The 72,089-nt window shown below is 32.0% G+C and overlaps 2 protein-coding genes and 1 long non-coding RNA gene across 6 annotated transcripts; 2 read left to right on the top strand and 1 right to left on the bottom strand.

Moving 5' to 3' along the window:
• Positions 1-3,386: 3,386 nt before the first annotated feature.
• LOC132745356 (SCO-spondin-like) lies at positions 3,387-16,344 on the top strand. 3 transcript variants are annotated; one of them, XM_060734262.1, is made up of 6 exons: positions 3,387-3,507; positions 4,288-4,335; positions 4,702-4,761; positions 5,272-5,461; positions 5,856-5,962; positions 6,388-7,293. In XM_060734262.1, the coding sequence occupies exons 1-6, from the start codon at positions 3,474-3,476 to the stop codon at positions 6,498-6,500; spliced, it is 552 nt and encodes a 183-aa protein (XP_060590245.1). In that variant the 5' UTR covers positions 3,387-3,473; the 3' UTR covers positions 6,501-7,293. The 3 variants fall into 3 exon arrangements, with proteins under 3 accessions (XP_060590245.1, XP_060590244.1, XP_060590243.1); XM_060734261.1 differs by lacking the exons at positions 4,288-4,335; positions 4,702-4,761; positions 5,272-5,461; positions 5,856-5,962; positions 6,388-7,293 and adding exons at positions 13,019-13,066; positions 13,424-13,483; positions 14,605-14,794; positions 15,179-15,285; positions 15,727-16,344 and having other exon boundaries at positions 3,459-3,507; XM_060734260.1 differs by lacking the exons at positions 3,387-3,507; positions 4,288-4,335; positions 4,702-4,761; ... (1 more) ...; positions 5,856-5,962; positions 6,388-7,293 and adding exons at positions 12,090-12,225; positions 13,019-13,066; positions 13,424-13,483; ... (1 more) ...; positions 15,179-15,285; positions 15,727-16,344.
• A 16,704-nt stretch (positions 16,345-33,048) lies between these two features.
• Positions 33,049-36,028, top strand: LOC132745355 (uncharacterized). Its single transcript, XR_009627829.1, has 4 exons — positions 33,049-33,203; positions 33,589-33,711; positions 34,454-34,593; positions 35,044-36,028. It is a non-coding gene; the product is annotated as an uncharacterized LOC132745355 (long non-coding RNA).
• Positions 36,029-41,792: 5,764 nt separating this feature from the next.
• On the bottom strand, positions 41,793-70,215 carry LOC132745342 (NPC intracellular cholesterol transporter 2-like). 2 transcript variants are annotated; one of them, XM_060734237.1, is made up of 4 exons: positions 69,996-70,215; positions 46,734-46,841; positions 46,224-46,396; positions 41,793-42,010 (listed from the first exon to the last, which is right to left on the bottom strand). In XM_060734237.1, exons 1-4 carry the CDS (start codon positions 70,078-70,080, stop codon positions 41,924-41,926), a joined length of 453 nt encoding a protein of 150 aa, XP_060590220.1. In that variant the 5' UTR covers positions 70,081-70,215; the 3' UTR covers positions 41,793-41,923. The 2 variants fall into 2 exon arrangements, with proteins under 2 accessions (XP_060590220.1, XP_060590221.1); XM_060734238.1 differs by lacking the exon at positions 69,996-70,215 and adding an exon at positions 47,496-47,636.
• Between the last annotated feature and the right edge of the window lie 1,874 nt (positions 70,216-72,089).

The following is a 72,089-nucleotide window of genomic DNA, read 5'->3' as shown; positions in this document are numbered from 1 at the left end:
TTTTAAAACATTTACGGAGAAAGTCAAACAAAGGAGTGAGAACTTTTATCAAAGACTCTTTAAATATGGTGAAAAATACATATTTAATAATTAAACTTACATACATTGTAAATGTAAATAAAGTCCCATGACATAAGTGTGTGATATATTCTATCCCAACGGAATAGTTTTAACTTTTTAACAGAGACACAGTTCCTCTGTTTAGAAATGACAAATAAACAAGAAAGTCGGGATGGGTTATAAATGTCGTATTGAACAAGGTGCACGCACCGTGTTTGTTTTGATGAAAACCAAGCTGATTATTATTCCAGTGTATTTACTGTGTCAAGTTACGTCAATGTTAAAAGTATAAATGTATATAACACTGCATTACATGACTACAATGTGTTTAGTCGAATAACATATCACTGTAGATTATTTTTGTAAAAAATATGATTTCCTGCAATAAAAAAAAAGAATTTGTTGGTTTTTTTTACCACGAGGATTTGACAGATTAGATAAAGTAAAAAAACAGAACCACAAACAACTTGTGTTTCAAATGTAGCCAATATATTAAAATGCTCATGAAGCACAAACAATTATATCAAATGGTAAAATGATTTAAAACTATTCACTTTAAATGCCCTACTAACCACAGCTTTAATGAACTTGTAGCAAACTCATACTTCACAAGACGATTTTTAAATGATTTTATGGTTATCATATTTATTCTATACATAATTCTCATACCTATAAGGCTCCAACCTCTTGTCATTTGATCTTCTGTCTTGATTGTTTTCATATTCTTTACTTGCTTTTCGCGACTCTCGTCGTCTGTTTAATTGATCGTCGATCCACACAATTATCTATAGTCTGTGAAACTTTTATTTCTGCTTAATCTTATAGTTTAATATGTTCTGATAATTTTATACATGTTTATATCAGTTACATAACCAAAATGAACAATTCTTTTCCGATTTATCTTCATCCATCCTTCATGACGTCACGTTTGACCCTTTCAACAACTTATGCTTACTTTGTGTTGTTTTTAGGATACTTATTAACACTGCCGTCATTTTGGCCAATCGGAACACCTAAATAATCATTATAATCTCTGGTGCTGAATGTGAAATCATTTGTCACAAATGTAGCAAAATGTAAGCAAAGTATGATTTTGACTTCTATACATAATATTTAAGGACACCAAGAATAAAAATAAAAACTTTTGAGAAATTTAAATAAAAACATTTGGGATACATAATGTATTGCATCTTTCATTGCTGATCACTGCTTTCATATTTTTGCTCCTCGTACTTGCAGTCAATGATGTTATATTTTTATCCTCAATGGATTGTTTGGCATTCACTATTTGTATTACTGTGTCCTGTTTCTTGCAAATACTATTTTTTGAATTATTTATGATATCGTCCCGACCGTGCTCTACCCTTGTGTTACCTCATGTTTTTGTTTGTTGACCTGCCTGGCTCCTTGCCGGTGCTCTTGTGTTGCTAGGTTGTAGTGGGTGATGCGTTAACTGAAAGCCATCCTTCCTTGTTTATCTCTGTTTGCATGTTTTTATAAAAAAACTCATAAAGTTACAGTGTTCTTTTATGAATTCACTTTGCAAAGTAGCCCCCTAATCTGAATATAACCTTACGGGAATGCCAAGACAAAGTAAAAAGGAAATTATTGTACAAAGGCTGTTCTTTTGGTTGTTAGATTACTTACTTTGTCAGCAATTGTATATTCTGTATAATTATCGGTTATGATAAGACTGCTTCCATAATTTACAGACAAGCAACACAAACAAGCTATTATGGATAGGTTGTGTTGACATTAGTCGAGTTCGCTTTTGTTTTAATGCAATCTACGTTTAATGTATTTGTCGTATTTCCACTGATCGCATTCAGAATATATGCCAAAATAAGGTTTATCGTTATCTTAACTTGCCAATAGTTTTTTTCTTCTTCTTAACTATGTGAATTATGCATTATGCAATCCTTTAAGCATATTTTTGTACCAGTTTGGTATCAAGCTGTTCTTCTTTATCCTTTATAATAAGTTTCTACTTTAATTGCAAAAATGTTTAAATTGCCTACTTATAGTTGTATTTCCTTATTAAATAATAGAAATACTACATCTTTAGAGCGCTTTATTAAAAAAATCAATTGAAGGATGCTGGCTTTGCATCATTTTAGGTAGACCCTCAACATCTTCTATAATTTCTGCATCATGATATCACAGGACGGACAGTGGTTCTTGTAATGACAACACAGAAAGCTGGTGCAATGACCTTGAATGATCGAAATTAAATCATAAATGTACTTTGGTGAGTTGTACCTATCACACACATTTTGTCAGGTCGACATATTTTTAACGTCTATCACCTGATCAATCCTAACCTCATAAGTTTGAAGTTATTTTGAATTAATTATCGGCCACCGGACTTAAACACTTGTATTTAAATGTACGTATCACGTATAATAAACTGACAATATCTTTACTTCTGCCAGGAAGTCTCACTTGACAGATTGTATTTAATCGTGCATTTTAAAAGGATGTTGTCCTTTTTGTATGATTTTTTTTTCAAATTGACAATACTTAAATTGAAGCTGTACAAACAAAGGGACAATTTATGATAATAAAAGTAATAATAATAATAATAATAATAATAATAATAATAATAATAATAAATAATAATAATTATAATAATAATAAATAATAATAATAATAATAGTAATAATAATAATAATAATAACAATAATAGTAATAATGATAATGATAATCGTTATCAAACAAACGTGTGTAACATTTATAAAAAAAAATTCATACATCAATTCACCTTGGCTGAATATGCTTTTGTAAAACCTAATCTAAATTCATACCTTTTAAATGATAATAATTTGAAGAAGTTTTGTCATTTACGGCGACAGGCTAGCATATAACCGCTTCAGTTGATACAAAAGAAATGCACTTCGTTTTAAGATAAAACACGTCGGTAATTTTCGTTGTTTTTCATATTTTATATATTTTTATATTCTAATATACAACTGGAACTAGAAGCATTAATTTCTTTCCAAATGATTATGCACTGTCTTTTTTAAGTTATAAGGAGGACAATATATTATCATGACCACAACGATATTTATTTTTCATTACAAAGTATTAATATTATTTCAGGATCCATAATTCTAAATGGATATTTGTTGTTAAATATATTTTATCAGCTGTCATAGACTATCTAGCTTCGGATAAATTCGTATATTTGTTATTACAATATATGTGACATTGGCGACAAGGTTACGTGCTGAAACACAGCAAATGAGTAAATTATCACCATCATCATCATTAATCTTATTATTATAATAATTATAAGTGTTATTTATTTGAAGTTTTAAAAACATCCTGTCAATAACTGACGTCACAAATATGGTTTTATATTCTATAACTTGAACTCTTGATCATTATAACATTTTGTTTTATGAATCCAAGTTATGAAGTTATTGGTTATTCCATTCGTTTGTGCAGGTAAAAACTAAATTAACTGCTTATAATTAATTAAACAAAGACAGTATTTAAGAGTTATTTCAGAAATATTTTTGATTTATTCAATTATCTTTATATTCTCGTGATAGCTTTCAACAATGACTAAATACAAAATATTTTAAAGTTTTTACTTGTGCAATATATTCAACTTATCATTTAAATGTTTCATTCTTTAAAAAAACTCACTATCACTTAAGTCATTGAAGTTGTTGTTCGATCAATAGTCACCGACAATGTACAGGTAGTTTATCGTAACAAAGAAACGTTTTTAATTGCTAAACATTTTTTATATTTATCTATATTTTATTTGTTTTTGTTTGTTTGATTGAGCTTTACGTCACACCGACACAGTATAGGTCATATGGCGACGTTCAAGCTTTACTGGTGGAGGAAGACCTCATGTGACCTTTCGTCACGAACTGGCGCCTGAGTAGAACCAACGAAGTTCCGTAAGCTAGCTGGATACCTTCCTCACATGAGAGAATAACATAACATAAGTTTATAAATGAATCACATGTGAACAGCACATTGATTAACATATATGACTACATTTAACATGCATAAAATATATAATTGAAGCATATTGAACATAATACATGTATTATGTAAATAACATCTTAAAATATTTCAGTTAGATACGGCGCCTGTCATGTACAGATATTCATTATGAAAGTAGTACATGTATATAAATTGAATATTTGATAACATACTATTTGTAAAAGCTTAATTTTAATATTATATTTATCTCGCCATGTTTTATAGCGTTGTTGTCTGAAGCAGAAGCTGATGTCTGTAATGATAGATGTACATGTATGTATTCTTGTTCGTTTTTTTTCCTGTTTAATTATACCAAAATTATTACGAGGACGAGACAAACAGAATCATTACGATAATTAAAAATTTTCTACCCAAAAGAGATGTTTCTATTAAGCTTTATCTAAATTTATTAAACATTCTTCATGATATACTCCTCTGTAGGAAATCAAAAGAACAAAAAACCCTTTCCATGATTTTTTAAAATATTGATTGCATCAAACACATTAATCAAAACATGAGTTTCTTTATGTGTTATTGAATTAACAATACTCTGGGTGTTTTAGTTTCTTAATTTTGTATAATGATAAATGTGCAAGTAATAGTTAACAAGATACTAAAATATATGTTATATTGTTGCAGTGACTCAGGTGTGCGGGAGTGATGGGAAATGCTTTGAACGCTCGCACTATGTAAAATGCCGTAAGTATAATTATTTGTTAACATTTATTCAGTGGACACAAAATCAAATGCTAAATAAAAAAAAATAAGATTTTCTCGTTTTTAATCATCTACCAGCAATGTACGATATGAAATTAAAAACAATATAAACGGTACAAAAGGATGTGTTATATAGGCACTGAAAGGTCAATGTCATATAATGCATTTTAATCTTATATAGTAATTTTAACAGTACTAAGCGTGCAATTCACCGAAACGTGATACACTTTATTGTTTTATTTAAAGGATAACTTAGTGGTGTATCAAGGTGCTAATACATAGGTACTGTCATGTTAATTATTTTAAGTCATTTGTGTCACTTTTAATGTCTTTGATGATGGATGCAGGATATCGGTACACATCTTCTTGTTGTAAAATTATTAAAGATGAAATAAAAAGTATAAAACTATTAAAAAATCAAATAAATGATGTTTGCTAACATATCTAAATAAATATTTTTTAATTAGCTATCATTTCATTCAAATTTAATAGCCTCGTGGGGAAAAGCACAGGAATATTACTGTAAAATAGGCCTTGCTGAGTGTTGCGATAGTAAATGTATGCCATTTGGGTCAGTGTGTTGTGGTAATGACGAATATTGTCAGAAGGGATATACATGTTGTAAAGGAGATCATTGTTGCCCACCTGGATCATACTGCAATAATGTTAATTCGTGCAGCAAGTAAGAATAGTTTTATATGGTTATATACTTGAGCGTCATCAAAACTTTTAATTTCAATTTTCAAGTGAGTTGACAAAGTTTCATTACAATAGTTATCATGCAAATAACATCGATCTGTTGATCTGTTGAAATTTTAGCAATTATGACAGAGGTCCTAGAGTTAATGTCTTAGATCTTACATTTTAAAAGTTGTATCATTGAAGACAGTAAATATATTTGCTCCTTTTCTCATAGTCTGTTTATGGAAGGTGGTAAATAAAGAAAGAGATTCAAAATGATTGATTTAGCAAATTGTTTTACATAATTGAATAAGAATTTCAAACCATACAATGCATGTATATTTGAATATCTCTTAAAAGTACATATATCTATGTCTTTTATATTAAACTAATAGAAAATCGAGCTTTTTTTGGTGGCATGGTGTCATAATCATAGTGGCAGTTGCAGTATTTGTCGTCGTTTTTGCTGTCATATGGAGACAAAGACGTTCAAGGTTCATAGGTCAGTTTAACTTTTACTTGACATCCGCATCTTTACGTAGAATTTTAAATTGCCGATGCGTTTATTGAATACCACCCTTCCTTGTTGTTGTTTTTGTCATAGTTGAGATTGTTAGATATATCGAAGGTCGATTTTAAGGAAAACGTATTTGAACCACTCGAATCCGCTTTCTGAACCAAGTACTGATATCATGTGATAAAACAAAGCGGTCTCCCCTGTAGGGCTCGAACCTATGGTATCTTGTCGAGAGTGTGACTAATTACTGGCCACCGCTCTCTGGGTATTTCGATACGTGAAGTATCAATATATTTACCAAGTAACTACTGTACTGGTGATAAGTTACCCCTGCAGAGTTATCAATGAGCAAATGTTTATATATATATTGACACCAACTTTCCTGTACCATAACACGTTTTCTCTTTCAGCGAATAATCAGCCTAGTGGAGTTGTTATGGTAAATAACCCAGGACATACCATGATGCAATCTACAAATGTTGTCGGACAACCACAAAACGTTGCTTTTGTTCTAGCAAAGTGAATAGACAAGTTATATTAACACGCTAGTGGCAACGCTTATCACAACATCTATGTTTTAAACATCTTGACAATGCTAGTCGGAGTCCTGTTATAATTGTCTGATCAGAAAACTTGCTATACATTCACTATTACATTGTTTCAAGGACGACATCATTATACGTCAACATTTATTATGCGTGATATACGTTTCGTTGCTGAGTATTCATACAGAATTGTATTTCATTTCACTCATTCTGAAAGGGATTGGCCTACATTTGACACATTTTCCATAAGAATTTCAAACATTGATAGAAATAAAAGAAATGTACTATGTATATGTTAGTGTTCATCCGTGCTGTTCTACAGAAAAAGAAACTTCGCCGGGAGCGATAGCGACAGGAGAATGTTTCTAATTTCTGTAGAACATCTAAGGATGAACACTAACATATTTAGTGTCAAGCTTTATTTGGCCCGTGATTACGACACTACCACTATGAAAAATAGAAAGCGACTATGAACGGATTTCAATATAGTATCGGCTTTTTTTCTTCTATGAAAGTTAACACACATAATTTTTAAGAAATACAGCGTTTTCATTGGATGACAAATAAAGCTGGACACTAAACAGTATATTTAGATATTCTTATAAAACATTCTTGGAAAATAAATTTGATAGAGTTAAAAGCGATTAAGTATGAATAATTATAAATGTAATGATACTATTTTATTCTGTAACAATTTATTATTTGCTATATACATGTTTAAATATGTAATGTCATGTAGCTAACACTTATAAACAATATTCTTATAAATTATTTTTGTTGTTTGTTTTCAAGTATTATACTATATAATATTGTATTTTATTATATAATCTATAAATAGCTTTGAAATGCCTTTCCCTGATTGGCTAACAAGCATTTTTTTGTAAAAAATAACAGGTCAATATCAGAGTATATTCACTGTTTTTTTCCTAAAAATAGATTTTCAGAGTATATTCACCGGTTTTTCTTCTAAAAATGATTTTCTGAAAATTCCCCGAAAGACGCCAGACTATGACGTGACGTCACGCCAAGTTTGTTGTTATATATTATTCTGAAAAAAATGTTGGATGACTCTTAAATAAGAGTCAAATTAGTCTATTTAAGTTACAGTCTTTACATTTTAAAGAACACTAACAATATCCTTGCTAATGCGCTCATTTAAAAGATAGGGCCAATTTATGGAAAAATTAGACAAGCTGAAAAATGTCGATTTCCGTCGTATGTAGGCAATGGCAGATTTAATAAGCCATATAAAAGCTATTTATAAATTATATAATAAAACAGTTATGTACTTTTTAGCTGGTGAATATGATGTGATATGTACTGAAAAATTAATATTGACCTCGGCTATCGCCTCGGTCAATATTAATTTTTTCAGTACATATCACATCATATTCACCAGCTAAAAAGTCCATAATTGTATAATATACCTGCAATTATAGACAAATTCACTAGAACTTATTCAAAGACTATGTCAACATGCAATTTTTATATATTTCACATCGTCATATTTTCTATAATAAAAATAATAATAATAATAATAATAATAATAATAATTCAATACATAAATTAATACTCGCCTAACAAAGAGGCCTAGAAGATAATCATCAAACTATTTTAGGTTGAGTCACCACACTTACAATGTGTAGGTCATATGGCGAATGCCTTGTCTAGTTGAGGATGGATGGCTTTTAACTAACATAAAATACTCAATAATTTCATTTCATTCGCGTATTAATCCGATATAAGTAATCTTGAAAAAAAAACTAAATTGCCTTCTAACAGTTCTTTAAGTACTTTTCAATATAAACAAAGCCCATAATACTAATTTTCTAATTAGATGTGTGTGGGAGGGGGTGCGATTGGAGTTGAGTATTATTCAACACTCAATCTTTAGTCTTTGGTCAAATATTCTATGGATCATTTCACTGGAACCATGTTGATTAGAGATAATAAAGATGTATTAAAACAAAAAAAGGAGCAAAAAGCTACTAAATATCGTTCCAACTTTTTAAGTGTACATAGCAGAATGAAACGCCAGGAATTGTGCAAAAAGTAACGCCAAATCTTTAAAAGAAAAAACAATTAATGCGTATTTTAACATTCCTATGTACCCGATATAGACATGAAGATAAAGTAGTCATACTAGTATAGCGTTTGTCACTCTTCGACGGTCTGTCCCTGATACTAGTTTTAAGAAGGAACAAAATCCACAACTCCTAGTTAAAGAGGCATTAAACATAAAGATCACGTTCTAGTAATTCAACATGACAGCAAATGGATTTTTAGCTCGACTATTCGATAAGAATAAGTAGAGCTATTGTAGTCACCCGAGCGTCGGCGTCCGCGTCGGCGTCGGCGTAACCACTTATGTTAAAGTTTTTGTAATAGTTTAAATATTTCAAATTTCATTGAAATATGGCTTTGAAACTTTGCACACTTGTTCACCATCATTACGCCAACCTGTAAACAGGAGGAGGTAACTGTATCAAGCATTTTGACAGAAGTATGCCCCTTTTTCGACTTAGAATTTACGTTAAAGTTTTTGTAATAGTTCAAATATTTTCAAAGTCCATTGACCTATGGCTTTTAAACTTTGCACACTTGTTCACCATCATTACCCCAACCCCAACCAGTTAGATGACCACTGTGTCATCGACTTTCTCTGCCAGCCAGTCTGAGGGGGAGAGAAGATTTAAACTTTTACATGCCCGTGCTCCTGAACCTGCGTACGTACGTTTGTCCGTCTCGAAATCTTTAATTTTACTCCATAAATAATTTAGTCAGGGTCATGAAATTTACATGAACGTTTTGGTACGCATTATGTTATTGCGCACCTGGGGTTTCGCTTGTCGATTCGGGCAGTCATGACAGAGTATAGCCCTTGACTTAGTCAATTCGGAAATTGTTAACTTGTGTTGCGTGTAGCTTCGACAGTATTTGAACTAGGGGCATGGTTATGAAACTTGAATGAAGTTCTTCACCTGAGATTTAGCTTGTCGATTCCCGTAGTAATGCAGGAGTAATTGTCCTTTGCAATTTTTACTAGTGTCGGCAGTATTTTCAGTGACGTTGCCGTCTGCATTATAAGACGTGCAAGAATCAGAGGTTAGTTTAACTTGTACATGATAAGCATGAAATAGAGACAAACAAAATTATGTATACCTAGTATATAGAACTAGAAAAAAGAAAACATAATTTATAAAGATCGCTAAAACATACGAAATTGAAAATGTTGTACTGAGCTTCTTTATGGACATTAGTAGTGGTAGTAGTAATTGCAAGCTGGTGGTTTTATAATATTCATTAAAGTGTATAAAGCAATATACACGTATTTGCTGCAAAAATAATTGTTTAAATTTTAAAAGAAACCTTCCATATATGTTACCTATACCGACTTTTGTTATTTTCACCATAACACGTTTTCTGTTTCAGCTAATATTCAGCCTAGCAGAATTGTTATGGTACATAGTAATCCAGTCCATACACCGGTGCAATCCACAACTGTTTTCGGACGTACAAACGGACAACCACAAAACATTGCTTTTATTGTAACAAAGTGAATATAACAAGAGAGTGGCAATGCTTTTCTCATGTTTAACACTACGGCTAAAGTCAATGTCCTTCCTACTAAAACTGTCGTATTAGACGTAGGATACACATAATTGTAACTTATTCTGTACATTGGATGATAAAAGACACTGCGATGATAAAATCAATTGTAAAAAAGTAGATAAAACTAAAATAGTATCACAGCCACTTATGTTAAAAGCTCAGTTTTTTTTTTTTAATAAATTATAAATAGGTCAGGATTTTTACTCAGATGTTTAGGTCATAACCACTAAGTCTTAACATCCCTATATTTTGTTGTTGTTTTTTTATATAAAATATGTGGTATTGATATGGATTAAGAATATTGAATCATTAATGAATGCCTAAAAGTGAAAACGGTAAATCAAAGAGTGTTACAGACTGGAACCTCCGTATTTTCTCTGTATTGATGTGCTTTTCTGTTCCTTCGGTAAACCACGTAAGAAGGTGCTAAAGGTGTAATATGTTGCATTGTTCATTCTTTCAAATAAATATACACAATAAACCTAGTTTGCGATTTGTTTTAATTTCGACAGAGTAATTTCCCCTATCTAGAATTTTACTCAGTACTTACCATTCATGAACGGCAGTGGTAAATGCAATTCCAGCGAAAAGCAGAACAGAGTTCTTAAACATGATTTTCCACTTTATATGTAAAAATGTTTAAATTGCCTGTGCATAGTTGTATTTTCCTTATTAAAAATAGAAATACTATATGGCATTTTACTATCCATGACCGCTTTCATCCATTTTTTTTTTCAATTGAAGGATGCTGACTTTGCTTTATTTTTAGTAATATCCTCAACATCTTCTATAATTTCTGCATCATGATATCATAGGACGGACACTGGTACTTGTAATGACAACAAATAAAGTTGGTGCAATGGCCTTGAAAGATCAAAATAAACTCGTAGATGTACTTTGATGAGTTGTACCTAACACACATCGACAGAGTTTTAACGTTTATCACCTGATCAATCCTAACCTCATGAATCATGCACATGAGACCAGTATGATCTTATTTGAATTAATTATCGGCCACCGGACTGAAACACTTGGGTTTAATTGTAAGTATCACGTATAATAAACTGATAATATCTATACCTCTTATTTTATAATACTTTCAGGAAGTCTCTCTTTACAGATTGTATTTAATCGTGCATTATAAAAGGATGTTGTCCTTTTTGTATGATTTTTTTTTTCAAATTGACAATACTTAAATTGAAGCTGTACATTAGGGACAATTTATGATAATAATAATAATAATAATAATAATAATAATAATAATAATAATAATAATAATATAATAATAATAATAGTAATAATAATAACAATAATAGTAATAATGATAATGATAATCGTTATCAAACAAACGTGTGTAACAATTATAAAAAAATTCATACATCAATTCACCTTGGCTGAAAATGCTTTTGTAAAACCTAATCTAAATTCATACCTTTTAAATGATAATAATTTGAAGAAGTTTTGTCATTTACGGCGACAGGCTAGCATATAACCGCTTCAATTGATACAAAAGAAATGCACTTCGTTTTAAGATAAAACACGTCGGTAATTTTCGTTGTTTTTCATATTTTATATATTTTTATATTCTAATATACAACTGGAACTAGAAGCATTAATTTCTTTCCAAATGATTACGCATAGTCATTCTTAAGTTAAAAGGAGGACAATATATTATCATGACCAAAGCGATATTTATTTTTCATAACACAATATTAATATTATTTCAGGATCCATAATTCTAAATGGATATTTGTTGTTAAATATATTTTATCAGCTGTCATAGACTATCTAGCTGCGGATAAATTCGTATATTTGTTATTTACATATTTTACAACAATAAAAGTTACCTTGGCGACAAGGTTACGTGCTGAAACACAGCAAATGAGTAAATTATCACCATCATCATCATCATTAATCTTATTATTATAATAATTATAAGTGTTATTTATATGAAGTTTTAAAAACATCCTGTCAATAACTGACGTCACAAATATGGTTTTATATTCTATAACTTGAACTCTTGATCATTATAACATTTTGTTTTATGAATCCAAGTTATGAAGTTATTGGTTATTTCATTCGTTTGTGCAGGTAAAAACTAAATTAACTGCTTATAATTAATTAAACAAAGACAGTATTTAAGAGTTATTTCAGAAATATTTTTGATTTATTCAATTATCTTTATATTCTCGTGATAGCTTTCAACAATGACTAAATACAAAATATTTTAAAATTTTCACTTGTGCGCTATATTCAACTTATCATTTAAATGCTTCTTTCTAAAAACAACTCACTATCAATTAAGTCATTGAAGTTGTTGTACCACCAAACAGAACAATACCAGTCCGATCAATAGTCACCGGAAATGTACAGGTAGTTTATTGTAACAAAGAAACGTTTTAATTGTTAAACATTATATTTTGTTTGTTTTTGTTTGTTTGATTGAGCTTTACGTCACACCGACACAGTATAGGTCATATGGCGACGTTCAAGCTTTACTGGTGGAGGAAGACCTCAGGTGCCATTTGGTCACGAACTGGGCCCTGAGTAGAACCACCGACGTTCCGTAAGCTAGCTGGATAGCTTCCTCACATGAGAGAATAACATAACATAAGTTTATAATTGAATCACATGTGAACAGCACATTGATTAACATATATGACTATATTTAACATGCATGAAATATATAATTGAAGCATATTGAACATAATACATGTATTATGTTAAAACATCTTAAAATCTTTCAGTTAGATACGGCGTCTGTCATGTACAGATATTCATTATGAAAGAAGTACGAGTACATGTATATAAATTGAATATATGATAACATACTATTTGTAAAAGCTTAATTTTAATATTATATTTATCTCGCCATGTTTTATAGCGTTGTTGTCTGAAGCAGAAGCTGATGACTGTAATGATAGATGTACATGTATGTATTCTTGTTCGTTTTTTTCCTGTTTAATTATACCAAAACTATTACGAGGACGAGACAAACAGAATCATTACGATAATTAAAAGTTTTCTATGACTATATTGATCTTTAGCCAAAAGAGATGTTTCTATTAAGCTTTATCTAAATTTATTAAACATTCTTCATAACAAAAAACCCTTTCCATGATTTTTTAAAATATTGATTGCATCAAACACATATTAATCAAAACATGAGTTTCTTTATGTGTTATTGAATTAACAATACTATGGGTGTTTTAGTTTGATAATTTTGTATAATGATAGATGTGCAAGTAATAGTTAACAAGATACTAAAATATATGTTATATTGTTGCAGTGACTCAGGTGTGCGGGAGTGACGGGAAATGCTTTGAACGTTCGCAATATGTAAAATGCCGTAAGTATAATTATTTGTTACCATTTATTCAGTGGACACAAAATCAAATGCTAAATAAAAAAAATTGAGATTTTCTCGTTTTTAATCATCTACCAGCAATGTACGATATGAAATTAAAAACAATATAAACGGGACAAAAGGATGTGTTATAAAGGCACTGAAAGATCAATGTCATATATAATGCATTTTAATCTTATATAGTAATTTTAACAGTATTAGAACATTTAACTACTTCATTATACAATGGCTGTATTGCGAGACTCTTGGAATCAGTACGTTCTATAAATCTCTCTATGTATGTCAGTTACACAACTGTGCCAAATAAGCAAAACAGAAGCGAGTTTGCCATCGATCACGGTCAAATACCATGGTTCCATCTGATAAATTAATTAAAAGGCATTTACATAGCAATACATGGTTCATGTTACCATTTATCTTCCTATGTGCGGATGGAATCGAGCATATAATTTCACTACCATTCAACAAAAATAACTCATCTAAGCATCCGCTTCTCTGTATAATCTTTGATATAATCATTTGCTGACGTTTAATGCGACTCCTTTATAAGACGCCTGATTTCCGCCGTAAAAAGCACCCAATATGAAGCGTGCAATTCACCGAAAAGTGATACACTTTATTGCTTTATTTAAAGGATACCTTAAGGATGTATCAAGGTGCTAATACATAGGTACTGTCATGTTAATTATTTTAAGTCATTTGTGTCACTTTTAATGTCTTTGATGATGGATGCATGATATCGGTACACATACTCTTGTTGTAAAATTATTACAGATGAAATAAAAGTTATACAACTATTAAAAAATCAAATTAATGAGCCGCGTCACGACAAAACCAACATAATGGGTTTGCGACCAGCATGGATCCAGACCAGCCTGCGCAACCGCGAAGTCTGATCAGGATCCATGCTGTTCGCTTACAAACCTTATAAACAAGTAAAGAAACTGACAGCGAACAGCATGGATCCTGATCAGATTGCGCGGATGCGCAGGCTGGTCTGGATCCATGCTGGTCGCAAACCCATTATGTTAGTTTTGTCATGGCGCGGCTCATATCTAAATAATTATGTTTTAATTAGCTATCATTTCATTCAAATTTAATAGCCTCGTGGGGAAAAACACACGAATATTACTGTAAAAAAGGACATTCTGAGTGTTGCGATAGTATATGTATGCCATTAGGGTCAGTGTGTTGTGGTAATCACGAATATTGTCCGAACGGATATACATGTTGTACAGGAGATCATTGTTGCCCACCTGGATCATACTGCAATAATGTTAATTCGTGCAGCAAGTAAGAATAGTTTTATATGGTTATATACTTGAGCGTCATCAAAACTTTTAATTTCAATTTTCAAGTGAGTTGACAAAGTTTCATTACAATAGTTATTATGCAAATAACATCGATCTGTTGAAATTTTAGCAATTACGACTTAGGTCCTAGAGTTAATGTCTTAGATCTTACATTTTAAAAGTTGTATCATTGAAGGCAGTTAATAAGCTTGCTCCTTTTCTCATAGTCTGTTTATGGAAGGTAATAAAAGAGAGAGATTCAAAAATGATTGATTTAGCAAATTGTTTTACATAATTGAATACGAATATCAAACCATACAATGCATGTATATTTAAATATCTCTTAATAGTACATATATCTCTGTCTGTTATATTTAACCAATAGAAAATCGAGCCTCTTATGGTGGCATGGTGTCATAATCATAGTGGCAGTTGCAGTATTTGTCGTCGTATTTGTTGTCATATGGAGACGAAGACGTTCAATGATCATAGGTCAGTTTAACTTTTACTTGACATCCGCATCTTTACGTAGAATTTTAAATTGCCGATGCGGTCATTGAATGCCACCTTTCCTTGTAGACGTTGTTTTTATCATAGTTGAGATTGTTAGATATATCGAAGGTCGATTTTAAGGAAAACGTATTTGAACCACTCGAATCCGCTTTCTGAACCAAGTACTGATATCATGTGATAAAACAAAGCGGTCTCCCCTGTAGGGCTGGAACCTATGGTATCTTGTCGAGAGTGTGACTAATTACTGGCCACCGCTCTTTGGGTATTTAGATACGTGAAGTATCAATATATTTACCAAGTAACTACTGTACTGGTGATAAGTTACCCCTGCAGAGTTATCAATGAGCAAATGTTTATATATATATATACATTGTATATTGACACCAACTTTCCTGTACCATGACACGTTTTCTCTTTCAGCCAATAATCAGCCTAGTGGAGTTGTTATGGTAAATAACCCAGGACATACCATGATGCAATCTACAAATGTTGTCGGACATACAAACGGACAACCACAAAACGTTGCTTTTGTTCTAGCAAAGTGAATAGACAAGTTATATTAACACGCTAGTGGCAACGCTTATCACAACATTTATGTTTTGAACATCTTGACAATGCTAGTCGGTGTCCTGTTATAATTGTCTGATCAGAAAACTTGCTCTACAGTCACTATAACCTTATATCAAGGACAACATCATCAAAGTTGAACATTTGATATGCGTGATATACTTTTCGTTGCTGAGTACTCATTCAGAATTGTATTTCATTTCACTCATTCTGAAAGGGATTGGCCTACATTTGACACATTTTCCAAAAGAATTTCAAACACTGATAAAAATAAAAAAGTACTATATATTTAGATATTCTTATAAAACATTCTTGGAAAATAAATTTGATAGAGTTATAAGCGATTAAGTATGAATATTTATGAATTTAATGATAATATTTTATTCTATAATAATTCATTATTCGCTATATACATGTATAAATATGTAATGTCATGCAGCTTACACTTACCAACAATATTCTTATAAATTATTTTTGTCGTTGGTTTTTTAAGTATAATAATATATACTATTGTATAACATAACTGCAATTATAGACCAAATAGAGAAAGCAAGAATCCCTAAAGAAAGTCCAACTCAACATAATTGAAAATGTTTCAGGCTCGGTTTGATTGAGCCCGTTCATGGACGGTACTGTAAAGTGCAAACCACCGTCCACGCCCCCTAGCACCGGCTAAAGCAGAACCCAACATTTAAAATGAATTGGTACAATTTTGAATTTTGAAACATCCGCAGATGTGTTCACTTCAATTAACTTGAACTTATTGAAAGAGTACGTGAAAATGCAATTTTATATATTTCACATTGTCACATTGTCTATAATAATAATTCAATACAAAATTATTACTCGCCTAACAAAGAGTACTAGGAAATAATCATCAAACTATTTTAGGTTTAGGAATACCTTGTCTACTTGTGGATGAATGGCTTTTAACATAAAATATTTTAAAATTTCATTTCATTCGCGCATTAATCTGTTATAAATAATCTTGAAAAATACTAAATTGCCTTCTCACAGTTCTGTTGTACTTTGCATTATAAACAAATCCCATATTAGTTATTTTCTAATTAGATGTGTGTGGGAGGGGGTGCAATTTGAGTTGAGTACTATTCAACACTCAATATTTCGTCAAATATTCTATGGATCACTTCCTAAAACTATATTGATTAAAGATAATAAACATGTATTAAAACAAAATAAGGAGCAAAAAAGCTACCAAATCTCGTTCCAAATTTTCAACCGTGCATTGTCCGTATTAGGATCGCAGAATAAAACGCAAGAAATTGTACAAAAAGTAACGCCAAATCTGAAAGAAACAAAAACATTTTTTTTTTAAAAAAAAAGAAGAAGAATGCTATCCAACGATTAACATATTTTCTGATCATTTTGCAATGCGAAAGCGCCCTCCTTAATTTGACGGCGCAAATACAATCATTCAGCAAGTGTTGATATTGTGGAATTTATATTCATGGACAGACTAAAAGAGAATTAAATTAGGTAGGTTCTTCAGTATCTACAACGCCGCTATATATCTGTAAAAGTATAAAAGATGCCATTTTCAATAACTTCTTCATCACTGATTGCATAAATTTCAATGTTAAATTCGCAAAATCAGTGTCTTTGATCAAGATTATTTGATTTGCTTTTTGAAACTTGCTTCTTGTATGCGCATTTTTATTAAGTTTCGCCGTTGTGGTGCGTCGAAAATTCGATCTTTGATTCAATGTTTATTGTTATTTCACGGCGTCTCAACGCCGTGATATTGTGGTGGGTAGTTTTCGGTAGCATGGGCATAAGTCACGTGACAAAATGCCTTTCGATTTCTTCAGCCGACATTTTATTGATTTTTTACGCTATCATAGTACAGCCCATTTACGTGAAAAGTTACATGGAAATTTTTTTTTTCAAAACCGTATAGAATCTAAACAGTATTTGATCAACACACGAATTATCAGTGTTTTATATTAACACATTTCCGCACATCCTTTCGACACATTTGAGAAATTCGCCAGTTAACATCGTATACGCACCGGTCTCTCAAATATCGACAGGCCAGTTAAAGGATAATGTATGGTGGCTGATTTACGCCATGTCGTATTTTCGCTTCTTCGCCTCAGGAAAGGACGACAAAGTTGGACTTATGTGTTCTCATGTCGGAGTAAATCTTTTCACGTGTAAAATGTCTTTTGAACATTACATTTCTAAGTTTTTTATATTTGCAATTTAAAGCTTTAATTGTCTTTTTTGAGTAATTTCATTTTTCTTGCGCAATAACACATTTTTTTCTCTAAACTGAGACTTGGTTTTCCATATGCGTTTCACAATAAACATTCACCCTACCAGGTTGTACAATAACTTAATTTGGTCCGTAAGTCAGTCTTTACCACAACATCAAACTTCATTCAGAATTCATGTCTCGTTATTGTGAGCAAAATTCTGAGTTTCCTTTATTATCCCCCGCCGAAAATGCGAGGGGGATATAGAATTATTCTCCGTCCGTCCATCTGTCCTTCTTGCCGTCAGTCACATTTTTGTCCGGAACATATCTCAAAAAGTATCAACTTGAAACTTCATAGGTGGAGATATCAACTTGAAACTTCATAGATGGATAAATCAAATTGAGGAGAAATGCAGCGCACAAGAATGATAACTCTACCCTGCATTATTTTTCAGCTATTTCCCTTTGTGATTTTTCAAACTTAATTTTTGTCCAGAGCATAACTAAAACAAGAGGGCCATGATTGTTCTGAATCGCTCACCAGAAACAACTGTTTTTCAGTGATTATAGAAATTTGTTTTTTTTTTCAAATAAACTTGTAAAAAGACAAGTCCAGGTCATTTTCAACTTGCCTCTCTAGTTATAAGGTTTCCCGACACTGATTGTTTTTTTTCTTTATAGTAAAAATGATAGGAACCAAGTTTGGTGATCATCCATCCATTAATTTGTGATAAAATTTGCATATGACTGTTTTTTTAAAATTGCGATCTTTCTTCTTTTTTTGAATTATCTAAAAAATAAGATAATTATATAATCTCATTATTTAGATATACATGTATACTGTTTGTCAGGATGACACCATCGGTCAATATTTATTTAAGATAACATAGGAATACTAGTCAACTTGACCAGAAAGTTAACATTTCAGGTTAATTATCTTACACTCTAATAGAGATGGGAAAAAATTGTATCTTTAACTACATAGAGGAAAAGGGCAAAAGGTTGTTTTGATGAAATGTATTCAGTGAACATCAAAACAACTTTACATACATTGTATGAAACAGTGCAAAATAACTTTCAGCAAGTGATAACCAAGTTTGCAAAATGTGATTCTGAATAGAAATAATTGAAACTGATACTAAAATAGCACAAAGAATAAACAAGAGCCAACGCCAGGTGGGGGGAACGCTCGACTTTTTACTTTTTCTTAAAGCAAACAATGAAATTTTTGGACAAATCTTAACTTTTCCTTTTTATAAATTTAATCGGTCTGTCTTGTCACATCAGTTTTGTCTGTATATCTTGAATATCTAAATATATATAAATGCTTATGGTGGTGGTGGTCCGCATGGTAGCGGTGGTGATCCGCATGGTAGTGGTGGTCGGCATGTTGGCAAAGGTCCGCATGTTGGCGGTGGTCTACATGGTAGCGATGGTGATCTACATGGTGGTGGTGGTCCACATGGTGTTGGTGGTCTGCATGGTGATGGCAGTCCGCATGTTGACGTGGTCTGCATGGTGGTGGCTGTCCGCATAGTGTGGTGGTGGTTCGCATGGTGGTGGTGGTCCGCATGATGGCGTTTGTCCAGCACGTTGGTGGCAGTCCGCATGTTGGTGGCGGTCTGCATATTGGTGATGGTCCCCATGGTGGTGATGGTCCACATGACGGTGGTTGTCTGCATGTTGGTGGGGGTCCTCATGGTGGTGGCGGTCCGCATGTTTGCGGTGGTCCACATGTTGGTGGCAATCCGCATGTTGGTGGCAGTCCGCATGTTGATGATAGCCCGCATGTTGGCGGTGATCCAGCATGTTGGTGGCAGTCCGCATGTTGGTGGCGGTCCGCATGTTTGTGATGGTTCTCATGGTGGTGGTAGTCCGCATGTCGGTGGTCCGCATGGTGGTGGGTGTCCACATGGTGTTGGCGATCTGTATGGGGTGTTGGTCCGCATGGTGGTGGCGGTCCACATGGTGGTGGTGGTCTGCATGGTGGTGACGGTCAGCACAGTGGTGGCAGTCCGCATGGTGGTGGTGGTGGTCTGCATGTTGGTGGCGGTCCGCATGGTGGTGGTGATCCGCATGTTGATGGTGGTCGGCACGATGGTGGTGGACAACATGTTAGTGGTCCGCATGGTGATGGTGGTCCGCATGGTGGATATGATCCTCATGGTGATGGTGGTCCGCAAAGTGGTGGTGGTCCGCACAGTGGTGGTCCACTTAGTAGTGGTGGTCCACTTAGTGGTGGTGGCCCGCATGGTGGTGGTGGTCCACATAGTGGTGGTGGTCCAAAAATTTTGAATTTTGACCTTGACGGTCAAGGTCATTTATGGATGAAGGTCAAGGTAAGTGTGTGGTCTACTGAAAGGTGTTGTCCCAAGGGTTGTTGTGGCCAAGTATGAAGACAATACACCAAGAACTTAAAAAGTTATGATCCAGGTACAAGTTTGCGGACGACAACAGCTATGGTAACGGCAACGCCGCCACAACCATAACAATACCTCTCCTTTTTTTCAAAAAAAAAACGAGCTAAAAATGACAAAATAACATAAAGACAAGCAAGTTATTCTCTTAAGTTTTGTTCCTTCGTGTAAATGCTAAGTTATAAAAGATTATAAAGTAAAATAAGATGAAAAATAATTTCAGCCATATCTACATTTATGAAATATTTTCAATTTATTAACATTTAGCTTATTATTTTCTTAGTGTTTCTCTATTGAGAAATTATTTTAGTATTACCTTATGAAAGAAAACAAAAGAAGAAAAAACTGAGATCAGAGAAAGTGGTTATGCAGCTTAAGACAATTACAGGTCAATCGATTAGGCTATTCTATATATATCTATTATATTCTCATATAAATATAATACAACAGATACTTAAATGAGTCTCAGTGAAAAACAATCACCTATCTTTTAGACAGTGACAATATCCCATGCACATATGAAACATCAGGTTCAACAGTGTGTCCCAATATTTATTGAAATGTGCTTTCTCCAAGTTAGTAAGCTACCAGAAACAAATAAAACATTTTTAAGGCATTGAGGAAAATTCTCTAGATTGACCTACAAATGAACCTTAGAATTATGCATTTGCTATCTGAATTCTAGGGCACAAACAGATACAAAGCACATTGACCTCAGATCTCTGCAAAGACATTAAGACATTCAATCTTTATGCATAACATGTAATTACATGTGAACTTTTTTCAAGAGGGAGAAATTACTTCAAAAAGAGGAAGATTTTTTTTTAATTGACAGGAAACCAAATAAAGCTTGATACTAAGTACTTATATATCTTGTATAATGTACTTAAGTTATTTCATAAGAGGTCATGACCTCAAATAATTTCATCAGCAAACAGCAGGTCATTCACATGTAATGAAAAAAATTCCAACAGGAGTTGTTTCCCTTTCATTAAATTATAATTTAAAAAAGTGCCATGGTCTGGGGTATCTTACCTTAGCAATCCCTAAAAGGGGCCAATCAAATAAATATGAGCAATTTTTATAAAAGATTACTATAAGAATGCTAATAACAAAGTTTGGTGATCATCCATCCATAAGTTCTGTAGAAAAAGCTGTCTAAAGGATTATATTATTTTTAGCTCACTTGACCCCTAAAAGGGGGCTATCAAATTAATATGAGCAAATTTGATAAAAGACTACCTAAGAATGCTACAGACACAGTTTGGTGATCATCCATCAATTAGTTCTCTAGATATAGATGTTTAAAGTAATTTCTATTTTTAGCTTAAGCAGCCCCTAAAAGGGGCCAATCAAATTAATATGAGCAAACTTGATAAAAGACTACCCAAGAATGATAGAGACAAAGTTTGGTGATCATCCATCTATTAGTTCTGTAGAAGAAGATGTCTAAAGGTTTTTACTATTTTTAGCACTAGACACCCCTAAAAGGGGCCAATCAAATTAATATGAGCAAACTTGATAAACTACTACCCAAGAATGCTACAGACAAAGTTTGGTGATCATCCATCAATTAGTGTTGTAGAAGAAGATGTTTAAAGGTTTTTCTATTTTTAGCTCTATTGACCCCTAAAAGGGGCCAATTGAAATGACATGAGCAAATTCAAGTGTAACTGTCACAAGGATGCTACAGACCAAATTTGAAGTAAATCTGTGCTGTGGTTTCAGAGAAGAAGACGATTGTTGACGCATGACGGCGGACGCCGGAGTATCCCCCTTTGATACTAATAGCTCACCCTCATACTTTTTGTCCGGAGCATATCTCAAAAAGTGTTAGACGTAACAACTTGAAACTTCATAGGCGGATAGATCTCATTGAGGAGGAGTGCAGCACATTAGAATAATAATAAACCGTGCATTATTGTTCAGTAATTGCCTTTTGTTATTTTTCATACTTAATTTTTGTCCAGAGTATAACTACAAAAGTCTTTGAGATATCAACATGAACCTTCATAGGTAGATAGATCTTACCCAGGACGTTGCAGTGCGCAAGAGTGATAACTCCACACTTAATAGTTTTTTAGTTATTGCACTTTGTTATTTTTCATTCTTATTTTTTCACCTGAGTGGAGCATAACTCAAAAAGTCTTTGAGATGTCAACATGAAACTTTATAGACCTTTTTACAATACGATTTTCCATAGCAACGAATGTTGCATTTCGCGCATGCGCATTCTGCGTAGGGCAGAAAGCAATAACGATGTCTACAGTTTATCATACTTTAAGGCTTTAATAGATGCTGTTTCATGTTATGTCACCCCAAAAAATATTAATTTTGGGATGACTTAAGGCGGTAAGTACAGAAAACGTGAATTTATTTTAAGAGATATGTGAAAATGTGCGGGAGTAAAAATTCAATGGTCAAAACGGGCACACACATATCTTTGTTTAAGGTATCATTAGACGACTTTTCCATCAGTAATTTAAATTGAAACAGCAGGGTGTTAAAGATTAAATTTTATCACCCCTGTATTTGTATTGTACACTTCCTTTAAATAACTGGATTGGTCAGGTGGCAAGTGTCAAACAGATTGGCACCCTAACGTTTGTTCATTGAACCGGGACGTTTAAATATCATGATATAGTTAATCAGTTACGCTTATTAAAATGGTAATTTATGTAACTTTAAATTTACCGATCAATGTTTATGGATTTTGAGAAGAGAAAACTTGTGTCACATGCATTATTAAAAATAACATGTATTACGAAGAAGCGGATAAATTGTGTGTGATATCTTTTCCAAACAACCCATCTTAACATCTAAAGATTTTGAAAAAAATCAATTATTTAAAATCTATTTATGTGACTTAAATTTTTCTGTTTGCATCACAGGCAAATCGGATAAAGCATAAAATCAGGTATATTGAACACTAAAAATGCATTATCACCTGTTTTGATATTTTCCTGAATGATAATTTATCTCCATTTCATGTTATATAATTTCTTTTGTTTTTAATTGAACTATTTCAACAGCAAATAAGTTGACGTTTCATTTGCTAATAGATATATTTCAACATCTTCTTTAAAAAAAAATGATCTCAGTGTCAGTTCCGTGATCGTAAATTCTTAAACATGTATCTTTTTCATGCCTTTTTATGGCATTCTTCGCCACAAAGCTATAAAGTCATCTTTTCTATAACTGTTGAAAGCTATTTTATATAATTTTCTACCGTTTACTTTGAACTAACTCGGAATTGTCTATAAACTTTTACTATAGTTCTATGTAGGACGAAGGATTTCTTGCTCTACGCAGATTGCGCATGCGCGAGAAAATTCTAATTCCGGTCAATTTTTCATAGCAACGGACCGCGTCGTAAAAAGGTCTATAGGTGAATAGATATTATTAAGAAAGAATGATGTGCACAAGAATGATAACTCTATCCGTTATAATTTTTGAGTTATTGCCTTTTGTTATGTTTTATACGTTTTGTCCGGAGTTTATCTCAAAAAGTGTTCGAGGTTACAACTTGAAACTTCAGATTGAGGAAAGCAGCATATAAGAATGATAACCAATCGTGCCTTATTTTTCAGTTATGGCCCTGTGTTATTTTTCATACTTACTTTTTGTCCAGGTCATAACTAATAAAGCCTTTGAGATATCAACATTAAACTTCTTGGATAGATCTCACTTAAGAGGTGTGCAGTACACAAGAATGATAAACAACTGCGTTACTACATATACATGGCTCTTGTAACAAGTTACATTATAATACTTAAAAACTTTCTCAACAAGTTAACATGTCAATTCAGCGCAATGCTATTTGGAGATACCTTATCATTATACTTAATTGTTGTGTTTTTTGTTTTTGTTCGGGGTGATTTTTCTCTTTCTTTTTTTGTTTTTCGCCGTGACAATCACATTGCTGCATTTGCCAGCAATTTTTTACTTGTTACTCAAGTCATTGAGCTATTTTTGTCTTGTTTCAAAGGTGATGTAGACCCAAGATTATGTAGGCCAACATTAACTTTATGGTTTAGAAATCACTGAAGATGTGTCTCCTCGTGAAAGAAAACACACGAGTTTGATATGCGGTAAAAGTTCTAGACAAATTGTTTTTACCAGTTAGATGACTACAGTGTCAAAACACAAAACATCGACGTTCTATGCCCGCCAGTCCGAGGGGGAGGGGAGATTTAAATTTTTACTTGCCCGTGCGCCTGTACCTGCGTACGTTCGTTTGTCCGTCCTGAAATCTTAAATTTTACTCCATAAATAATTTAGTCAGGGTCTTGAAATTACATGAACGTTTTGGTAGGCATTATGTTATTGCGCACCTGTTTTTTCGCTTGTCGATTCGGGGAGTCATGACAGAGTATTGCCCTTGACTTAGTCAAATCGGAAAATGTCAACTTGTGTTGCGTGTAGTTTCAACAGTATTTGAACTAGCGGCATGGTTATGAAACTTGAATGAAGTTGTTAACCTTAGATTTAGCTGGTCGATTCCCGCAGTAATTCAGTATTAAGTGTCCTATTCAATTTATACTTGTGTCGGGTAGTATTTTCAGTGACGTTGCCGTCTGAATCATTAGAGTCGCGAGCATTGTGGTCATCTCCGAGTTTGTTTTACCATTTCCTGTTTGCAACGTCATCGTCCTTCACGCAAGGCACATCGTATAAATTTGTTACTGAAATCATCAGAGTTACGTAAATGATTTATGCTCAATATCACAAGAGAGGAACTGTTACACGAAGGATGTTGTTCTTATCGTTCTACATTTCATAATGATTTACAACCTTATTGAATAATAAAACTGCTTAAACGTGCCGTGATTTAGTGCAGGGAACACACTGACAGTAATTAAAGTTATCATAAAAACCCTAGGACATCTTCAGAGTTATCACAAGAACTCCAGGACATTTTAAATATCAGGTATTAATTTTTTAGCCGGGGCTTAATGTTTGTAATTTTGCATTATAACTATGTATTATGTAAGGCAAGGATGAAGACGGTCAATATACGTGCGAATTGGCAAATAATTTGGAAATTTTACTCAAAACTACCAGATTTTAAGAAAGAGGCGATGCAAAAATGGCCTAAGATTTATTTTTTGAAACATTTTACAAGATTTAAGGCAAGTATAATCATACACCTTTAACCCACTTTTTAAAGATGAAAATTACCATTTTTGACGAGTGTGTTTATAGTATATACCAAAGTTTTAGTTCCTTCCCCTTAAATATTAGATTGTTGTACTCCCGTTGATTCATATCAATACTAACGTTAATGCATACCAAACCCTTATGGAAAATATCCCAGTGATATTGTACCAACAGTACTATCGAACCACCCATCTGCTGACATAATTGAAGATTGGTCTAGTCCTCGGCTCGAAACATCAAGTCATTGCAAATTATACTCTCTCTTTAGTGCAATGGGCGTCAGGTGTCGCCGTATGTCCCATCCTTAGACATATTATCAATGTATCCATCAACTGTTTCATCATACACATAAGACTCTTAAAAATATCTGTTTTCAATGATATGATGGACTGCTTATATGTGTATATATGTCTCTGTTATATTCCCATGTTACTTAATTGATGTGATGCAGTGGCAAATTGGCAACTAACATCCGGGATCGAATCAAACGCAATATTTACACTTTCAAACAACTCCAGGTTTTCGCCGTAGGTTAAAATCTGATAATACGTTTTACTATGGCTTTGCTTGTTTTAGCAGGAATGATTCAATTACTCATTCGATGCATTACCCACGTTGATTTTTCGTTGCTTTTCTAACGTAACGGTTAGGCTAGTTTTATTTTCGACTCCAACTTTTCTAACGACACCAAGCTCCTGTTTTTTTTTCTTTTTTGGTACCCTGAATTACACAAGGTAATGTCCACATTTTGTTACTTCTTCGGCTTTTCCCTTGACAATATATCTTTAAATTGGCACCCTTTCTTTTCGAAAAGGATAGCGAATTAGTACTTTCTCTCCTTCTTTGTATTAGCTTGGCGGAATCCCATTTTTATCTTTTATTTGTTCGATGTATTGCTTTCTTTATTTCACGACTACTACGCCTTTCCTTGGTGAACATGAGACTCTTTCCATAGTATGCTTTACTATGCCATTATGGCACGGTATAAGAACACTTTTAACCTTTAACTTCTAATATGCCTACTCCTACTACTTATAGAAGTAAGGTCTTATTTAAGTAATAAAAGCATACATGTGACGTAGAAAAAAACTAAATCCAACCAAACGTATCACGATAATTAGTAGCCAATAAGATACGGAGCACATACTCGGTGTGACATCAGCACATAAGGAGAACACTTAAAATAGCGTTCATAGTGTTTATTATATTTATAGCTGTTTCCTTAGAATCCTTATATTAATGTACACGTGTGTCCAACGTGAATTATATTTCGTATTAACAAAGAAATTACGGGGCCAACGTATACATTTCAAATTTTACTTAGCATCGAGTGCCCATGTTCCGGTGATATAAGAAAAGGATTGAGAATAAATCCAATTTAAAGAATAAAAAAAACAGTTTTAGCATTTTCCGAATAAAAACAAATAACTTACCTTCAAAATGCCTTGGTTTTTATTAAAATAGCATAAGTAGTTCATGATTTTTTTTTGAAAACTTTGACCACCTTTAAAAAAACTTCTTCTGTTGAAACATGGTGCCCTGATTCCGTTTACGTCATACACATGCTAATCAAGAGGGCTAACTTCGAATAAAACAACAATAAGGCCACTTAGATTTTTATGTTGGGTTCTACAGGTACATATGTTTTATACATAGTAATTCTAATTCAAAACATAATTTTTTCACAATTTTAATCAGTTATCATTTTATGGCACATATTCGCAAGGAAGTTAATTGCCAATTTAGTTTATTTACATCTTGTAATCAAGTCACAAATATGCAAGGATGCAAATTCACTCGTCCTCTTTGCAACATGGGCAAACAAAATGATCTCCACGCCTTAAAACTCTTTCAGAAGTACAATAAATCAAATGCACCCATTGGCCACAAGAATCACACTGCCCCCATGTTGTAAACTTTACAAAATTGCAATTCAACAGTTCAACTGGGGTATGTTTTTTTTTGCATTTACAACAAAGTTCAGACTCATTAATTTCAATTTCACTGTCAACATCTGACACATTTTCAACAAGATTTATACATGAAGGCCCAGGTTGTGGTGATGGTGGGGTCTTCTTTTGCGGTTTACTCGGCTTAACCTTAGATTTTGACTGGTTAGATTTTTCTTTTTTTTGAACATGCTCAATCATTTGTTTTAGTACAGACTCATTGCTTTCCTTACCTACAACAATTTAACTCATTATATTTCTTGGTTTTGTTTTGTTTTCATTTTTTTAACTCTTTTAAGACTAGCCTCTTTCTGGTGCAAGAAATTTACGATGTCCCGAGATATTTCATTTAATTCTGACTGGACCCCACCTATCACTGTTGCCTAGCTATCATCACTGACATCAGTGTCGGAAGAACATGGTCTGAACACCTCTGCAGGTAGAAGTTTCTCCTGTGCGATGGCCAAGGGATCAAACGGATAAATGCCTGCACGGCGGAATGCAGCCTGGACATTATTTAGAGTAAGGGCAGCTAGATAGGATGACAAGATACTTAGCAAATATTGTATCTGGTAATTACTGATGAAACTTTCCTAATGAGCTTGTGACATTTTACATCATATATTTTCTGAAAAGGGCCAAAACATCCTATATCCATGGCTACAATGGGGTGGCAATATGAAGATAACAATTCCTAATTTATGTGCCCATTCAGAGAGACCTATAGACACATGAGACTTATGCCCATCTAGGATCACAAGAATTTTCTTATCATTGCGTCCAGGAACAAATTTAAGAAAGTGATGTTCTAAATAATATCTAAAAATGCTGCCATTAGACCAGCCGGATTCACTAACTGTTCCATCAGCACCTGAAAATGTAAAAATAGTTTGATTTAACTATGCCAATCTAATATTTTTACTGTGAAAAAAGTCTACCAAATATGCTAAAAAATATCAGTATTAAGATATTTGTTAAATAATTAACTTTTTTTTAAATTAAATAATTAACCTGGCGATGCTCCAATCATAAGCTCAGACCTCATGCGCTGACATGGAAAAACAAGATAAGGAGGGATAGCTTGTCCAGCTGCACTTCCAGCACCAATCAAAGTTACAATCTGTCCCTTGCCAGAGGTTATTATGAAATAATACATTAAAAAGCATATTATGATATAGGTCTACTGGAATATATTTAATTATAAGATGTGAATTATTTCAATATAAAACAAAAAATACCTACTTTTGGTTTAACAACCTTTAACTCTGGCCACCTCTTTAAAAATCCTCTCATCCATTTCATCGTGTGTGGTCTATCCTGAGTTCGTCGACCTAACTGGACAGCATAATCAGTGGCAATGTCAACACACTCTTGTCTTGTGTACCCATGGCCATATCCTGCCATAGTTTTGAAATGGCTGACAAGATTAGCCTCTTCATACTCGTCAAACAAGGGTTGTCCACCAGCAGACAGAGTATCAATATGAACTAACCCTAAAGTTCTGTCCCTAAGGGTACTCTCTGGGACACCATAGAGTTTTGAAGCTTTTCTAACTGATGTGCCATGCTCCTTTATATGCATATAGGCATTTGTCAATGATGTAGGGGAGTAAAGTCTGTTTTAACGCCGAATTTCTTTGGATTTTTCTGATTCAAAGCAATTTTGAGATAAAAAATCACATAAGAAATAGGTCTGAAAACCACTCATGAAAAATGTGCTTAGCCCTAACTTACCGAAAATTGCACGATGGGAAAATGTCAATGGAGGTTTGTTTACAAACATAAATCAGATGTTTTTGCAGCAAAAATAGACAGTTTTTGAAGGCACTGAATTGGAAATAGTAAAAAATACAAATTTACATCAGGATGAAATGTTATGACCTTTCTTTACCTGCTTTGACCGCATTTTGAGCTGATTTTCTATTTGCTGTTTGTGTTCTGCAATACACAACATTTTATCGAGCATTTGACGTATGACGTCATCGATTTCGCGCGAGACAGGAAGTAAACAAACATCACCGGAACCAGGACTCCCACGGAACAAGGGCACTCGAGGCTATATAGTTTTCTTACAATATGTTTCTTTTTAATCAACTTTTATCTTCCTGATTTCTTTGTTTGATTGCATTGCAAAAGAATGAAGAAAAAAAAACAGCACGATTGTCTTTCTAAACAATGGTGAAAGTCCGTCAATTACCAATAGTTTAAAGTGGTGTTCCGAGTCATAATAACGCTGCGTTCGTTCTTCAGAATCAAAGAAATAATTATTAAAGCGGAAAATAAATTGATTAATAAATGAACAGAGTACAATTGTTCACTTTCGTTGTGATATTTTAAGACAGATTATTCAATTAGTGATTATAAATGTATTTCAACGCGTACTTGAAAGGACCATTAAACTATCTAGCGTAGAAATGTGGTTAAGGATTTTACTCGCCACTGGTAGGATTTTAGATTATAATACTATAGACATAAGAATAAAACATTCAATTTGGTCTTCTTTCTAAACTTGAGTACAGGTCTTTCCACTAAAAAAAGAATCACAAGTTGGATGGGTTTGGCTTAACTTCGTTAAATGAATAAGTCTATTAAAGCAAGGGCATAAGAATGGCTCTTAGAACTTGTATTTGAATACCGGAAGCTATAAATTGTTTGACATCAACGCAAACTAGAAGTGTTATAAATTAACATAAATGAATATTTTCGGAACAATTATTATTGCTTTAAATAAAACTTTTGTGAGAGAACCAGATATGTTTTATTTACCATTTCCACATTTATATATATAACAAACATTGAATATACTTGTAACAGTCCTTTTAATTTTTCTGTGTTATAGCCTTGCTGTGCACAGTGGAAGCAGCAGACTGTTTTAACAAGTGTACATGTTAGTAAAATGTTTGCCTTTATTCTACGTTGTTTCTAAACAAGCTACATGTTAATGCGACAAACAAAGAGTTCCACCAATAACAGATATATGTAGCGCGTATTCTTCTTGCAAATAATGTCAAAACCAAAGAGAAACGTAATAATTTCTGACCCTTAAGTGTCATTGATTCACAATTGATAAGTTTTTAAGATAAAAAGATAAAAATTGAAAATACAATATCTATCATTGAAATTGACTGCTTTGGAATGTAAAGCTAAATACTAGACAAATACGTATTTTGGGTGCGTTTATCATTTTCATAGATGTACGTTGTGCTAAATACAATGATTTACAAGCGCCATCTTTCACGTTGAGGGGAACTTAATAATACTTTATTTATAATTAACGTACCTTATATAGTCTCCCTGCTATGTAACTTAGACGTTTGACAGTTGTCTGTGATACGCGGGCTTCACAACATAACATCTGATTCCTTTCCCAAATTCCATTAATGTGGTTCCGAGGAGGGGTGGGGTAGAAACCCGAACAATTTTAGAATTTCAGGTCAGATCATGAATTTTCAATTTCTTTTTTAGCATCACAAATATGCGGATTCAATGGTTCATGCTACGAACGGTCGGAACTAACCTCATGTGGTATGCTAACTTAAAAATCCTGTAACTCATTTTTTATGGTTTCATATCATAAATATGATGCGCAATTAAAGATTTATCAATATTGTAAGTTCCAAAAAGCATTATTTGTAAAGATATGTTAACTTAAACGGTGTAGTTAATGTTGTATGCTTATTTAATAGTGTAGTTAATGTGATATGCTAACTTAAACGGTGTAGTTAATGTGATATGCTAACTTTAACAGTGTAGTTGATGTGGTATGCTAACTTTAACAGTATATTCAAAGTGGTATGCTAACTTTTACATTGTAATTAATGTAGTATGCTAACTTAAACAGTGTAGTCTGTGTGTTATGCTAACTTGAACAGAGTGGGGCGTCCGTGGACCAAGTGGTTAAGGTCGTTGACTTCAAACCACTTGCCCCTCACCGCTGTGGGTTCGAATCCCGTCAGGGACTTTGGATTCTTTCATGTTAGGAAGCTATCCAGCTAGGTTACGGAACGTAGGTGGTTCTACTCAGGTGCTCGCTCGTGCCTATAATAAAGAACGGAAGGGCACCTGAGGTCTTTCTCCGCCAGTAAATCTGGAACGTCACCATATGACCTATACTGTGTCGGTGTGACGTAAAACCCAAACAAACAAACAAACTTTAACAGTGTAGTTAATGTTGTATGCTAACTTAAACAGTATAGTAAATGTGGTATGCTAACTTAAACGGGGGTAGTTAATGTGGTATCTGGTATGCCAACTTAAACAGTATAGTTAATGTGGTGTGCTAACTTTAACAGTGTAGTCAATGTGGTATGCTAACTTAAACAGTGCAGTCATGTGGTATATCAACTTAAACAGTGAAGTTTATGTGGTTGCAGTCAATCACAATAACATTTCGTGAGAAATTAACCGAAGAACATCCAAAGTCAACAATGTCTTTTTATTGCCACATTAACAAAATTATCTCTTTCTCTCCAAGACTCGATTACATTCCACTATGTCACAAGTTCAGGCATATAATTCAGATTATCTTAAATAACCCGAAATGTACTGCATGTACGTATATAGCTTGTTTTTTGTGTGTATTTCCTACATCAGTTTATATACTATCCAGGCTTCACACATTTGTTTTCAGTCAATTAGAAATTCACAGTTCCGCATTATTTTATAAGAAGCTGGGTTCACATGCTTTTTGTGAAGCTTGCAAACGTCACAAGTAGTGACATGTGAACTTCCACACTTTTTTGTGTTTTGTTTGTTTGTTTAATTTTACGCCTTTTCCCAACAGTATTTAAGTCATATAGGCGGGTAGTTTCCGAACGATGGTTAGGCGGGTAGTTTTCGAACGATGGAAACTTGTGACGTTTGCAAGCTTCACAAAAAAGCATGTGAACCCAGTTTCTTATAAAATAATGCGGAACTGTGAAGTTCTAATTGACTGAAAACAAATGGGAATTCTTATATCAATATCAAAAAAATATCAATAATTATTACTTATTTAAATAAAAACAATTAATACAAACTATTATAACCTCAAATTTCCTTATCAGAGGGTTACTTGCTTTTAATTACTGTCTGAAAGTGTCTGACATTTATCCTTTGTCACATAAACAAAAAAATGAAGCCGCAGTTGTTAAGCAACCAACCACAATGCAAGATGCAGGATGTAGATTATGGTATCCAGCATTTACAAGTATAACATTCCCACAATAAACGGATTTTAGTTAAATCCTCAGCAGTTACAAAACCTTGATTATAACTTGTCATCCACCATGTTATAAACAGATTAAACTTTAAATGAAAATAAAGTCAAGCTTTAAAGTAAGGTTAGATCTGTTTCTATAAGAGTTACTAAGGACTAGGGGGGGGGGGGTATTAAATAATGTTTAAGGTATCATTTACTGCCATTATACCTTGCTTTTACGAGTCTCGTATAAATGAGTTTCGTTGTCGTTGTTGTTATAACTCTTATTCATAGTGTTCAGATGGCCAGATAGCTTTTTTACTGTGAAAAAGGACAGACTTGCTGTGGTGAGTTGATTTGTTGTCGTGCCGGGTACATCTGTAGAAAAGGGGACTGCGTCGTCGATGAGTAAGAACTTTGAGTCTTTGTGTAGATCTAATGTATCAATAATAATTTGTTCGGAAAATAATTATCGTTCACTTTTTATATGTTTATTTCTGATAGCACATTATCTTCTGATAGTAATGCAATGTAATATTACAATCATAATAAGTATAACATTGACGTAACGTTATAAAAGTGCCGAAAACATCAAAAATACAAAGTAGCACGGCAAATGAAATATTCTTATACTATAATTACAAGTATTGAATTGTAAGAAATATGCTTATAATAAAATTTCTATTTCAGGATGGTATTTTTTTAATTTATATTGACAAATTATAGAAGTAAATTAAATGTTTGCATTACTAATGAGTATTTTTAGAATACTTAAACAATACTCATTTTCTAGTTCGACGACAAGAACAACGCAGCCAGCAAGAAGAAGGTGGTCACATAGAATATCTACTGTCAAACCTAAAACATATTCAACACGAAGACCAATAACATTTTTCCCAAGACTCGCAACAAACAGGTAAATAAAAAAAGTTAAATGTTCGAAATATTTATGTTTAATTTAATTAAATCTCTAAGCAGCTTTGCGGGCAGCAGATAGCCCGTGCCATCCGTGGCATTTCAAGAATGAAAGATAAACGGGTCCATTTTAGGATATTTTGCGGGATAAAAATCAATCTTTTAGAAACAAATTGTTAACGATTGTATTTTGTTTGTTAAACGTCTCAGCAAAATAACGCCTGCCTTTTGACATACATTCATTATAGAGACATCACGGCAGACATGTGTATATATGTTCTTATTTGTCGAATATGGTTATTTTAATTGCAGAAAAGAAACATTCACCTGGTCACGTAAATCAATATATTTTAAATGGTGTTAAATTTTTTCTGCATGTCACTGTTTTATGTCCTTTATAAAAACGAATCGTAACAAAATTAGCATGGCCGTGAAAAAATTGAAAGAATAACGAAAATCATTAGAAATATTCATGAGTCAGAAATATTCAAAGCATTAGCTAAATAAGTGGTGCAATAATCGCTTCATTTTAAAATATGTCTCAGGGATTAAATAATTTCAGATAAAATATAATGATAAATGTATATTTGTTTTTAACCATTTTTCTCGAGGGATGTCTCTTTTCCAGATTTCACATGACCATGCCAAACTTGATGTGACAAAAATAAACAAAATATACATGAAACACAATAGATATATTAACTACATACGACGTAATTCAAACATATGTTATGATATTTCAGCTACACGTTTACTGTACCTAAATACAGCTACAGTTCCTCTACTAGTAGGTACAGATACCGCTTTCCAATCATCGGAGGTACTATAGTAATTGTAAGCCTCATAAGTGTTCTTATGCGTGTTTGCTGCAAAAAATTTAAAGGTGTGTTTAGAAATTTTATATTCCACGTGTAGTAAATTGTGTTTGATTATCGTGACAATTTGACAAATAGGTGTTCATTCTAAACGAAAATCATTGAAAAATGCAATAATATCTCATTAAAAATGTTATATTCTTACTTTATCAGATACTTAAGCTTAGAAGCAAATTAGTTTTCCAATTTAAATCTGGAGTGTAATCATGGAAAGTATATTTTAATTTAACAAATATTTATTCCATTACACCTATATAAATGTAACATTTTTTCTCGAAGACTTCCAAATCATCATAATACCACTTCATTTGTTAAAAATGTGGTCCGTCCAAAATTATATTTGCATTTTATTACAATATGCATTCTTTTATCAATGTAAGCAAAAAATTATTTTCAAGATTAAGTTGTTTGTTTGTTATGTTTTTTGTTTGTATGTTTTTTAGTCTTTTTATTTGCAGATCAAATAAGAAATGGGCGTATAATTACAACCCCGACCAATACATACTTATATGCACCAACTCATGGAAACCCTGCTACAAATGCGGCATCCAGTATTTAAACATCAGAATATTTCGGTTTCTATCAACGAGTTATGTTCTTCAAGCTACAGAGAATTTTTTAACATCATCATTTTATATACTCGTAGATAATATATTACATATATGAGCCGCGTCACGACAAAACCAACATACTGCGTTTGCGACCAGCATGGATCCAGACCAGCCTGCGCATCCGCGCAGTCTGATCAGGATCAATGCTGTTCGCTTACAAACTCTATTACAAGTAGAGAAACTGATAGCGAACAGCATGGATCCTGATCAGACTGCGCGGATGCGCAGGCTGGTCTGGATTCATGCTGGTCGCAAACGCATTACGTTGGTTTTGTTATGGCGCGGCTCATATAATTTATATACATTTGTTTGAAGATAAGTTTTCGTTATTGATATACTAGTAATTGTGGACAAGATTACGGCTTTGATTTGATACAAGAATGTAAACCTGTGTTTACTTGATAAAAAGATGGACTTTGCTTTTTTTTGTAAAATACCTGAAATATTTTTCTAGTTCTTGTCATTTTAAGTGTATTTAACATTTAACGTGTGTATGGAAATATGTCGTCAAAACATACAGAATTTTCTTACTCACTTAGAACGTTGGTAGATCGTGGACGATAAAATAGTAAATTCTGTAATTTTTCTTCATAATACATCTCCTGGATTGTCAGACTATATATATGTTTCTGATTTTTGAATATTTTTTTTTACTCTTACCTTTCACTCATCTACGGGCACGTTACTTTGAAGTTGTATGCTACAATCCAATACACAGGGAAAATCAATGATAGAATTTATTTCAACTTTGCATGATGACATACACATTTTAAGCGAATCATAAAGGGACGTCGAACTCGTTCTTGAGTTATCTGACCTTGAATTTGAAAAACTGCTTATTTCAACTGACAAATGAATGACAGATATGTTTAGCAGGGACTTATTGTTACTGCTTCGTTCAGAGCAGAACTCCAAAACCATACAAATTAATAACTTGAAACTTAAGATAATATCTAGGAAAGAATGCAGTAACCAAGAACAAGAACTCTGTTTGGCTCCGTTCCATATTGTAATCATCTCCCTTTATTTATATTTTTTCTTCTTTTATGTCCATAGTTTACATGGGCTTGACTTATAAACTATAGATTACAACCAGGAGTTATGCAAAGATCAAGAACCGTAATAAGATCAAGTACTTTTTTTATAATTATCTCCCTTTGTTAAGTTTTAAATTATGTTCCACTACTTAAAATCTCTTAAACTACTTAAAACTTTAAAGATAAAAAAACAAGATAAGGAGACATGCAGAAGCAGAATTTCACACTCTCAGAAGAAGAAATTCTTTTTGGGATAGCTGATCCTAAGAAAACGAATGAAACATTAAATTTAATTTTTTCTTATTGCAAAAACATATATTTACACGTGTAGGTATATTAACCAAAATTTTAACATACGCACTTTTCATAAAACGTTAGTTTTCCATTATAATGTAGAAAAGTATATCCAATATTCTTCTTGTGACTGGGATAAATTCAATAGTAGGTGGTCTCCCTTTCAAACTCTTGTCGACATTACAGTTCCTAATTGATAAGTATCTGAACATACTTTCACCTCACATTAAAACACAAGGAAATTAACTGTTAAAAGATCAATCTTAACAAAAATGATAATAAACTATATTACCATCCAAAGTCGGAGAAGTGCCATATACATATAGAGTGTTTTCTTGGCCCTATTTTAAAAATAATGTAATAAATATATGTTACCTTTGTTAAAATTATGCCCTTAAAGATGTAAAGGTATAAACAAACCAATATAAAACTTCACCAACCTCAATCCAAAATCCACAATCCTTTTTAAGAATTAATACTTTTCAACTTATTATCATAAACAACTGAAAAACATGTCTGCCTTCTACCAAAAAATGATGACAACTCAGAAAGGGCGGAAACAATTACACGCATGATTAACTAATAAAACAGCCAAGGGAAATCACTCCTACAGATTTCAATCAATAAACTACAACTGATTTTTTCCCTTTGGTTACATATATTTTTGGTGACACATCATAAAAAAGCTTCAGGCAACTAGTATATTATGCATACATATTTTACACTTCTAATGCGGATAAAATATGATATAATGTTGATATGATACAGAATTATATAGATATTAAGATTGCTGGAACTATGGGCTGTGCCACCTGTATGTTAGCTCATCGTGAAGTCTGGGGTACTCCTGACTCCCGACAACCTTTGGAGGTCGAGGGTCGGGAGTGCAACTGGCACGGCCTGGGGCGCGCGTTGTCGCAGGAAGACCGCTTCTAGGTACCAGGTCGTGCTCTGGTTGAGTTCAGGTCCACGATAGAGTGGGCAGAGACTATCAGTTCCGGCTGATTTTAATATTATTTGAATCTTCTTATGTTTTATGTAATTGGGAGCTCTGAAAAACTACCTTTTTTCGAAGATTATAATAAAGGGAAATAAATAAGTTAACGTATGTTAGGAAATTTATGGTAGTTATCCTTCTTTATGAGACATGACTTTTTAGAAGCATAGCAATGCTAATGTATGTGGAATATTGTCATTTTCTTTCTTTTACAAGATTTTCTTTTTTTTACATTTATACACAAATTTAAGCTAATATAAAGATCCTGTGATGAGAGTAGTGTTTTGATCAACTATCTCGTTAGGAGACATGAAATGTGGTTTATTTTAATTGAGATAATCCTTGTCCACGGTGTTTATAAGTATACCTACCATACATGTGAACTACACATAATATAATACTTTTATATAATACTTTTTTACTCTTTCTTCAATATCTATCCACGAGAAGACCTAATTTGTTTTTCGTATACACTTTTCGTTTAGGTTATCTTGCTGGGACAATTTGGAGGACAGGATGAAAAAATATATAAATAAACTGTATATAAATGAAAGTAAAACTATCTCAAAAAACCATCTGTTCATAATTATTATATAATGCAATTATACGTAAACCATTGTTTTCTTCTAGATTACGTTCTTTTTATATTATCTCATCAATTAAAAAAATTATACTATAAATATAATGTGAAAATCTTATGTCTCCTTTTTTAATGTTTAATGATTTACTGTATGATGTGTATTTGCATGGTTATGCATAAGTGTACGATTGTATGATTTCGATTTATTAATAAATGGGGTTCCACATTTGTGGACCTGAAGCTGAAAAAAAAAAAGAATTTCACAATATCTGCTCCTGTTTTTGAATTATGTCCAGTTATTTTACTTCGAAATTATTTGCTCAAAGCATTACTCTAAAACTATCGAAAAGATAAACTTGAAAAAAAAATGATGAAAAGATAACTCGAAGAAGTGCAATGACCAGGTTTCGGTATTGTACATCTATAATTACTTCAAGCATAAGTATTTTCATTAGCTTGAGGTTAACCAGACTTTTTACCGTATACCAGCATTACATGTAGTATATACGGAATGTGTACGGTGGTGTTGAGTTTGCTGACTTAGATTTTACTGAACACGATTAATAATGAGGATAAAAATAATATGTATGAAATTAAAATATGTTAGACGTCTGATATTTCTTATATTCACTGCATATACACTTTTAATCCTTTAGAAAGGTCTAACGTGTGTTTAATTATGTTTGAATGATACATTTAGAGAATGTTAGATATGTTTGTTTGTTTGTTTCATTTTACGCCTTTACCCAACAGTATTTCAGTCATATAGGCGGGTAGTTCCCTGAGAGTTACACCAGTACTAGACTACCTTCCCCCGCGCTAAACTGCCAAAGCATCTCCCGGGGATCGAACCCACGCCAGAGAGGTAACTGGATTAGAAGTCATCGACTCTAACCCCTCGACCACGGAAATGTTAGATGTAAACAAGTGGAGAAAAAACGCTGAATCGTAAAGGTAGCAAAATGTAAACAAAGAAGTAACAAAGTCACTAATTAAACCAATTGCAAAAGAGTAAAATAAGCAAAAGATATGTTCATAAACATGGTGAAAGTTATCAAAAATAAAAAAAAATTGACAAATAAATATTTTAAAGCATTTCCATTTGGAGACTTTATTGGGTCTTTAAGCAGTGTACGGAGAGCGGATGTTTACGCCACTCAAGATATGGGCAAACCTAACTTGGACTGGGATTTGTGGATTTTTCCACATTTGACTATTTTACATATACAGTACGCTCAGCGCGGCTTTTTCAAAACCCGCGTGACCCCGCGGATGAGGTTTACCGCGGACGAAAATTTGCTCAGATATTGTCCGCGTGACCCCGCGGACAGAAAATTTTCACCACCGCGGACATAAATCGGCGGCTGAAACCGTTTCCCCCGCGGAACGCAGTGGTAAATTGCGGAGGAACGCGGCGGTCAAACACCGGTCAACGCGGTGGAAACCTTAAATTTTAAAAATTAATTACTGTATTTAAACATCAGTATACGTACGTACTGTAACATGTACTGTACATGTAACTATATGTAAAATTTGTTTGTTTGTTTTCTTTTTTGTTGTAATAAAAGTACATGTACAAATGCAGTGTATTTCTTGTTCTTCTTCTTCTTTATAGGCCAGCTTTTGTTTCTTATTTAAAAACTTTGAAAACGTAACCCTCAACAATTTATTCAGGCAATATTCCAGGACGTCTCTTTCAATTGTCAGATGCGTTTTACTGTTTCTGTTTATTTGCATGTTGATCATAAAGTCTTATATTTTATTTGGAACATTAAAAGAAAGCGTTTATTTCACCAAAATATACATTAAATGATATTCTTGATTTATCTAATTACAGGTGTGAGCGTAATGTATATGTTTTGAAGTTTGTATCAACTGTTGAAGTTTATTTTCATTTTTGTTTTAGTAGTTTGTTTGTTTGTTCTTTTTTTATAGATTTTTTTTGCAGAATTGTGTTAAACTTGACGTTATACTTTTTGTTATTTTATTATGAACATGTACATACATGTATATAAGGCAAACAAGCACATGACAGTTATTTTCTAAGAACTTCCATCGACCGATTTTCAAGTTAAAAATATTTCATTTTATTTTTATCTTAAGATATTATTGTTCATGGGAATAATAGTATTTGTAGACAACATGTAGTTTTAAGTACATACATTTGAACGTAATTGTCTTTGCTTTCTTGTATTTATTATATTAAGTTTTCATTGAAATTAATTCCGAGGATAATAATGTAATTTTATAATTTGTAAAAGGCAGCCTAATTATTATTTTTAATGGGTGAATTGTGTCAAACAAATATACGGTATGTACAGTATACAAAAACTTTTTGGCAAGTGTCATGCATATTTCTCATGTCCATTTTTGACGGGGGTTTTACTGTAAAAAAACACAAACAAACAAGTCTACCCGTTTTTAAAGAATATAATTGCATACAAATAAAATCTTATAGATGGTTTAAATATCTTTTTCTTTTATTTCTAAGATATGTACATGTATTTTATTTATGTCTTGTCTTGTATTCACACTCATCGACCTCTTACAGGACATGTACTGTAGCGTCAGTCATCATTGAGAAATCAGCACAAATGTCCTTTTTTTTTACTAAGTATCATATTTATGGCTCCCATATAGTTTAACAGCAATAATACTTTGAGAACCACAAGGAATGAAAAAGTAAAGATGACAGTGATAAATGACGATTTCAGTTGTAAAAATATTGATATGTGGAAGAATAGTTTTGTGGACGTTTATAACAAAAATATTAAAAACAACAACAAAAACAGGTACAGATGTAATTATTTTTATTTCAAATTCCGTTCAAAAAATTTAACGTATAATAACATTTAAGGAGACGATTGTGGTCAATTTTCAAGTCATTGTGTAAAAAAGATGACGTTAAAAAATAATAAAACGTCTATTATTTTTGGAGGTTAATTTATACTGACCAACTGACCTTGGCGTTCCCCCGCGGGAAACGGGTGACTGATTTTATCGACGAATGAAGAACGGTCGTCAGAATTTTGTCCGCGGTGGAAACAACTGAACACCGGGGATCGCGGGGGAAATTAGGCTTTCATCGCGGACGAACCCCCGCGTTTGTCCGCGATAAAAAAATATCGTCCGCGGTGGTATCGCGGAAAAAGCAAAACCCGCGGTGAGCGTACTGTATAGACTACATATCATAGACAGATGTATACTGCAAACAGCATATGAGAAGAACTATCAATACATGGGAACCTGCTAAAACATACATACATATTTTATAAAGATAATATGGAAACAATATAGTATAATAGCAATCAATATAGTTATGTACTTATTAAATTTATCTGAAATGAACCAGTTTCCTTTAACTAGCTGGTTAACTTTCGTCATTATGAATATATTGAACCATTCCAACAACTTTACTTCAAAAGTGATTACACTGAAATTTGCCTTAGCGTTGCTGATACACACAAATGTATATTTTACAACTTGACTAATTTAACCGGTATTAACTTCTGATGTTGTTTAGTCATTAGATGTTAGCAGATATGGAGATTCTATTACATATAACATAAATTATTCTGGTATAGGAAATGGCGAAAAATAGCGAAAAATAGCGTCCTGAAGCAAAACCTTTATCAAAGATAAATATATGTCTTTTATAAAAGATATTTCAGGAAAAACAACAACAGCGAAAACATAATATTTTATTGTATATAACTACATGTATAACGAAACAATCACAACCTTAAAAAACCTATATAGACTTAACAATACAGTGACTGATACATACATGTATATTGGATGATTAAACAATTGTTATGGTCAATTCTGTATGGATAAAGGAACAATAAAGCAGAAAATATCTTTGCCGTTATCATCTTGGACTTCCCACTTCACAGCCAGTCGTAACTGAAATAAAACAAACATTTTATGTCAATAACTGTAATTGAGATAATTTTGAGATATCATCTAAATATAAGTAAATATTTGAAATATATAAAGCAAAATATGATAAATAATAATAAGCTTATTCTGATGGTCAAGATATTTTTTTGTGTTTTGAGTTATAATTGCGAAGAAATGCTTTCTTCTTGTAAATAGGGCGGACGCACCAGAGGTTCGGCAACAGGACTAGGTCTCACACTTGATATAATTAACTTTATGGATAGCTCGTATAATTCCGCAAGCTTTCCATTGATAGAATTCTTGTTTGCAACACGTCTTAATTAATTATCTTATTTAATTAATTTTATAAGGCAAGGAAGGTATTACAATAATATGGACTTTATTAGTGTAAGTCCAAGAGAGAAACTAAAATTACATCGACGATAGTACTCCTATGACGAATAAATCCCCGATAAAACCGAAAGTTGATATTATATCATTTTTTATGCATCGTGCTTATTTTTAAGTATACTTTACAAAAATGAAATGAAATACTCAGTATGTTAATTAACTATAGTAACCAAGCTAATAAAGAACACACAACACCGTATTAAAGGCGCTAGTGATGACAGATTGCTGCCGCGATGTCAGCAATCTAAAATTACCTAGGGACAATTTCATTGCTAAAGATTTGCTTCCTACTGTCTGTGGATACTATCAGGTAATTTTGGACTCGTTTCCCTATTTCATAATAGAATGTCTTGAGCGGGTTAAAAATGGCAGCTTTGTCCGTGGAAATGGTTGATTTTGTTCTTAATATCTCAAGTGTGTATGCAGAAATGTATTTAAGGCAGCCAGTGATGACAGAAACGCTCTGAAAGTGGCTACTTTTCTGACAGGAAATCTAGATCACTCTCAGGTAACAGGTAATAGTGACATCAATCAAAGATTATTATAAAATGGTCACACTTTGTTATCAATAGCATTGAAAAATAATATAACTATATAATATAGCTGAGTTTGTGTGTATGCCAGGAAATGTGACATTTCTTGGTAAAGATAACTAAAGAACAGATCGAATGGATGCCGAACTTTATTCTGATTGCTTATATTCTGAAATTCATGTAGTTTTAATTTTACATTTGGGGCGAAATGATACTACACCAAAACTTTACCAGGAGATATATTCAATCGAATGCCAGTTATTGTTAAAGGATTCCATTAAAAGAAAACAAGTTAAATATGTTGATGTGGGTGAAACACATAATTTTACCACATGTCATTGATTGACAAAAGAAATATTTGAAAAACCGACAAAAACATGAATTTTGTTAGTTGAATTATTGAACTGGAACAGCAGTGCAAAATTATCTGATTGGGGAACATATTCGTTTATTGCCAGAAAGTTGATAAAGTGTTCATTTTCTGCGTGAGGGATGTTGCACTTTTTAATCATCAATCATGTACAGATACAGTGTGACGAGAGAGACATTGCCCTCTGAATCATTACTCACATTGTTCAACCCGATCTTGCAAGGTATTGGGTAGTGAGACGGGCAGAGTGTAGGCGAGCATTGTCCTACGTTTGAATTATATCTTCACCCACTTTTTCTGCTTATGGTAAGAATCTTGCGACAATACTTTGCTGCTGGCAATGTCTTGATGTCCGTTTTGACATTGACAAATTTTCCTCCCCATGCCATGAGAGACCCTCTGTAATATCGGTCGTGTTCCGAGACCCAAGCAGGTTCAAAGCTTTTACTATGTCTTCTTCATACTCTGTATGTGAAGTCGAGGCTTATCAGTTAACAAATCAAGATTTTACATGTAATGTCTCCATTGCACATGATCACGGGCCCAACGTAGGCTGTATCGTTTAAAGTAACATGGTGGGGCTAAGAGTGTGGTTTCGTGCACCATTAACCGGTTAAAACTCCCCAGCAGTACTTATGCTGCTGACCATTCCAAAGCGGCGCCCCTCTGTGTTCCTCAGATGTATGTCTTTGTTGTTTCATACTGTTTTGGTGACACTTTTGTGCCCATTGTTGTTTCCTCAGATGTATGTCTTTATTGTTTCATACTGTTTTGGTGACACTTTTGTGTTTCTTTTTTTATCCCCCCCCCCTCTTGCCCGGGTGTCCTGTTCCCTTCCCCTGTGCCCTTTGACTTTATATGCCTATTATTCAATCATTTATTTGTTTTCTTTGAATTCCTTATCAGTTTCTTATGTATAATTTTAGTGATTAAACCTGCCCATGCTCTGCCTTGTGCCCTGTCCTGTTTTTGTTTGGGGTCCTCCTGGGCTCCTTGCCACTGGTTCTTGTTGCTGGATCGTGTTGGGGTTGCGTTCATTAAACGCCACCTTTCCTTGTTGATCTTGTTTATCATATTTTCTCTGTCAAAGGAACACGAATGACAGGAAGTGCGGCATTCATACCAGCATCATGCAATCTATCTCTGCGGTAGATATCCGTATATTTGTTGTATTCTGTAGGCTGTTTCTTAACGAAATGGCTTTCTGGGAAAAATAGTGCCGTGACCTGAACAATACTTATCGGTCTTGTGCACATAGAACAGACACTACCGTGTAAATTTCTACGTTTTTTTTCCATTTGGAAACGGTTCACACAGTGGGAAACGTTCATTATGCAGACAATCTGCCTCCGAGACTGCCTTTCTGCCACATGAGGAACAAAACGCTAAAAAGGACATTGTATATCCTAATAAGAAGCTTAAAAACTAATATTGAGAACAAATAAAATTAAAACTTTGTATAAAAACATTAGGAAATAGATTAATACAGAATCCCTAAAGAAAGCCCAACACGGCAAAATTGAAAATGTTGCAGGCTCGGTTTGATTGAGCCTGTTCATGGACGGTACTGGAAAGTGCAAGTTACCGTCCACGCCCCCTAGCACCGGCTTAAGCAGAATTCAACATTTAACACGAAATGGTGAAATTTTCAAGTCTAAAGCTTTTATAATTTATGAGAAATGGCCTGGACAAAAAAAATGTTTGAAAATTAACAAAGGGCAACAACTCAATAAATAAGAAATGCAGAGTACCAGTTCTTGTGCACTGCACTTCTTCTTAATGAGATCTATCATCCTATGAAGTTTCATGTCCATAGCTTTTATACTTTAGGAGAAATGGCCCGGACAAAAATAAAGTGATTAACAAGGGCAATAACTCAAAAAATAAGAAATGCAGAGTACCAGTTCTTGTGCACTGCACTTTTTCTTAATGAGATCTATCATCCTATGAAGTTTCAAGTCCATAGCTTTTATACTTTAGGAGAAATGGCCCGGACAAAAATAAAGTATGAAAATTAACAAAGGGCAATAACTCAAAAAATAAGAAATGCAGAGTACCAGTTCTTATGCACTGCACTTCTTCTTAATGAGATCTATCATCCTATGAAGTTTCAAGTCCATAGATTTTATACTTTAGGAGAAATGGCCCGGACAAAAATAAAGTATGAAAATACACAAAGGGCAATAACTAAAAAAATAAAAAGTACCGGTTCTTGTGCACTGCACCTCGGGTCATTGTAAGAAGCATGCATACCAAGTTTGAAGTCAATCCGACTTATAATGACTGACTTATGCTCCGGACAAGCCTAAGGGGACACCGACAACGACGCCGACACCGACAACGACGCCGACAACGACGCCGCCGACAAAAGTAACCCTTATATGTCGCCTTTTTCAAGGCGACACAAAAATGAAAAACAAGATCAACAGCCTCCCCAAATACAGGACTGGACACAGAGGGGGACACCAACACAACGTCTGACAATCCTTTGAGGATGAGAAAATAACAACATTGATTGCATGTACGGGGAATCATTTTACGGCCGACACACGACACAAACAAGACGGTAAGTCATAATCATAGGAATCTGGAAACGAAGTGAGTTTATTTACCATAGAACAATAGATTTGGCACCAAAAAAAAACTTGAATAATTTGTTACCAGCATTTCTGTTATCATCGACAGCCTTGAAAATTCATTTTTGCCAGAAAGCATTTTTACTTTGACAGGGCTAATTTGTAGGCGTGATATACTACTTAGGGATTAACAGAGATATGTAAGTTAGTAACCCATATTTAGTTAGTATGAGATATTTTTAATGTGTATGTTGTTCTTCCCTCGAATACCAACAACATTAATTATTTTAAGCGGGGCCTGGACATTTTTATTCCTATATAATCATGTGTGTTATTTATGATATTACCTGTGGGTATGATGGACTGCAGTAAACATAATTAGTGTACAAGTCAGTTACACCGGAAGTAACGGGACATTTCAAGTTGTGGTTGTTGCAGCAGTCTGAAGGGACCGGAAATGGCACTGGCACACCGCCAATTATTCCATGTACAACCGTCTTTGCTGCTACTGAGTTTTCCACTAAACAGAGGTAAACATAAATATATCAGCTCTAGATTTTCACATTTGAGTTATATGAAAAACGAACAACATCAAAAAATAATTTAAAAAAAATAACGCACCGAAATTTATTAGTGGTTAAATATAATTCCAAACTTTAACTTCATGAATTGAATCCGTGGGGTTGACGTCTATATGCAAATGAAATCGAGTGTAAATGAATATTTTGGAAATAAGTCGGATAATTGCGAAAGAAAATACCGTCAAAAATTTATATGAATACAACTTTTGGATCAACATTATATTAAGGCTATGGTAAAGATACAAAATTCATAGATTCATGAAAAAATTAGCTTACAAGCTGTGAAGTTAACTTTTGCTGTGTAGTTTGTTCCATGATGGAGTACACAAGGGTCACTGTCACATGGAGACAAATCTAGAGAATTTATTTTACCACCTAGAGAACCTGCAATATAAATACACAAATAAAATAGTGCAATTCTGAAAAAATGAACTTTAATTATATTATAAGTGTGTCCTCTTTCTTAAGCGATTAAAGTTAATAAAGGTCTTATGATAATAAATCAAACAAAGGATTGATAAAGTTACCCTTTATATCTTTATCATAACTGATAAATTACTCTCTATATATATATGATAACACGCCTAAACGAACTTATTACACATTTTAACATTAATAATGCTAAATATTGAATGGTATATTTAATCAAATGTATTTCATTTTTATGTACAAAAACAGAAACTATAAGTACAACTCGACTTTGCCAAACATGTACATGTTTTACAAAAGAACATATATAAACAATATCCCCCACCCCTAAGAATAAGTTTACTGCATTGACAACGCCTTTGAGTTTTGTTGAAAATATAACTGTAGGATGAAACTGATAATTCATCACTTTCCAAGTTGTACTTTCTTAAAGTCGCTAACAAAATAAAGCATCTAAGCATATAGTTATTGCATGTATGCTCAGTAAGCTTGTGTCATAATCTGTATCAATAATCAGATATATTAATGATAATTTATATAAACAAGTATATCTGTATATATAAGCCTAATATATAAGTAAGAAAAAAATAGCATAATAATGAAGCTTACCACAGTCTTTGTAATTTATATTCAAAGAATATCCTACAGTCAGAAAGGACAAAACGATCAACATTTTAAACAACGCCATCATTGAATAAATTATAGCATTTGTTTCTTCATATCGGATATATATGAATTTATATACATGTACTATAGGAGAGGGTTGTTCAAAATGTTATCCTGTTTGAAGGTCTATGTCATTCATTATTTAATGTAAGTGTATTTATAAAATCAAATTTATTTCCAAAATAGTTTTTAGCTGGTATGCTTCCTTTAATTATTGTTTATACAACCAACAACTTGTCCCCTTAAGGGCCCCTCTTGACATATATGAGTAGTCTGTATATTTAGAAAAATGGCCGACATTTATTTTATGCTTTTCAGTGGATTACTGATTTGTCCGTGAAAATTATATTTCGTCACCTTAGTGCAAAAACTCAATAACTGCATATAGATGTGAAGAAGCAGATATTGAGTTCTTGCACTAAGGTGGCGATTTGATAATTTCACAGTGAAAATTGTCAAAATATAATTTCACACTTTTCAATGACGAAACTACTTTTTTAAGATTTTCCCCATGTGGTACCTCAATTTTATTTTTGCTGACAATTTTGACAATCACAGGGTGTTTAGAGAAAAGCAAAGCTGAAATTGATAAATAACTTAAATGTCAAAAGTAATAAAAAGAAGAAAACTTACTTCTATTCGTTCAAATTACCAATCACCAAATATCGTCTCTTAATTTTTTTGTTTCATTTTTACAGTCTGGAAAATACATTCCTTGGAACCACATGCAGAACTGTTCTTGATGACATTTGTGCATATTTAAGTATCCTACGAGCAATAACTGCCGTATGCTTTATGAAAACTTGAAAAGCAATGACAGCCATCAGCCCGAAGAATAAGTAAACAACCCTGCGTTCGTAAGGCTGCCTTTCAACAAATCCCAGTTTCCAATTTCCTATCCGTTTTTTTTAATGTTTAAACATCTGTCAACACTTATATATTGTCTGTTACAATCCTCAAATAAGTTTTCTTTTTTAAAAAAATGTGTATGACTAACAAATCCAAATGATATCCCTCACAATCAAACACAATTATTTTCCTCCCATGAAATACACAACTTTTAAAAATGGCGGCCGTTTACATTTAACGGAGCCAGGTCTAATATAAATTTGCAGTAAGTAACAGAAATATGGATGGATGATTGGACTTTTCTCCTACTAGAAGCGTTGTTTTTATTATTAAAACAAGCAATCCTTCATATTTTTTTTTAATAAAATGAATAATATCACCGCCATTTAACGTTTATTTTCGAACTTATTTTCAGCCAAAGACTTCTTGTATTTTATGAGAAATTCGACTTATACATGTACATAATAGAGGCTACCAGTGGGGAAAACAGATTTTAATATTAAAGTTAATATCAAGGAAATTTCGTTTTAACTTGTTTTTAAGCATAGAATAAAACGAAAATGTGTTTGTTTGTTGTTTTGTAAGATGTAATTTTATTTCATCTCGTGAACTTTAAAAATAGTATTTAAAGCTCACTCGATGAAATAAAATTTCATCTTACACACAAACAAATAAATATCCTCTATATGTCACTGTCGTGTGCATTTACATTTTCGCGGCTTTGTTATTTGTTAGAATACGAACATTGATAATTGATATTTATTAACATTATTTTCATTATTTGTGATTTGAATTTTGAAAGTTTATCATGTGGCATTTTATGAGCAAATTAAATAAGTGTGAGGTTTTCCCAAATAAGTGGGTTCTCGTTCAAGTCTTTTTTTTCAATTGATTCTATAAACTGTAGATGGTATAAGGTATTACTATGTCTTTATTGCACGTGTTTTGTGAGATTTGAACGGTATTTCAACAAGAAAATTGTGACCTGATGTATAAAATGTTAAAATATGTAGAACATCCCTCATTGGGTCAATTAAACGAAGGTAAACGTGGAGCGAACCATTATCGTACGAGTATCAGTCGGTGTCAAAGTATCACTGGTTATCAATTTAAGATGAAATACGTACTGCGTGTACATAAAGTGAATATAGAAACGAACGACAATCATTACATGTAAACCTAACTTGTACATAAAACGTTTGTCTCCCTTACACTAAAATATTTAATCTTTGTGTAACAGATTTGTATGTAATTTGAAATTAGAAAACATTTACTTCTTTATATAAACATCCGAAATGAGCTGCCCACAATTAAATAAAATATTTTTTTAGTAATCATTGTTTTATATAGTAAATTATGGGCATATTGTTGCAAATACGTAAATATTTGTATTGAAATTTTATCAGATTTTGCTCATGTTTAACAATTAAAATGTATAGGTTATTCCATGTGAGATAGGTCAAGAGTTTTGAAGGTACTGTCTTGTCTAACAAGGAAAAACTCACACACAAAACAACAACAACAAACAAAACAAAAAAATATTTGTATACGCCAGGAAAAGCTGACGATCTCATCTTAATTATAAAATAAGTGTGAGTAGTGTATAAATTTTTATTTATCATTGTCATATTTCATTTCATCTCTTTTGATTGCATTAAACAATTTATATGACTGGATTGTATTAACAAGTCGGTGTGCCATCAAATCACCTGTTATCCTTTGAGAGTTTTCTTATATGATTTCGTGAAGTGCATACATGACATCACTGTGGTGATACTATTTTTGTAGTACTAAAACGTTTACTGGACAGTAACATAAATTATAAAACTAATTTTGACATTAGTGTCATGACTTTTTGTGCGATATTTACCGTTGCAAGTGCGACATTTACCGTCAGGAAATTTTGCGACATTGAACGTTCATTGCGACATTTAACGTCAAGTGCAATATTTAGCGGCGATGCGACATATGCATACATACGTTCCTACAACATCCCTTAGCATAGATTCACATGTTCATCCCATTTACATGTAGGTGTACGTTTTTATTAATGTGGAAATGGTTTGTCTACTTGACTGAATTATTGAGTTGTAGATTTTGCTTTTATTTACTTTTTTATCATTGACTGAACTATTATCAAGTTACGAAACTTATTTATTAAATTTCACATACATCTTGAAATCTTAAAATTGTTTATAGGTAAAGCGGCATAACTCTTGCAAAAAAAGAACGTTCACTGTTTACGTGGGTTACGTATAACTTTGCCATCTCAGGAAAACGCTTTAACGTACACAAATTTGAAATACATCACTACATAAACTATATAAATCAATATACGTTCTATTTCATTTTTTAAATTTTTCTCAGTTTTTGTTTGGTTTTTCTAATGTTTATTGTATATGATAGATAGAACATGACCCTCTTCAAGTACTATCTAATGTGATCGTGCAATTTCCAGCTATGGCCGTTTCTAAATTTTAAACGGTCTTAAAAAGGAAAATTAGTCAGTTCTGAAAATTATATTAAAATGTATTTTGTCATGACTGTGTATTTCAATAACGAAATGATTAACATTAAATTTAATTTGTGTACACTATTTAATTTCATGGATAAAATCTATCCAGTCGGACAAATATTAACCTCCTCTGTTAGTGTTTCATCAGAATAGACATAATATAGACAGAATAGACATACATTGTATATATTTCTGAGGATATGATGAATGTTAAATGGCATGTCATCATAAGTCACAGGTATGTTGTTCAGTTGTTTTGTACACTAGTACATGACCGTATTTTGGTATTCGGGGATCCAACAAAGTTACTTCCCTTTTATAAGATACCCCGAAAAAAATACAACAAAGTTACCTCCCTTTTATAAGATACACCGTTATCTTTTTTTCAAAATGTACGTATAACTGTATGTAACTATAACTGTATGTATACAGTAACAACTTTATGTAGCTCACTGTTATGTTTTAAAGTTTAGGATCTTGATGTCATTCCTAGAACTGTCTTGTATGATATAATCTATATATACAGCTGTTTCATACAATAACCTCAAAAATTACCATTGTTGTTGTTGTTGTTCATAAACATTTGTGAAAATTTATAATTTTGTGAATGAAAAATTATACTTTTATTCAGTAACATACTCTTGCAAGATTTAGCATAGGTCGGATAGAATTATTTCTTTTGCTTTGGCAGGGATGGTCTAACATGGTTTTATGTGCCCGATATCCCGGTCTCTTTGGTTTTATTAATTAACCCTTGCGTGCACATAAAGTTCTTAACACTTATAAATAAATTAATAATAAAAAACTTGTGTAATAAAAAAAGATTTTAAATATAACTTTTGCATTGTTATCTTAAATAAACGAATATGATATGGTGAGTTCTCACTACCTTGAATCCAAAAAAAATGATATTATACTAATACTTATATAGTAATACACTTAATATAAGACCACCCTTAAAAGGGATAAAAAGAACTAAAAAATATGTCTTTTGTGTATACACGTACCGTACGGTTTTGGACTATAAGGCATTGCTTAGACATTAGAAGGGAATAAGCAAATAAAATAACGCTGAGCTATTCTTAATCAATGATATGGTACTACGTCATCGCGCACCAGCAAAATGCTCCCAATCGGACTGTTAAGACATCGTTAGAATATAAAAAATGTAGCGCACCAAAGATTGGCTTCCTAGTTTAGTCCTGAAAACGGGATAAAGTTTTTATTTCCTAAATGCTCTCACTCGGACTCCCAAACAAAATAAAATTATGACAACTAAGAAAGCCAATCTTTGATGCACTATATTATTTTATTGATGTTTCTTAGAATAAAAATTATCTTCGAGTCGAGAGGAAAAATCTGATTGGGAGCATTACTTTGCAGGTGCGCGATGGCGTAGTATCCTACATTTGTAAATGATTGATTCAACTCAAAATGTGTGAAATATGGATAAAATGTTTCCTTATCTCACCCATTTTGTTTCAGGAAATATATTACTATCATTATTATAATTATTATCATCATCATTTTAGACTGGTCAATAACTGTTTTCGATTTTAAACCCTACCTGTATTCAGTTATTCACCGTTAATGTCGCACAAAGTCTAACACTCTCTTGCACACCTGCTTGCATTCCATTCGATTCTTGACTTGTATCGGAAAGTAGTCCCAAACCAACATTCAAAATGACGACACGGAAACAGGCTAAGAAATAGTTTTTAATGTAATGTGGCCATAATAGGACCAGAAAATCTAACGGACGGAAGTCAAAAAACAGAAATTTTGTAACATATTAAAATTACGTTAAAACAATTTTCAAGTTTTTTTTCCGCATTTTGTTTACATTTGTGTAACGATATTATCCGCGTTATTGGGCATTAAAACAGTTCGAATAATAATGATTCAATTTCTTATTTTCACCACATTTTATGCCAATGTAAAAACAACTTGTGCTGTTTACCTCTTAAAATCATCTTCAGTGTGCGTTAAATAGAAAATTTCTATTTTGACCAGATTCTTGTCAGATGTTTTATGTGAGACAAGAACGACAACTCTGTTTGAACAGTGGAAGTCAGTGTGCCATAAAATGAATAAATTAAAGGAAATAAATTTGTATTCTTTGATTTAACTTACTCATGTTATAAGTATGTACTAACTAAGTTAAGGCTTAACAATAATATTTTAATGAATATAGTGTTTGGTGCAATATGACCAATAATGTGTCAATGCGCAGCTTAAGGTAGTACACCCCTAATTGGCACTATAAGGAACTGTAAAATTGACAACATAGGACAGTTATATGCCTTAAATGTCACCTGTATGCAAAATTTAAACAAAATTTACCGTGTGGTTTATGAGTTATGGACATTTTTCTGAACTAAAACTTTGCCATTAGAAGGGCTTTTTTCAGAAATGAGGAAACTCTAAATAATCTATAATATCATCATTATGAAAAATGTTTTCCTATTGCTCATTGTTAAGAAACAAATAATGACATTTAGGTAACAAATTAAACAAGCAAAATGATTGTTTTTAAACGAAATGTTTTTAATATGTATAAAAATGTAACCCTACCCCACCCACTTTTAACACTTATTTGACCATTTCCCTATGTAAAAAGCCTTATTTAAAATATCCCTAAAATTTTCCACAATGAGGGGCTGTTTTCAAAGTTTGCCTAAATTTTCTTAAATGTATATTGGTTGGTCTTGCAAAATATAAAATACTTTTACCGTGTAGTTTTTATTTTATTAAACTTTGAAAATATCTGGTATCATAAAATTATTTGCTGTAAAATTTGGCATTATTTAACAAATAAATACCGAAAATAATTATATAAATAAAATGGAACATTTTTTTCTTCCATTTGGGATCTGAGTGATTCATAAAAAATGTTAAAAAGAAAAAAAAGTTGCCCACTCTTGGTTTGAACCCACGCCCCTCAGTTTCAATACACTTGACAGTGATTCTAGCCTATTTGAATACTCTTCAAAGTGGAGATAGTGCATAAGGGGTGTACTACCTTAACACACACACGCAAAACAAAGAAATTACTCTGAAATCGGGAATTCATGAAGTTGAAATGTCCCCACCGGTCTTTCGTAGGAAGGAAATACCGGCGGTGACATTTCAACTTTTCAATTTTTGGGTTTACCTTCACGAATTCATGAATTCACGATTTCAGCATATTCACGATTTCATCTTCATGAAGTCACGATTTCAACTTCACGAATTCAGGACTTCAAGTTTATGAATTATCGATTTCAACTGCACGATTACAACTTTGTGAATTCTCGTTTTGAAAATAACGGTTGATTTCAACTTCGTGAATTCACGATTTCAACTTTGTGAATTCACAATTTCAATTTCGAGAAGTTGTAATTGTGTTGTTCAAAAGCTGAAATCGTGAATTCGTGAAGCTGAAATTGTGATTTCACGATATAACATGAATTTGCGAAGTTGAAATCGTGAAGTTGAAACCGTGAATTCATGAACTTGAAAACGTGAATTCTCGAAGTTCAAATCGTGATTTCACGAAATTGAAATGATGAAGTTCAAAACATAAATTCGCGAAGTTGATTCCTGCATTCTTGAAGTCGAAATCTAGAATTCATGAAGTTGAAATCGTGAATTTTGTATGTTGAAAACGTGAAATTATGAATTTTCATAGAAAATATCGGGAAATTATGATGTTGAAATGTCCCCACCGGTCGTCTTTGTTAGTTTCAACCTTCTACTTGATCTGCATCTTGACTTCACACGTATTTTTCTACGTTCAGTTACAAGTTATTGAACATCAATATGCCAAAGTCGTTAAATATTTTCTAGAAAGATCCAGGTGCATAAAGGCTGTCTGGTGTGTGACATCATGACTATGATAATATTACTATTTATTTCCTGAGGTTAGCGTGCTGAAATCTCGTCTCTCCATGGTGCTCATTCGCCTACAATATCAGAAACATCTATTTTTACGTCGGGAAATATTTATGTCGAACTCTACAGATACTGGAGAGGCTCCCCTTGGAAAGTGCCATCATTATGTTAAGTTTTATTGCAAATACGGCGACTTTTCTAGTAGATGTGTCGGAATAAATCACATGGTAAACTTTCTACAATTTCAATATAATTAAATCTGACCGATAACAATATAGATAAAGCACCGATCTAGATTATAATAATCCTTCAAGTTTGTCATAAAACTTCCAGTATACATGCTGGGTTATATATTTTTACCTCAGTGTGTTTAATAGTATTAGTTTTACAAGTTACTGACGGGATATACGCGGAAATATAGCCTCGTTTAGAGGAGCTAGCCTAGTGTAATGCACTCTGTTGCAAAAGAAAGTGTGCACTTGGTTACTTGGAAATTCTGTACACATTTACAAGAGCAAAACAATGTTAAATTTTGCATGAACATTTACAGAAAGGTATTGATCATATAATTGTTTAATTTGTATTAAAATTTGATAATTATCAGACCTTTGGTTTCTTAGAAAAAGCGGGAGGGTGAAAAGGAAAGGTTGCAAAATTTTGATTTTTAACGTATTTTTTTTTGGTCTCGTTACGTGAGCATTGATCAGTATCTGTTGTGTTCGTCTCATCTTTGGATAAACGAAGATGTTTGAGACTGCATGGACCCGACGTTACGCCATATTATTGCCCTGGGTTGAAATGATGTTCCGTTTAAAAATTTAAGTATCCAAAGGTAAAAACGCATTTACAAAAGGCACAATTATGTAACTCTTATTTTTCATCCCTCAGCTGTTTAAATGTAACAAAGTTTTCATAATAATCATTTCCATTACTATCCAGCTAGCTTACGGAACGTCGGTGGTTCTACTCGGGTGCCCGTTCGTGCCTGAATAATGCACTTATCATTATACTTATCATTAATCATTTCCAATAAATGTAAACCATCGTTACATAAATACAAAATACATAGATAAAAATATGCCAATATTATCTTTAAATAAGTATACAAAATTTCCATGTAACCAAGTGAACACTTTCTTTTGCAACTCAGTATATTTATATATCAGGTCCGTATCACCCGTCAGCAACTTGTATAACGGTTTTATATTAATGCAAATTCTTATAAAATGAAAAGTTTATCAATTAATAATATAAAATATTTGTTCTCGGAAATCAAAATATACAGCTAGTAGATAAGTGGATATTGCATTATATGTGATTTGCAATGGCAGATGTCATATCATTAACCTTACAGCCTAAGATTAAAAACAACACTAAGTGTAAAATGTGAGAATATTATGTAACGCCTAATAATCAAGAAGAATCAACAAATAAAATGTTTAAATTAAAGCGTAGATAAAACGCACGTAAAGTAGATGACGTCAGACGTTTAAAACGGCTAAACTCAAAAGCCATTTAATTATATAGATATCATTCCGGTAGTCTTTTAAAACTGTATTAGTGAATAATGATATTTGAAACAAAACAAAACGTAACAATTTATTTTTTATGCGCACGCGTAGTTCTATGCAGTAAACCCTTGTTGTTCTTGCAAAACATCTAGATATAAATTTTACATTAACATTATACGTAAGGTAAGGTCAAGTTGTTTGTAGTTACTTGTTAACGTAAATAAATCTAATCCTATTCAGAATTTCAATTTAACATCGGTGGCTGTACTCTTATTACCTTAAAAGACTGGGCACCTCTATTCTAACCAATGGTGAAGCAGCTTCTATTGGCCGTGTATGCCGCACTTACAATTTACCAAGAAAGTGAAAAACCGCTTTGTCATTAGTATATGAATGTTTAGTATTCTGTGTGACAGATATTGTTTAGTTAACTGCAAAGTAATAATTTCCTCCAAAAGCGTAGGTAGAAACAGTGGTTAAAGTGTTAGCCTCTCAACCTAGGTATTGTGGGTTCGAATCATTCTTGGATCACGACCATGTGCCATCATATGCAATCAGCAATGATAAGTCCCAGGGTGAGAGTAGTTTAAATAATGTTAAAGGTTTATTTATTTATAGTTTAAACGAATTCGGACTAAACAAATATTTATTGGTAAAAATCAGTAATCATAAAAATACATCTTACTTAAACGCAGTGACAGTCTTTGTTTTATAAAACAAAATAATGATATAATATTAATGACTGAAACTTGGACAGATTCTTTCTCAAACTTAAATGTTGATGGTTTTGAGCATTTTATTTTAAACCGTACAAACGTGAAAAGCACGGCAAAACGTAATTCAGGAGGCATAATCATTTATATTAAAAATTGTTTTGTGTCAGAAGACAGTTTAATTTTTACGTCTCAAGATGATATTATTTGGGTGAAAATAGCGGCAAGTAAATTATCGATTGATAAAGATTTTTATGTAGGATTGTGTTACGTACTTCCAGATGATAGCAGCCGCCAATCATTGACCGATAATAATATATTTGATAGATTGATAGATTCTTGTATATATATTGAAAGTATGTCAGATAATAGTAATTACCATGCAATTTTCGGCGATTTTAATTCTAGAACTTCAACGTTGCCAGATTTTGTAGAAAATGATACTGTACATTTTTGTAATATAGATTTGTTGCCTGAAGATTATCAGTCCGATATTGCATGGTCGAGATTTTCTAAAGATAAAGGACATGTAAATAACAATGGGCGCTATTTGCTTGATTTTTGTAAACAAACTGGTTTTCGGATAGTGAATGGAAGAAAGGGTAAAGATGAAAATGTAGGGAAGCACACTTTTGTAAATAGGCAAGGTTGTAGTGTTGTTGATTATTTATTATGTAAAAGTTCTATGTTTTTTAATATTGATATGTTTGAAATTGACGATCCTAATATTGTTTCTGATCATTGTCTGATGTCAGTCTCTTTTGTATTTGATACATGTAACTTACTTGAAAGTACACTTGGTCACTCTTCCGTAAATAAATCTGATAGTGAAAAATTTAAATATGTTTGGAAACCGGAGTTGAAATCTCAGTATGTTGAAAATTTACTAGACGAAGATAATTTATTATGTTTAGATGAGCTAGAACGTAAAATTGCGGCCAGTCTTTCGAGCCAAGGTATAGATGAATGTATATGTGATTTAGAAAATGTGTTCGGTAAAATTGCATCGCCTTGTGTAAAGAGATCTAATTTTGAAAGTAATAATGATAAAAAGTGCGAAACTTCACAACCCTGGTTTAATGAATATTGTTATGAAAAGAAATGTATATAAAAAAATTTTAAAATATCTTGATGTTTATCGAAAATGCCAGAATGAAGAAAATAGGGTCAATATGGTAAAAGCAAGGTCGGAATATAAGTCTTTACTGCGTAAGTGTAGATATAATTATGATAAAGAAAAGACTGAAAAATTAATAGGTAGTAGGCATGAAAACGCTAGACTATATTGGAATATGCTTAAAGAAACGTCTGGCATAAAACAACCTAACATATCTATGTCAACATTTGAAAAATATTTGAAAGCTGTCAATAATCCAAATGATCGATTTTTTGCACCCGATGAAGATGTTTTACATTTTATAGATAAGTATGAAAATGATGAATTCAAAATTATGTTCAGGGAATTAAATGAACGAATATCTTTTCATGAAATAAATCTCGCTATAGGACAACTGAAGAATAATAGATCAGGCGGTCCGGATTGTTTACTAAACGAATTGTTTATTACAGGTAAACACACCTTGAATAATATTTTCTATGCATTATTTAATAAGATTTTTGAAATAGGTTATTTTCCGGAAAGATGGTCAGAAGGTTATGTTATTCCATTGCACAAAAAAGGAAGCATTAATAATGTGGAAAATTATCGGGGCATAACGTTATTAAGCTGTTTAGGAAAACTTTTCACTCGAATAGTTAATAATAGGTTAAAATCATGGGCAGAAAAGTATAATGTTTATATTGAAGCGCAAGCGGGATTTCGGGCTAATATGAGTACAGTTGACAATATTTTTGTTTTAAATGGTTTAATTACTCATGTACTTAATCAAGGGAAGCAACTTTTTACTTTATTTGTTGACTACACAAAAGCATTTGATTATGTTGTAAGAGAAAGTCTTTGGTATAAATTAATTCATTTAGGATTAAGAGGAAATATATTAAACATAATAAAGTCTATTTACGATTCAGTTAAATCTAGAGTTAAGTTTTGCAATAACTTAAGTGATGACTACGCATGCGCACTAGGCTTAAGACAGGGTGAGTGTTTATCACCATTTTTATTTTCTATGTTTATCAACGATTTAGAGGATTTATTTATTCATAATAAAGCGGACGGAATTGATGTAAATATGTTTAAAATATTCATGTTATTATATGCTGATGACATTGTTATTTTTGCAAATTCAGCTGAATCCTTGCAACGTAGTATTAATTTATTGTATGATTATTGTATGCAATGGAAACTCAAAGTAAACGTTTCGAAAACTAAAGTAATGATATTTAAGAAAGGTGGTTATAATTCTCGTAACACTGTATTTTATTTTAATCATGAGCCAATCGAAATTGTTAAAACATTTTGTTATTTAGGTATTGTGTTTACAACAGGAGGATCATTAAGTACAGCACAAAAAACATTATCTGGTCAAGCCCAGAAGGCTATTTTCAAATTAGAGAAATATTTGTATAAGTTTACTTATATACCCCCAAAACATAAATTAGAATTGTTTGATAAGCTTGTAGCTCCAATATTAAATTATTGTTCCGAGGTATGCTGTTTCGCTAATGATTTATCGATTGAGAGAGTACATATACAATTCTGTAAAAAGCTATTAGGTGTAAAGAAAACTACACAGAATGACTTCATTTATGGTGAATTAGGTCGAACTTCTTTTAAAACTATACAAATGTACAAAGCAATAAAATTTTGGCTAAGAATATTACAAACGAAACAAAATAAATATATTGTTATTGTTTACGACTTACTTAAATCAGATCTAGACATGTATCCTAGTAAAGTAAATTGGTGTTCATTATTGAAAAATCTATTATGTTCACTTGGATTTGTTGACGCTTGGATTTACCAAGGAGTAGGAAATGTTGAGATGTTTTTGTCTGTAACAAAACAAAGGTTAAATGATCATTTTATTCAAAACTGGAATGCAAGACTAAATCAATCCAGTAGGGCTTTATTTTATAATACAATATCATCTTTTAGATTTCAGCCTTATTTGGAATGTTTTTAATGTTCAAAAATTTTGTCAAGCGTTTTCCCGTTTACGAGTCTCTTCTCATAGATTACAGATAGAAGCTGGTAGATGGTCTAGGCCACATAGGACCCTTTAAATGAAAGAATATGTGTAAGATGTGGGAAAATCGAAGACGAATATCATTTTATATTAGAATGTTTGTTATTTATTGATATAAGAAAAAGGTATATTGATAGATGCTTTTGGATAAGACCTAGTATGCGAAAATTGGTTGAACTTGTAAATTCAGAAAATAAGAACACTCTTCGAAACCTTGGAATATATATCTATAATGCCTTTAATATTCGAAATTCGGTTCTATATACCAATTAAAAGTTCTCAAATAAATTATTAAATAGATATTGATATTTTAGATGTATAGTCATAAGTAAAATAGATATGTAATATATATTGTATTGTAATAATTAAGCATCTTAATAAGAAATGTATTGATATTCGCATAAATATATATCTCAAACACATGTCTAACATATGTTATATAATTATGTATATTTGCATGCCATACTATCGGTCTTACAGTTTCGTTTCGGTAAGACTGATTAAATATGGGATTATTAGCATATATAATATAATCTATGTATCTTGGCTCAATAGTGAGGTAAGATATGTAGATAAACTAATTTAGTTTAAGGATTTATGTAATGTAGTGAATATTAATTATGTTTGTTGTGACACTACTTCATAGATTAACATTATGGTAAATTATATTAATTTAGGGTAGCTAAACATTTCTAGAACAGAACATTTAATTCATGCAATCATTTTAACAGATAAGAAGTACGTGAGTGTAAGACAAACATAAATTAATATTTGCAATTGTTCTACGTTCTAACGAATAAGTTGTTATTATGACCTTCTCCTGTAAAGTCATAATTATATTGTGATAATGTTTTTATTTTAACATATGCACTGTTCGTTATCTTGTATATATGCTGTATTATGTCATCATGGGCTTATAGGCCTTTTTGATTGAAATAAAATGTCTGTCTGTCTGTCTGTCTATAAAAAGTACTATGTTTTGAGTTATTGTTTGTTTGTTGGCCAAATGTAGCGGTGTCTCTATGTCAATCAAAAATAACTATATATCAGGGCACATAATAACGCATAGTGACCAAGATCCTACATCACGTTATCACACTGCGTGATCACAACATACCGAAAAATTTTGTCGTCTACTTGCAGATAATTATTATATTTTAAATGTAGCGCTGTGTCCTATTCGAAGAATAGCTGGTATTGCAATATTCAGACCGCATCATTCAAACGGTCTTACATTTTCATATGCTACGATTACAATATTTTAATTTTAAATTCCTTAATTGTGTTTAAATCAAATAAAAAATCATAATTAAAAAGACATTAGAATAGCTGATAAAATCAAATCTATTGTGCGTAGAATCAGAAATCAAAATCAATGAATACATTATTGTTGTGTGACTTAGCAAACAGTTCTGAAGATCTAAAATCATAATCTGCAAAATAATTCCGAACAATGAATATTCCAAATAAATATTTGATTAAGAGCATTGTGAAATAATTATGATGCACTAGTGTATAATATATTTCCAAGATAGAACAGCGCGAGAGTTATATTTCAATTTGAATAATTTATACACTTTCTCGGTAAAACATTGCAATAACGTATCAATTAAAAGCCGAACTTAAATCAGCTTTTGTGTATTAACAAACATTATTACCTGATAATTTTTGCCGAAAATATCGACATATCATTAATATTTTACTGTATTCGTGCTTGAATTAAACATAGGAGTTATAAATCAGTATTCTTATCTCTAGGATAAAAATCCTGGATGACACACGTTTTAATGCATTATCGCACAAGTGTATTTCAAGTTTTATAAAACAGTGTTTAACTAAAATATTTCTTTGATTTTATGCTTAAGAACGACAACATCTGTAATGATAGAGACAACAAGTTTAAATGTCAGAAGCTCTCAAATGTAACCCAATATTGCTAGAATAGTTATGACAGTTATAAATTGTTTCAATCATATTATATTATCATATTTTATAATAGCTGTATTTAAGGATATATTTAGTTCATATCAGGTATATATTTAGTATCTATTTCATATTTATTCGATTTATAAATGACAATCAAGCACTCCTGATTTTTCTATCACCATTCCCAGTTATTTCAAGGCTATAAATATTATTATACCATTGTTTATATAATAAACCTGTTTTTGAAATTGCTTACAGTTACTTTAAAGCGATATTGAAGGTCACACGCCTCTAAATGTGAGGATTACATAATCTCCATTCTAGGTTAACTTACCAATCATCTCTTGTAAACAGAATGCGTAGTTACCTTAGTCATATAATTTGCGCTCTCCCAGTTTCTAGAATTAAATTGCAAGTAGGTTAAATTGGGAAGGATGATAATTTTCTTTGTTTTTATTGCGCAGCATTTACGATTCGATATGTGAGTACATTTATCCATTCATGGCCACATTCATTACAATATAATAATTTGTCCATACTTAACCTTGGAAATGTAATTTTAGCATCAAAACATTGTATTATATATCACAAGTATAAAATTACAGTTTGTTTAATATGTTTTGAAGTAAATTAGTGATCTATTAATTGATACATGTACTGTCATTTTTATTAAATGAAACCCACCGAGTTACACAAGCCTAGAATATTAGATTTGAAAATATTACTGAAGCACTCGGAACGAAAACATATAATAAAGATAATAAAGAAATATACTCATAATACTCAAAATTAAATTGAATTGAAAATTAATGATAAGTGCAATTCTTAGTCCGATTTGAGGTAAAAGGGTTCAAACGCTTTCCATTTTCATGTCATTTTGAAAAATGAGGTGAGAGAATGATCATAAGTTATTGGAAGAAAATCACATCAAATGGTATAAACATCTAAACAAAAAAATACAGTCCCCTCCTGTAAAACTTTAAAAGTTTAAAGTAATTTATCTGGTACTACATGGTCATTTTTATTAAATATTTTGTTATATAAATGTAATACGAACAGTTTGAGACGGTGTCAGTGTGCGTGAGAAGTGTTACACTTTAGTCAGCCCAATAATTTTGTTTAAATTCTTCTTAAGCCTTCTTACACACGTCTACATATTTTGCAATCTCAATATATATATATATATATATATATATATATATATATATATATATATATATTATATATATATATATATATATATATATATATATATATATATATATATATATATATATATATAAAATATCACAGACTATGATTGATTAACTATCCCAGAAGAACTCATAACATAATATGTTTGATTGACTGACATATAATAAATCTTTCAACCTATTGTGATTGATTGTCTATCGAATAAAACATTTGTCATATTATTTTTGAATTTCTAACTCAGAAAGATACATATAAAATAGTACGTTTGGATATTTTACACAGATCCATATAACTTGCCTTGAATGAATAATTAACAGTCAATATCTTACGAATGGCTGACTTACACAGAAAGAACTTTATCAAGATCTACTAATAGCTAACTGACACAGAAAGAACTATATTAAGTTCTACGAATGGCTAACTGACACAGAAAGAACTATATCAAGTTCTACGAATGGCTAACTGACACAGAAAGAACTACAATGTATATCAAGTTCTACGAATGGCTGACTTACACAGAAAGCACTATATCAAATTCTACTAATAGCTAACTGACACAGAAAGAACTATATCAAGTTCTACGAATGGCTAACTGACACAGAAAGAACTATATCAAGTTCTACGAATGGCTAACTGACACAGAAAGAACTATATCAAGTTCTACGAATGGCTAAACTGACACAGAAAGAACTATATCAAGTTCTACGAATGGTTGACTAACACAAAAAGAACTATATAAAATTCTACGAATTGTTGACTAACACAAAAAGAACTATATAAATTTCTACGAATGGTTAACTAACACAGAAAGAGCTATATCAAGTTCTACGAATGGTTAACTAACACAAAAAGAACTATATAAAATTCTACGAATGGTTGACTAACACAAAAAGAACTATATAAAATTCTACGAATGGTTAACTAACACAGAAAGAGCTATATCAAGTTCTACTAATGGTTAACTAACACAAAAAGAACTACATCAAGTTCTACGAATGGCTAACTGACACAAAAAGAACTACATCAAGTTCTACGAATGGCTAACTAACACAGAAAGAACTATATCAAGTTCTACGAATGGTTGACTAACACAAAAATGACTATATACAATTCTACGAATGGCTGACTAACACAGAAAGAACTATATAAAATTCTACGAATGGTTGACTAGCACAGAAAGAAGTACAGTTTATATAAAATAAAGTAATTAGATACAGATAGAATCTGACTACATGTATAAATGAATGGTTAAGACAGAAATGAAAATGTAACTTATTCCAGTGAAATGACCTTTATAACAGATTATTATTGGATATTCTGTCACGAACTTTACGCATAGTTTCTGTAAGATTTGAGTCATTATGAACGAGCCAACGAGTCATTATGAAAATAACCAACAATTAAAACGAAACGAAAATTTTAGCACGTTTCGGGTTGAATTAATAATAAAAAATATTGAATGAATTTATATGAATGCACTAAAAAGTAGAAAATAATGAATAAAATAAAATGAATGCACTAAAAGATTGAAAATAATGTATAAAATCAAATAAATGCACCAAAAGATATAATATAACGAATAAAGTAAAACAATGCACTAAAAGATAGAAAATAATGAATAAAGTTAAATATATGTACTAAAAGATTGAAAATAATGAATAAAGTTAAATGAATGCACTAAAACATAATTATGATCGTATTATCTGAAAAGTGAGCACCATTTCTTAAAATAAATTAAAGTAAATATGTATGTAAGCTTGAGGATACACACCATTTTGCGTGTATAAATTAATGATTTCTTATAAAAAAAAAACCATAACATATTGTATTTCTTAAATGGACTTGTCCAGTTTTCATTAAAAAAAACAACAACAAAAAATAAAACAAAAAAAACTTATTAATTATCAATTTTACAGATATAAACACGAAAGCTTAAAGTTACATTACCAAACTGACCTAGCACTATACATGTGGCAAAGGCTAATCACTTTTGTTTCCAACAGAGTGATGGTTAAAAAACAGAGAATTGGAAAAACCTCAAGGGCGTCAAGCGACAATCTTTCACTTACAATTGTTATTTGTTTCATAACAAATTATTATATTCTGAGTTTTTAATGATGGCATCGTCTCTTGGCATTTAAAGGATGAAATAAAAAACACAAGGGCCATTATGTTGCAATACTTGCATTATTTTAGAATGTTTGTTTTGAGATTCAATCATTATATTGTAATTAATAAGTATGGTTTGAATCGAATTATTTTTAAATGATATGATTGAATGGAAATGTAAACACACATATGGCATGTATGAGTAGAACTAAATAAATAATTATTATATATATATGTGCACAATTTACAGTACTAATATACAATTTATATATATATATATATATATATATATATTCACACATATCTTCACTTACGGGGCCTATTTATAAGACCGAGTTGAGTGGCATTATTTCATGCAGTCAGTTTTTATATATGCCACTATGTAGGCATATAATGACATTTCCAAACAACAGAACTAAGGGGTACTAAGTTATATATATCAACTATATATTTAATTTTACCATAGGTGAAAACATATTGACCAATAACATAAAACCCCATTAAAAATATATACATTTGTGGGACATATATCATTTACTACTAAAACCGGCCTACGGGCACTATGTTAGAAGGGTGGCCTACGCCCCCATACATCGTTTTAAACATGCCAGAGTTGCGAGGCCTTATGTATGCCCCACATTAAATATACACCCCACAAGTATGGTCTCAAATAGACCGATGCCCCGTAAATGGAGGAATGTGTTTGTATATATATATATATATATATATATATATATAATGTTATATAATTCTGTTTTAGAAATTCAAAAAATCATATACGTGTAATATGTTTACGATTGTTTCTGTATAAATAATTCAGTCTATTCAATTATGTCAAAACGACAATACCAACAACAACAAGAACAACAAACAGGCATGAATATACGACAATTAAAACAAAATAACAGATGAATACACATATATACACAATCATGTGAAAAATGATGTTATCAAAAAATGAAACAAATAAACATATAAGAAAAAAAAACACAGATAAATAATGTTATCTATAATACATAAAGTGATGTTTCACTAGGCAGCTAGGATTTGTATAAGTCCTACTGTTTATAGAACTAAGTCTTAAAATGCTCACATAATAAAGTCTTAAAATATATTAGTCGATTAATTTAGCTTTATTTTGAAATAAAGTTACATCAAATTGAAATTCATTGATTATTGCGACTGTATCTCTGAGATTATGGCTAATATTAATAACTTATCGGTTTGTGATATTTTCAGGTTTTCTGTTGTTTTTTTCTGTCATTACTTTGTCTTTTCATTGAAATAGCGGTTGTCAAACGTGGATAAAAGTGTACTTAAAATGTCATTTATCATGATTTTTCCTCGCAGAAAATAAGATATCAACACAATACGACAGGATTAGCTCTCAGGTAGTTAGCAAGTGTAACATTTCGACAGGGCGTATCATCCAATCTTGTTTCCTTTCTCAAATAAAAGGAGATAGCTAGATGATTAATCATAAAATATCTGTTTGCATCTTAGGAAAACCTTATTTTGTTGTCATAAACACATTATTGAATGCAATGAAACTTTTCAGAAACCAAGCCGTGCTTTATTGGAGAAAGATAAGAAAAGAAATAAAGGGAATATGGTTGTTGAAAATGGAGGGAAACTATTGGTTTACAATGAAAGTTGGTACGGTAGTCGGTGATTTTTTGTCTTGCTTTTTGTGTAAAGAAAAACTTTGTAATATACAGTTTTTGCAATATAAATGTGTTAAATGACTCTGTATGAAGAGACAATGTAATTGAAAACAGTGCTTAAGAATGTACATTTCTTATTTGCTTATACAACACTACCCCCTCCAACAACAACAATAACAAATGGGCCGCGTCACGACAAAACCAACATAATGGGTTTGCGACCAGCATGGATCCAGACCAGCCTGCGCATCCGCGCAGTCTGATCAGGATCCATGCTGTTCGCTTACAGACCCTATAACAAGTAGAGAAACTGATAGCGAACAGCATGGATCCTGATCAGACTGCGCGGATGCGCAGGCTGGTCTGGATCCATGCTGGTCGCAAACCCATTATGCTGGTTTTGTCGTGACGCGGCTTAAATGTTTTGTCCAATTATTTGACGAATTCATTCTGAATACACAAAACTGTATTTTCACTTTTGTGGAGTCGCTTATACAGGACATAGAATATTCAGGTAAATTTAAAAGCTGCATTTTTACAATCAACACATTTTACTAATACCAAGAACGTTTTATTGTAAATAACGATAATTCAAAACAATGGAATAAAGACCATGATTTCCATAATTCATCCTACACAAAAATATTGAATAAAGAAAAATTGTATCAGATTGAAGCTAGTGACAGCGTTTGTTTTGTGACAATCTTTAAGAACCGGTTGATGATTGAGGAAATGACATTGTAACACCTGTATTTGATGTAACCGGAAACTGATTGGACATCCTTGTCATCAATCATAGAATTGTTATAAAAGACAAAATCAAACACATCTATCATGTTAGAACTCATGGCCTTGTGATTGATTACGTTCATTTACGCGTTCCCTTTATCGCCGCAAAAATTGTAACGTTTTCTGTGCGGATCGAATCCAAAAAGAAAAAAAATCCAGATTTACAGGTTTTATGTAGAGGTCTTTGAGTCAGAGGTCACTTTTGACATTTAAATACATGCTTTTTATTTGTGTGTAATAAAGAATTCAAGTCAGTTTATATGTATAGTTTAGTCTCCATCTTTCTATACATGCTTAACGTCATTTTTCAAAATATGTTTAACAAATAAAGAAATTGCTTGAATAATAAGCAATACTAACATATACTATAACATGTAGTAAATGTCCTGATAACATAACTGAGCAACTTAACATTGTTTTTTTGTTTGTTTGTTGTTTTTTTTTGGGGGGGGGGGAGAGAGGGGGTGTTAAACGAGCATAGTTCTTTGTTTCTATTATTTTATTATATATACCTTATATTACGTATATACACGGCAGATTAAAAACGCGACATCAGTCAAAGGTTTGTTGTTTAATGCTTTTCTCTCATATGACGAAATCATGTTGCATTCTGTGAGCAATATGACTCGAAATCAAAAATCTTTTTCCACTAGTCTCATTTTTTCCAGTAAAGTTTCATGGCAGAATTTTAAATTCTAAAAGGAAAGAGCAATTAAGCTAAAATTGATACTACTAGTATATTTTAAATGTTTTAGCTATTGTGTTCGCTATTGGTTTTCATGTATTTGTATACAATGTACTATTATAAATATATGATATTAAAACAAAAAAAAAACTCATATAGTAAATGATCCAAAAACAATCCTTGTGTTAGGTGTTACATATATATATATGCAATTAAACCAGGTGGCTTTTGTAATGATGTAAGATAATTAAATAGTGTAGTTATCAAAGATAACTGTTCAACACTATCACCTGTGTACATAATTATCTTTTATAAAACACAGTGCTATATTATCGAGCAATAAATATAAAATACTCATAAATTTCAGCATTTATGTTTATAAGAAGAACACTGCGCACGTTTTTTGGGCCACCGGGAACGTTTTAACAAGTTCGTGTATGAAAAAAAACGTGGTTAAAATGCAATACAAAAGTTCCTCTATGCATATACATAACAATCTTATAAATGCAGAATTCATGATATTGTTTTTTCTTGTCCTTTTTTCCATTTGCTATCTATACCCAGGTTCGAGTCCTCAATCAAATGAAATAAGATTTCATAATTTGAAAAACAACAAGTTTTATATGTCTTGTTTATATGCATTCAGTTCCTAATAAGTAATCATATATATGTAAAATACCCATTAATATTATTTATATTTATTGACTGTTGTTGCTCACTTGTGGTGATACATATTTTGAAAGAGTAACAAGATGCTAGATTTAAAAACATACAAAAAGTACAAGTAGGGTAACAAATATATGTAGATATAATAAATCATGTAGATATGTCAAATGCCATAAAGGCTTATTATGGACAATTACATATCTTTAACCAATCTTATATTACCATACGCAAAAGAGTTTCTAACATTTGGATACATATTACATAATTCGACGTAAAGAAAAATACTTTCATTAAATGCTAATTATAGCTATGTAAAATTAGACAAAATACATTTAAAATACTTAACATAACATGTTCAATGTAAACAAACAATTTATATCCGCAAAGTAGCGGTATAATCCGAGTAAAATATTAATTTACGAGTAAAATATTAATTTAGAACACTATAGTATGTAATATCTAAATACTGTACGGTCATAAATACTTAAAATATCCATTCGGTCAAACAGTCAAGGATTCTCCATTTAGATTTATCAGAGCTGTACGCTGTTAGATTGTAACTTCACCATAATATGAATGTATTGAAAAATGCACAAAAAAGTAGTATTTTCATATTTAGAACACATATTTATTTGACAATCAGTCTCTTTTTTACATTTTGTCTTTTAAACAACGGTTTACAGCTAATTTGAATAAATGATCTTCAATTATTCCTTTAAGGTCCCTTTTTGTATTTGTAAAAGATTCATAATTAACAAGTGATGCACTTTGGCCTTTTACAGAAAATGCTGGTAAATAGATACATGAAACATATGATGATGTTAGCGCAGACGACAAACATGGGATATGGAACGCTGTCATTACTGATTTGTTATTGACGTCAACCATGCTCAGGATCGTTTCCTGTATAAATCACAATCAGTCCTGAAATTCATGGCGTTTGTTTTATTGTCATGCCATGATATCTGCAATTATGAATATTTAATAAACCTTTGTTAAGATACAATTTGAGAAAACCCGAAAATACCCGCGAGAGTCCGCCATGTTTTTCTAACGAACCGCAGCGCCACCTATACATGTTTGCCTCCAATCTTGGTTCACTAAATTTGACACCTCAGAAACCACTAGCGACCGATTAATTCTTGGTTCACATTCCCTAAAATATCTGGTTCCATGAATTTAGCAAATGATAAATTACTGGACAGAAATAAGATTTTCCTACAGGCATATGGTCTCTTAATTTCATCGACAGAATAACAAAGAAAATTAACATCTTTTTGTCTGTAATCATGTGTTTTAGGAGATTTGGAATAATTCATATTTGATGTTTAAAAGGTTTATTGCGGGAGCTGATTAAGTTTTGACAAATTTGAAAGGCGTTTGCTTTCCCTGGTTGTAATTGTTTCAAATGCGACATGCGTTTACCGCAATTTTGATAAAATATTAAAATATCAAGAACTTTTTTGGTACTGGGACATTTTAATTGGTTCATCTACACCGCAAATTAACAGTTCTGAAAATAAACTGAAAGCTTTTCGTGTTGAGAGAAAAACAATTAAACACTTGATTTATATCGTTTTAATTATTGTTTTTGTGTAACGAATATAAAACCATGGAAACTGTTTCTCTAAAAATGTTTTATTGTGGCCAACGCTTATTTCACACGAATTTGCGACTTTCAAACTGGTAAAAGTGTCATTAGGAATGTGTTTTATATATCTAAAACACTTTCGACATGTTGCTTTACTTTAATAACTTATGTTGAAGATCTTATTCGTTAAAATATTCATTAACCTTGAAAATAAGATAATTTTGTTACGGAATTGTTACACCATAGACATCTTTTTGTTGCTTATTTCTGTTTTTTTTTACAATATTGCAAAGGGTATTAAAGCAAAAATGTACACAATGGTCTATCAATTTATACGAATTAAATCAAAATGACCAGAACAAAATAATTATGGTAATGGAATAAATAAAAAAAATGAAATGTTTCATAACATAATTATTGAAAGTATTTTTATTTTATTTATTTTATTTTTTTTGTTATATATAATATCTAATATATAGAAGATATTCGAGTTTTTTTCTATAAATAAAGGATTTATTTTCATCGAGTGGTATGAAAATGAATATTGCATGTGTGGCGCTAGCCACGAGTGAAATATGATAATTTGCATACCATAAGATGAAAATAAAAATCCTATATTTATAGAAACAACTTGAATTGTCTATATATTATATACATTTTTCTCTTTTTGACATTACAATTTGAAAGACTTTCCCTTAAATTTTGTATATTGGCTAAATTTAGAAGAAAGTAGTCCGGCAAGACACCAGTGAAAATACGGAAAATATGTTTCACCGCAGTGAAAAATATTTTTTTATAGTGAAAATATGGAAAATGAAAATACACATTTTATTTCATAAATATTTCTCAATATTTCATATATAAGTATATGATAAACAAGTACATGTATGTATAATTTTTGTCATAAATTTAATGAAATTATTTATTTTTCTAATTGTCATGCACAATGATGATTGTAAAGTCAAAAATTGTTAATAAAACAACGAAAGATCAATGACATAGTTAAATACAGTTGGGTAAGTAAAAAAAATAAGTTTGTAACAACATCAGGTTTTACAAAAATAAACAAAGGCTACTTCTTCTCCTTAATCATTTGAAGTTGTTGTACCATTAGGACTAAAAATATTGACTGAAACAAAAGATAGAAAAATCTCTAATACTAATTTCATTTTAAAGATGTGTTGCTTTTCGTTAAGTAATGTAATGAAATATTATAACACGAATAACCAAAGTTTTAACAAGAAGTTTGATATTGTAAATATTGTAAAAGTTAGAATATAATACCTCTTCGTGCAAAGTACGTTAA

This window comes from Ruditapes philippinarum, unplaced genomic scaffold, assembly GCF_026571515.1.
Source record: "Ruditapes philippinarum isolate M1 unplaced genomic scaffold, ASM2657151v2 ctg996_1_1_1_1, whole genome shotgun sequence".
NCBI lineage: Eukaryota > Metazoa > Mollusca > Bivalvia > Venerida > Veneridae > Ruditapes > Ruditapes philippinarum.
Note: the sequence above shows the minus strand (reverse complement) of the source record. Positions and strands in the feature narration are given on the sequence as shown.

Bases quoted from the DNA above. Each gene is read 5' to 3' on its own strand.
- LOC132745356 (XM_060734261.1), top strand. From the start codon at position 3,474: ATGAAGTTATTGGTTATTCCATTCGTTTGTGCAG. The intron at 3,508-13,018 runs GTAAAAACTAAA...CATGTTTTATAG, and splicing joins TATTCCATTCGTTTGTGCAG to CGTTGTTGTCTGAAGCAGAA. The intron at 13,484-14,604 runs GTAAGTATAATT...CAAATTTAATAG, and splicing joins TTCGCAATATGTAAAATGCC to CCTCGTGGGGAAAAACACAC.
- LOC132745342 (XM_060734237.1), bottom strand. From the start codon at position 70,080: ATGGTTGACGTCAATAACAAATCAGTAATGACAGCGTTCCATATCCCA. The intron at 46,842-69,995 runs GTATCTATTTAC...TTTATATTGCAG, and splicing joins AACATCATCATATGTTTCAT to GTTCTCTAGGTGGTAAAATA. The intron at 42,011-46,223 runs GTAATATCATAA...GTTTTATTTCAG, and splicing joins GCAGTCCATCATACCCACAG to TTACGACTGGCTGTGAAGTG.